We start from the raw sequence: 72,089 nt of genomic DNA, 5'->3' as shown, positions 1-72,089 counted from the left end.
CTTCATATGAATTAAAGGGTCAAATTGGCCATGACTCTTGTCCCTCCAGATCCACAGAAGGAAAAATCACTATGACCCTCTAGCCATGGGAGTAGCTGACATATATTAAACATATACATATTGATCAGCCATAGATCCATATGTAAGGTGGTATGGGTAAGTATTCCTCATTGTCTGTGCTTCCTTAGCATATTCAATTTACTACATAAAAAACACTTGTCTCCCCAGAGATGAGGCCAAATGTGCTCAGGGTTCATGTTGTGCTTTGAATTTTTGTTGCCTCCAAGCTTTCATGTTAAAATTCAGTTATCATTCTAATGGTGTCAACAAATATGATCTTGCCAAACATACCAGTTGTAATGATTTGTCTTAAATATCAACTCACCACAGCCAGAATTACCTAGGCAGTGAGTTTCAATTGAGGAATTATTTAGATCAAGATGGTCTGTAGATATATCTATGGGGGATTGACCTGACTGTTAATTGATGTAGGAAGACACAGCCCACTGTGGGTGACACCATTCCTCAGGCAGGAGAAAGCCAGATGAAACAGCAAGCAAGTAGGTATCAGAGGAGCATTTGTTTCTCTCTGCTCTTGACTGTGTGTGAAATAGGCAATAGGGAGAATGTGTGAAGAGTATGTAAAGGAAAGTGACTGAAAGTAAGCATGATAGAGAAGTCAAAATACACAACAGTGAAGATAACAGAAAATAGGTGCCCACTACCACCACCAGGGTAAATACATACCCTACACACCATGGTATACACCATAAGCAGATGGTCAGTAAAGACTAGACAGGAGACAGCCTAGACTGAAGTACCTAATAGCCTTTTAAAATTCTCAGACTTGGGGTGGGAACGTAACTCATTAAGTAGTGTTTGCCTAGCATCCATAAAGTTCTAGGGGGTCCCCAGCAGCGCAGAACCTGAGTGAGATGGTGCACAATTGCAGGAACTCATGAGGTAAGAGCAGGGAGATCCAGAGTTCAGGAACACCCTCAGCTATATAAAGAATCCAACACTAGCCTGAACTTACATGAAATTCAGCCTTTAAAAACAGATGAAACTGTGGAAATGGCTCAGAAAGGAACAATGCTTGCTGTGCAAGTTTGAGGATCTCAGTTCAAGTCCCCAGGAGCCAAATAAAATGCTGGGCATGATCATGTGTGCTTTCAAGACCAGTGCTGACTAGAGGGCGGTAAAGACTGAAAATCACCAGACTAGGTTCAGATTCAAAGAGGAACCCTGTCTCAAAGCAGTAAGATAAAGTGTGACACCCGACATCCTCAACTGGCCTCTATGGCACACATACTGATGAGCTGCCAGCATCCACATATACACAACACACACACACAGCTCAGACTCTTCTGAGAAGGATGTGCTTCACTTTCACTAATAAATCATTGAAAAGGTTTAAGTCCAAATGGACTGAACCATAGATAGACTGATAGTATTTCAGAAGATCTTAAATGTCATAGCCAGATATGAGCCAAAGCTGTGGCTTGCTGGTCCAACATGTCACAGGCATTCCTCTGACTCTTTCATGGCAGTGTCAAAGTGAGTAATTCTGCATAATCACCCTGGAATCAGAGGGGCTTGTCTCATCCATCCAACCTTTTCATTTGCTTGAGTTATATCCCATAGATATACACTCCTGGTGGCTCACCACATATCAGCATAAAATGCCTTGACTCCCACATCCTAGAACAAAGTTCTCTCAAATACAGACTCAAAGAAGGAACTTCTTAACATTAGATACTGTCAAACATTGGGATTTCTCTGTCTCATACACACACACAAACACACACACACACTCACACACACACACACACACAACTCTATCTAAAGGGGAAGTTTTCAAGTGAGCTCAGAAACTACTTGTGGTTCCCCCCAAATCACAGAGGTATCCGCAGCTACAGCCCAGGTGTGACAGCAGATTCTGGTCACATTCTTGTCTCTGGAACAGTAATGATGAAATCTGGCCTGAGTGACAGAGAGGGGGAGGGAGGGTGACTTCCCTGAATCCAGTGGAACCTCTTGGTGACAGCTTTGGTATAGGAGGAAAGAGGAGGGTAGATTGGTGTCAGAAGTTGGGAGGGGGTAAAGTGAAGACCGACCTGTGAACACTTTAAGCATCTTCCCTCTGAGCTCCATTCAAATGAGGCTTAAGATGTGGCATGACCACAAACCCATCGATCCACTATGAGACCAGCTCACATCCTAAATGCTTCACTTTCACTAATAAATCATTGAAAAGGTTTAAGTCCAAATGGACTGAACCATAGATAGACTGATAGTATTTCAGAAGATCTTAAATGTCATAGCCAGATATGAGCCAAAAAAAAAAATCTTATTACAAGTCTTTGTTTCTAGTTCTTTCTTCTGAGTAGCATGTGGCATTTTTAAAAAAAATCATTAATATTTAAAAGTGCAGCTGACACCCATAGAGATTCCCGTACAGATCTTTGCAGCTTTGTCTCACCTTAAGTAGCTGGTGGGGGACACAGAGAAACAGAAGGGTCATCAGCACAAAAGGTCTTACTTAACACTGCCAAAGGTTAACAGATATTCTTCTTGGAAGCCTGGAATCTCAGCATCAGTCATGGAGGCCATAGATGTCCTTCTCATAGCTAGATAGCTTAAACCTGGTGGAATTTATTCAGAAAAGTAACTGTTGCCTTGGTTTAGACATTCCTTTTTGAGAATTTCTGTCCTCAGCTGCCTCAAGACACACACAACAGGGCCGACATTGGTGACCATACAGTGGTGCATTAAGTCCCATTGCATTCTGAAAGCCATTATCTAACCTCACAAGTCTCTCCCAGGATGTCCAGAAGGTAGCACTGGGCAGCTCCCAGTTGCCACTGTGGAGAAATTAGCAGGCAGTGGGGAGGAGAGGAGAGAGAGGGGTCACAGGGAGTCCACAGCATAGAACTCAGGACATGAACAAGGTGGGCTCTGAGACCTTCTATCAGGCCTTCTGCCTCAGATTTTTCCACATTAGCCCTCTACAGCCAGAGGGTGACTAGAGGAAAAACAGATCTTTGCATCACAGATTCTAATTCAAGTCACATAAAAATCGTGAGTTCAGGAACCAGAGAAATTTGCTTCATTTCTTTGAACTTTATATTTTTGTCCCAACCTTTTTTTTCCCAAATCTCTGTGTGTGTGTGTGTGTGTGTGTGTGTGTGTGTGTGTAAATTTTGTATGTATGTTTCTGTGTTTGTATGTTTGTATGCTTGTGTGTGCATGCGCATATGTGTACGCATATGAGCCTTTGTGTGTCTTTGTGTGTGTATATGCATCTTCATATGAGTTTGTGTGTGAGAATTTGTGTGTATGTGTGTACATGCATGTATGTGTGCACAAATATGTGTGTGTATGTTTGGTAATGTATGTGAGTGTGCATGTGTTTGTGTGTATGAGTGTGTGTGTGTGTTTGTATATGTGAGTTTGTGTATATGTGTGTGCATGTGTGTGTTTGTGTGTGTGCATGTGTATGAGAGTTTGTATGTTTGTGCATACATATGTGTGCACACATGTGTGTGCCTGTGTTTGGGAGTGTGTGTATGTGTGTGTGTGTGTGTGTGTATGTTGACCTCTTAGAGCTGGGGTTACAAGCACCTGTTCTCATGTCCACCATGAGTGCTTGCAACTGAACTCAGTCCTCTGGAAGAGCAGTAAAGTCTTAACCACTGAGCCACCTCTTTAGCTCACAAAACTCTAGGGACTATTTAAGGGACTAGACTGTGAGTGGAAGGAGATAGCTGAGGTATTAGCAAAGTCCTAGCTCTTGGAGAGACAGGAGGGCATGGCATGGAAGATGAAGAAGGGATTGTTTCATGAAAAGGAGTGTTTCCTTCTGGTGGCCTGGCGGCAGTGGAGTAACTATCTTGGGTCTTGGAGAGAAAGTCCAGAGAGTAAATCAGAATATTTTATTGAGTTTAGAACCACATTTGCTACAAACCCAACTTGCACAGCTTGGTACTTATGTACACTTGAGAATAGAATGATGAAGTCACTGGTCTGTGGGACAAGTTGGGAGAAGGGAATGGATCCAAGAAACCTTTCAAGATGCTGACAAGAGGAAAGACATAGGCAGTACATGATGGCTGCCGATTCAAGACCCAGTGACAGAGAACTCCCTGCCAGGTAAAAACTGTGATGGAGTCAAGAGTGCGATGACAGACTGAGACTGAAGAATCAGGACCGTGGAAGATGGGAAAGACAGGGGAATCTGAAAACAGTGAACGATCCCCTGGAGCAATAGGAAGAACTGGGGGTTAATGTCCTAGAGCATCCCAGCAGAGCTATCCCAGCAGATAACAAAGCACGTGGTTTGACTGAGGACATGACTGATTATTAAATCAGGGGATCAAATATTTCAGAAACCATACACTAACTGCTGTCTACACCACCTTTTCTAAAATGCTCAGACATGAAAAAGAGAAGGCATGAATGCCCAAAGCAGGGACAGCCAGGCTTTGTGATTATCTGGGGAGCCAAGGGAGGGTTATGAGGGGCAAATACTAATTAAAATACGCACAATATTCAGCAAAGCAAGCATTGGAGGAAGCAAACTCGAGAAAATGGAGCAATGACTCATTACAAAGGCACTCTAATTAGTGTCCTTGACACCTGCTTCCCCTAAGGACCCAATATCAAATCAGAAATGTGGGTTTTTATATCACCTACTCTGCCTCAAAATTAGAGGCATGGGTCACATCACAACACTCTTTGAGTTTTGGTTTTCCAGGGGGAAAAAATATTGTTCTCAATTACAAGGCTGACTGAGAAAGGGATTTGTAAACAGTATGTATCAGTGATTCCCAGATAGATAGGAACATTAGAATCTTCTGGAATAAATGCCCAAAGTATAAGTTGGAGAGATACAGTCAAAGGCAAAAGGCAGAAGTAGGGAAGATGACTCCTGACCTCCCTCTTCCTCTCTAGTTCCAGTCCACCACCACTGTTCCACTGGCAAACCTACAGGGGCTGGCCAGCAAGGGAATCCGGTAAGGAGCTCCATCGCTGTTCTCCAGGCCCTTTACACCCGAAAACACAGAGTAACCCACACTCTCCTAAACTGTGATGCTCCACTGCCTTTGTGGCAAAGCCCAAACTCCTCAGGAAAATGTCGAAGTCCCTCCATAATCGAAGCATCCTCCTAGACTCTTGTGGCACTCACGGCTCACAAGCCTAAGACTGAAATGGGGTCACTAAGAACCATGTGTTTTCTCAACCATGGATTCTTCTTGTGTCACTCTGGCTGTTGGAGTATCTCCAATAGGCCCAGTTCCTGAGAGACTCTTCAGCCTTTCTCCAAGTCTGTCTTAAGTTTTGTCACTTTCATGAATGCATCATTGATAACTTCCAGCTAGGAAGAGTCTTCTCCTTCTCGGCTACCTGCTACAGACTGCATCTATGGCACATGGGTGCTTCCCCTCAGACCATCTCCGTGAGCCACAGCACTTCCATCAGCATTTTCCCTGTGGTGAAGTCCTGTGTGTCCTGGTATTATATATAGCACATCTATTAGACTGGGAGCTACTTAAGCACAGAAATGCTGTCCTGAATGTCTTACATTGCCCAGTCCCCAATGGTACACTAGCTTAAGACACATCCTATCTCTTTCTCTAGTTCACAGTTCAAATGATAACTCCTCCATCTTCCGCAAGCAGAACTATAACTTTAATTTTTCAAACCTAATTTCTAAGGATGGTTCTTAAACGCTTTAACCTCCATCGTAACCCACCAGAGGTAGTAGAAAAGAAAGGATACAGGGGAAGTGGACCTGTTTAGAAAGGTTCTTAGGAGCAATTCCCAACTGTGTTGTCTGGAAATCAAAGGTTCAGCTTACAGGTTAGCAGGCAGCAGCAGCTCAATCCACTCGCAAATACTTCACAGTTACAACAGCACCAGTTTAGCAGAATCGGGTTAGCATCAGTGCTGACATGACCTAGCAGGGACAGCCAAGCCTCAGCCTCAGCTCGAGTCAACAGAAGGGACCAACAGAAACACCAGGAGAAGTTCTCAGCTGTGCCTCTCTCAGGAAGTGAAGATCAGCATGACACACACAAGTGTTACACAGCTAGTTGTACCAGCAAGCCAAGCTCTGTCCAAGTCACTCTGTGGAGTCCTATTTCCACCCTCCAAACATCACATGTCCTCCTCGCGTCTTGCCTCAGCATGTGCATCCAATCAACCAGAATCCATGGAGTTCCGACAAATGCAGCTCAACTACACAGAGTAAGGTGGACCAATACATGTATGCTGTTAGCAGAGAATCCATCATCACATGTCCTTTCACGTGTTCGCTTTGGCAGAATGTCCTCTCTCTTTTTGTCTGCTTCAGGGAGACGTTTCTTCTCAAGTCTGCCTTAGTCTTTCACCTGTGTCCACTTCAGGAAAACACTTGGAAAACACTCCTTCACATGTTTGCCCTAGCAAAACACCATCCGACACAACTGACTCTCCAGAGGACCCTTAAGTTTCCACTTCACAGAACCAATTCATCTTCCCTTCCTCCTGCCGTCATTCTGTGCATTGCGTACATATTCCTGCAAGGAGGCAGTGTTCTGGCTGGGATTATCTACTCTCCAATCTCTCTGCCTCCCATCAAAGCCTAAGAGTTTATCATTGAACTCTGTGAGACACTGGGAATTTTCCATGCCAATTTCTTCACCTACCTACCACAGGAAAAGTGTTTCGGTAAAGCCCTTAACCTAGAGCCAGGCACATATAGCAAATGTAGAATTGGCATTGGCATCTAAAATTTTTATTTGCCTCTAGGTTCCTTGAAGGCAGCTCTAGAGTCTTGAATTTTTGTTTCTCAAATGTCTATACAATGCCTATTATTTGGTATCTGCTCTATGCATGATGGTTGATATCATGAATGAATATGCATTTACTATTCAGCACATATTTGAGTGAGTGGGTGAGTGGGTGGGTCAGCATGTGGATTGACAGATGGATAGGTATTCCAAAAAATGCTAACTAGCTGTGTGAGTAAGTGACTAAGTAGTCAATACATATTGTCTGGTTAATTCACTGCTTAAAGCAAATGAACGAACAAGGAAATGAATGACTAATAGATATTTAATAAGAAAGTTGAATGGTTGCATGCATGGCTGAATTAACAAACAGATTTTCCACAAATAGCAGATGTTCTATAAATGTTGGCTGGTTGCATGAATGAGCAAATGCCCCTAAGATGTAACAGTAGCCTGAATTTCATGCTAAATGGCCATGTAGCTTGAGCACGGAACAGAGGGAAGGTTGGTTACATCTGCCCTACCCCCACCCTCATAACTACCCCTAAAGCTGTTCCCTTTTCCCTGGCACTCCTGAAGCCCATCCCCAACACATGCACTAGACACCTGCTTCTGTCTACTGTCTGGGACTTCATAGTGAGGTAGGAACGTGGGGATGGGGAGAAAAGCTGGACAAGGGCTAGCCTCAACCTCTTATTACCACTCTTCTGAGGGCTAACCGGTTACTCAGGATCTTTGTGGTCCCAAGACCAGGATCTTTCTTTAGTGAAGAGGGGTATTCATCTTAAAGCACACTGATAGCAAACCCTGCATTGTTACATTGTTATAGCCTGCAGGTCAGGGGCTCCCACGAATGTACTTCTAGATCCTAGGCCCCTTCCCTTGTCCCTGTTTTCCCTTCCAGCAACTCATATCTCTAGTTAATGAATTATTTTGTAACATGTCTGGAAATGCATGAACTAGAAATCTCACGCATGTTGGAAGATTTGCCATTTCCATTAAACATGCCACTCATTCAGTGAGTAATTAAATGTGGCACAATGGGCTCTAATTTCCATCTTAAATGACTTCCCAGGAGCGTCAGAAAAGGAGACGCAGAGTGTAATTTTCGGGAAGAGCATTTTTTTTCTCCCCCTGAAAGCTTTTCAACATATGGAAAAACAGGGACTGAATAAAGCAAGTTGGTTTTGATCCCGTAGCACATGAGGGTCTTCTGCAGTTGTCCCTCTATAAAGAAAGAGGTTCCTGAGACAAGACACAGGCCTGAGAGAGAGCAGCCTTAGAGCCTGAAGTTGGGGAAGAGAGGAACATGGACAAGGACAGGAAGTGGCCACATCATGGAAAGGAGAAATCTCTGCTGACCCTGCCACAGATTCAAGGGCCGGAACCTTCCTCCTCGGCTCCACTCTCCTCATCCTGTTAATGTACTCTGTAGTGAAAGCATAGACGCATGTATGTACAGGTGTCCAGAAAGCAGGGGGAAAGAAAGGGAACAGATCCGCATCTCTGAAATAAAAGAAGCCAGGTATGAAATATTCATTCCTGTGAAAACAGCACAGCTTCCAATTTGAGTTTTGGTTTGTTTGTTTGTTTGTTTGTTTGTTTTCAGTTCCGCCTCAGTCTCCTCTTTGGTAAGATGGGACTCATCAGACCCAACTCAGAAGACAGTTGTCACAGTGAAAGGATGAACCACGTGTGGTGGCCACTCACAGTTACAGCCCTGGTACACCATAGGAGGCTCTCAACAAATCTGCCTTCCTCTTCCCCTCCTCTCCTTCCGCAGGTACAGAGGATCCATTTGGTTAAGTCAGTATGCCACGTTATGGCCTCACATTTCTACTGTAGCTTGGTCTTCCTGGTGACAGGACTGAGAACTTCAGAGGCTGAAGAGATCCTGAGGAGAGCTAAGCTCCCAATGGGAGCACAAATGCAGCACCACAGGAAGGAGGGGAAAGAGGAGCTTGACACCGCACTGTGGCTGCCTGGCCCGAGACAGCTCACAGCTGTCCTCCCACCCCCACCCCCGCCATCACTCAGACGCATCCCTCCCTTTGTAGCATCTTTGAGGACTGGCATCAATGGGCACTGAATTGGGTTCCTCCCGTGGTCCTGCATTCAGTAGGAAGAGTAAGTATCACTACCGGTACCTCCCAGGCCTGGGTCTCTTCTGAGGGTTGCTCTGGATCAGCTCAGCTTGGCACACCTCTGCAGATGGATGAGGATGCCAAGAGCAGACGGACCAGCAATCAATAAACTGAACTGCCTCCCTGCTCCTCTGGCTGGTTCCCATACTGGACCATCTGGAAGCGAGATAAGTAAGTAATCCTGAGGATGCATCTCAGGGTATCTCAGGCCAGGAAATGGACTGTGTAATAGCCAGGCTGGAAGCAGGCCAGGGCTGGAGGTGGGTGCGAAGGTAAAAGGAAGTGAAATGATCCCGTTGACTCAAAGCTGAGGTTCCACTCAGACAAAAGGTCACATCTGTAGATGAAGGTGTAATACAAGTGGTGGTCTGGGGTGTCCTTCATGAAGCAAAATAAGTCCAGAACTGAAAAGACACAGCTCTGAGTCCTGTGCAGTGGGTGTGAGAGAGTAGTCTATAATTCCTGGGATGCACTAGGAGCTCCTTCAAAGGCCTTCCCTTTGCTTATTCTTTTTAGCTCTGTCTTGTTAACTTTTTATTGATTCTTTGTGAGTCTCACACCACTCCCTTTAATCTCACCCATCCCTTCATTCCTTCATCTCCACCCTCCACCCTTGCAACCTCCCCTACGAAAGAAAATTAAAAATACAAATAAATTATATTTTTAAGAAACCATCTCATCGTGGAAGCTCGAGTGAGTCGTAGAGTGCCTCACAGGATACCCTTGTGTCCGTATATCTTTACTTGCAGATGTCCATTGCAATGAGTCACTGGGCTGGTTCGAAGCCTCTGGCTTCTGCTACACTGTCAGTACAGGATCCTCACTGAGACTCCTCTCATGTAGCCTGTTGTTGCTTTGTGTCATGGAGGTCTCTCAGCTTTGGGTCTGCAGGACCCACCCCTTCACATGTTCTGCCCCAGTAGTTCATAGATGGGGTAGTGTTAAAGATGGCTGTGAGCCACCTGGCATGGGTTCTGGGAGTGAGGGATGATAAGAGAAGGCAATGAGAGATGAAAATGACCAAATTCAATTATACACATATAAAATCATCCTGAATAATAAATAACTTTAAGAGATATACAAATATAGAATAAATACATGAAAAAGTTGTGACCTTTGGCGTGAGGGTGTTCTGTTTTTTTCACTGCCTGACGTATCTGCCATTGGGCTTCGCACACAATAGGAGCTATAGTTGTTTGATAAATTAGATTAAAATTCTCCACTGACCAAACTGGACTGAAGAGATGGTAAAATATAAATATAAGTGTGTGTGTGTGTGTGTGTGTGTGTGTGTGTGTGTGTGTGTGTGTGTGTTTAGATGGGCCCTGAAGATTCGAGCACTTGGTTTACAAAAGTTTTAGAATATAAAGAATTGCATGTAGGCAGCGAGGCGTTCAGGTTACAATGTTGGTCTGTTTTCCTTTGTGCAATCAATCCTGAATCCCATCTGTCTGGAAGAATGTTGGTCTGCAAAGATGATGAGGAAAGGGAGATGTACTGAAGAGGAGCTAGGCAGAACCTGATCTCAGGTAGGCAAGGTGTTAGACAAGAAGGAACCAAGAAAAAAAACACAGCCACATCTCAGTAGCAGTGGCTCCTAGCAAACAGAATGCCCCTTTATGGAAGGCACTCTTTGCTTTGGAAAACGGACTTCTGCTAAATAAAAAAAAAAAGTGCCTCTTAACTAAATCCTTCCTTTCAAGAAGAGGATTGAGGGGTCCCTATCCTCAAAACCAATCAACAAAGCCACAGGGCACAGAACAAATGTGGAGGCTCCAACTTTAGTCCCACACTATAAAGGTGGGCAAGACCTTAGGGATCATCTGCACCTTCCATCTGACAGGTGAAAAGGCTGCATACAAAAAAAGGTTCTCTGACATGGTCAAGACCATCAGTGACGTTACTGACAGGATTTCACAAAATATGCTCTCCTGACTCTACCTGTGAGATCTTCCAACCACAACAGCTGTCTCCTTCTCTGAACACGAATCCATCTGAGGCAGGCAGATGGCTGTTACTCTCTCCAAGCAGACCAGAGGGACCCAGCATCACTTAGCAAATGACAGGCAGGTACAACCCCTTGCTAAAAGGCAGCCGTAGGGGATAGCTGCCCTCAGACAGATCCCGCCAAGCAGCATGTCTGTGCAGCGCCATCCACCTGTCTCTGCCTAAGATTTGCCCGCTCTGGTAGAGTAAAGTGGTTAAGCGTGTTTGCATACCCAACCAAGGCATTCGTACAGGGAAATTACCTCTGGAGGCAATGAAAGCTGACACCTACTTTTGATGATAAAAAATAAAGGAGGAGGAGGAGGAGGGTAAGAAAAGAAAGGGCTGGGGGCTGGTGAGATGGTTCAGGGGTTAAGAGCACTGACTGCTCTTCTGAAGGTCCTGATTTCAAATCCCAGCAACCACATGGTGGCTCACAACTACCCATAATGAGATCTGACACACTCTTCTGGTGCATCTGAAGTCAGCTACATGTACTTACATATAATAATAAATAAATCTTTGGGCAGGGAGTGAGCAGGGACTGAGTGAGTGGAGTTGACCAAAGCAAGTGGGGCCAACCAGAGCAAGCTGGGTTGACTGGAGTGAGCAGAGGTCCTAAAAATTCAATTACCAACAACCACATGAAGGCTCACAACCATTTGTACAACTATAGTATACATACATTAAATAAATCTTTTTTAAAAGAGAGAGAGAAAGAGAAGGAAGAAAGGAAGGAAAGAAGGAAGGAAGGAAGGAAGGAAGGAAGGAAGGAAGGAAGGAAGGAAGGAAGGAAGGAAGGAAGGAAAGGATTTAGAAAAGTTGTTATTGAAAAGGCTCTCTAAATTCAAAAAACTCTCCACTGACCCTGTCTCCCCTCTCTTCCTGCCTCATTCCCTTGTCTGAGAAGACCCAGTGTGACCTCTGGTCCTTGGTAGAGTGAAGACTCTGTTCAAGTTGAGGGCTTAGGGTCCTTCCCATTGGTGGACACTATTTTGATATAACCCACCCTTCACCTCCGCCATTTCCACATACTATCTCCACCGCTTTCTTCAAAGGCAGTCTGTCTAGGTCCACAGGGTTATTCTGACAACCATTTCAAAGCTGCAAATTGTAGTTAGGAACCAGTTCCAGCCTTTTCTATCCAGGGGCTGATTCTAGTCCTAACATGCGATTGCTTGCCCTTCTGCACTGGAGTTGTCTCCAGGACCACTTCATAGTTGACTTGATTACACCCTCTTAGTTCATTTGTTGGGTGGAGTTGAGATTTAGGCAAAGTCTCAGTGTTAGCCCAGGCTGGGCTTCACCACTTGATAATGAGCCTCTGAAAGTGCTGATATCAGAGCCACCATACTGAACTCTGTCACAGCCACTCTTTACATAGAGGATACAACCTCTTCTGTTGTAGGCAGCCATCTTCACCGGTTTTCAGTGACAAAGCTGGAGTTTGAGTCAGTGAAAAAGGATTGTGCAATTGGCTAGCTAGAAAAAAAAAAAAGATCCAGGTCTTATGCCTTGAAATTTCAGTCTTTTAGCCTATAAGGTGCCTAACCTAACTGTGCTGTGCAGAGATCAGAGTGTAGACCGGTATTCTGTCCTACTGGTTCAGAGCCGTCTACAACTGTCATAAGCTAAAACAAACCAGTGTGAAGGCACCTGACAAGGGAGGTTGTTTTCGCTCGGTGACAGGGTGGTGATTTAAATATATCAGTGGAGATGGGGCAGCAATGGTGACAGGAAAGTGGCAAGAGACAAGAAAACACCGTCAGAGATCATCCTAATTAACTAGGCAATATTACATTGCGTTGAAAGCTGCAAAGATCATCCTAAGTGGAGAATCAGGAGGAAAAAAAATAAAAGGCAAAAATGCATCAATGAAATCAAGAGTTTGGATTATTCTACACAGATTGTCAGTGTTCGGAGAATTAGAGGAAGACATCAAGGCAGATAAAGGATCTGAGATGCCTCTGGGAAGTGGGACCCTGAATCAGGCTGTATAGAGATGTTCTAGTTAGTTTAGGTGAAGGGACTAGAGCCTCCAATTTTGAAACACAGAACAAAGTAAAAGGAAGCGAAGAATTATTGTCTGAGCAGGCATCCTGTGTCAGGGCATGTTGGACATTGTCACATCCATCATCAGCTCACTCTGTAGCAGGAACAAGCACACTGGGAGCTAACGGTAGCATCAAAGAGACCAGGCCACAGCAGTATCTGAGTGAGAGAGAAATGAAAATGACGGAGCCGGAAGAGCTCGGCCAGGGGAATCGTCATTACCTTCTCCCCACATGGTGATATGATACGGTGACTCCAGGATGCTTGGTGGTTTAGGACATACCAGGAGCAATTTGAAGGTGGGGACCATTTCATGCATCACTGAACTGATTCTCAAACTATGGAATTGTTGAAAGTGCCTACAGGGTTTATGCTGCTACCATTGTAAGGCATGCCCCTCAGGGTTTCTTCTGATCGCCAGGATCTTGGGTTAGGCCTGAGACATTGCATGTGAAACACATTTTTCAGATTTATTGTTCAGCCTGGTAATTCTTTTTCTTGCTTCCTGGGATTCATAGCTTTGCAGGATATGCATAGTATTTCCTTCTCACTGAACAGAGGTGACTGATATGGCCACATTTTATGTAGAAGTGATGACTGTCTAAGATTAAATTATAAAAGGAACTGAATCTTATTCTCTGGGATCATTCCTTTTGCGGAAGAGGAGATAGCTGCCATGTTTTGAGGATACTCAAACACCCATGTAGGGAGACCCTAGGGAGGAAACTGAAGCCTCCTACCAGCAACCAGCATCAGCTAGCCAGCCAATAGAAGGAGTTATGTCAGCAGCAAAGCCACAGGCCCAACCAACCATTCAGATGAGTGAAGTCCCTGCTAATATGACACTGACATTTCATGGAGAGCCTAAACCAGAACTGCAAAAGCCTTGGATGGCAATGGCCAGTCATTGTGTTTGGAGGTGATTCTCAGTACAGCCACAGATAACCAGCACACCAAATGATGTCCGGGTAGCTGGTCCAAGAACCACACATCCGCAGTGAATGTGTCCTTGCTGAGTGATCATGCTGGCAAAGTTGTCAGCTTGAGGCACAATCTCTTCTGTAATTACTGATGTGCCCAGGCAAGGGCTTGGTAGATAGAGGAGTCCAGACCTAGAGAACTGCTCTGTGTATTTATCTTTATGGCCTGCAGAATGCCAGTCAGAACATCTATCTTATCCTTATGGGGCTTTCCATCCACCTCTATGCTATCATTTGATATCCCCTGCCTTTCCTCTTTTCCTTCCTCTAACGCCCTCCTAGAGACTTCCAAACATGGGAGCTAGCTCCCTATATACCTTTCCTCCTCCTAGCTAGGGTATTTTATCCCCTCTACATTTTTCTCACCAATCAGTTTGCAGTGAAATGCCACAAATATTTACCAAGCATTACCTGCCTGCACCAGCCAACACTAGGCAGAGTGTATAGACACAAATAAGATCCCTTTTAGTGTTTCTCACAGGACTCATCTGCTAGCAAGATACTGTCTCACTGTATTGCTTTAGGACTTTCTTAACTTTACCTTCATTTTTAAAGGATGGTTCTTTTGGGCATAGAACTCTTGGTTGACAGTCTCTTGCCTTCAGGGCTTTGGCTGCATTGTCTCCCTGCCTTCCGGCCTCTGAGAGATCTGACAAGACGCTGGCTAATAATGCTGGCTGATAATACTGTTTTCCCATATTTTAACTAGGACAATTTTTTAAAGTATAGGCTGCTTGGAACTTTCTGAGTTTCTTGTATGCATAAATTAATGGCTTATTTCCCTCAAAATTGGGGTTGGGGTGGAGAGGGGATTCTGATTATTATTCATTCTAACGTTGTTTCTGCTCCTTTTCTCCTACTCCTCCTCCGGGACTGCCATTGTGCCTAGACTAGCGGCTTGGTGGTCGCAATCCAAGGGTTTGAGCGCTGGGTGGATAAAATATTGACAAGTTTGGAAAATGCATCTTCCCAAGAGAACATCAGTTAGGTCAAACGGTGGAGCTGCTCTGGGGAAAGAGCTTTTGGAAGAATTCTAAACTCACTGCCCTCTTCAGTGAACTCTCTAGCATAGTTATGAAGCTGTTGTTTTCCAAACTTACTGCCTAATTAGGTGGAAAGATCAAGCCGACACACAAGAAAAACATGCTGTTCTTGACGGCCTTTAACTTTTCCTTAAGTAAATGGCTCTTAAATTGTTGTGAGCCTAGAGTAAATTCTCAGGATTTTGAAACAGTTGATTTCAACAGTTTCCCTGCTGTTCTCCATACATTTATGAAGACTTTCCAGGGTCCACAGGCTGTAATCCCAGAAGCTCTTTGAGCTGTCTATATAAACAGAGGACCCCAAAGACCCCAATGACAGTTCTGTCTCAAAGAACGCCGATGATGTATTATAGATGTCATGCCATGGCAAGCCAGAGTTGCAAGCAAAGAGACACTTGAGTCAGATGAAGAAAAGTAATCAGAAGCTATCTGGCAAACAACAAATAGAGACTGGAAGCTGGGCTGCAGCGTCCCAGAGGGTGGGAGTTGGGTGGAATAAGGAGTGGGTCCAGAGTTGATGAATCAATCTCTTAGTGGCCATACAAATTCCTGCTCTTGGAACCCCTTTTGTCACCTTGAAAGTAGAGTCATGTGCCTCTTCTGGTCATTGCTGCAATCCTCTGAGCTTTTGAGAATGTCAAAAGGAAATCAGTTTAAGAGGATGTCTGCTGCTTCTGACTTTAAGAGGCAAAATTTAAAAGCCAGACAGAAAAACAGAGAGGACATTCCAGGCCCAGAATTCATGCTGTCACACCCAACAAATAAAGTAGTCTAGAATGCTTGATATTATTAACAAGAGCCAGACAGACAAGGACATCAGAAATGAGAGAAAAATCGATGTCTACAGAACAAGTATGTTTAAATCTTTTTATTTATTCTTTGAGACTTTCACACATATATAGTGTATTTTGAACATATCCACCCCTTGATAGGTAGAGGAGTCCAGACCTAGAGAACTGCTCTGTGTATTTATCTTTATGCCCTGCAGAATGCCAGTCAGGACATTTATCTTATCCCTATGGGGCTTTCCATCCACCTCTATGCTATCATTTGATATCCCCTGCCTTTCCTCTTCTCGGATCCCCCCTCAACATTTTCCCTTCTAAACTTCATCTCTCCCTCCCACCCCATTTTCCTCTTCCTCCACCTTCTCCCCTCCCCCTCCTTTTCCCCTCCCCTCTTTTTCTCCTAATAAGCCACTGAGACTATTATGATAACGTCTGCGAGATCTAATGAGTTAGAAGTGTCTGCTAGTCCGCTTCTCATTACTGTATGAAAACATTAGAGATAGGCTACTCTATAAGGAAAATTGGAAAATTTTGTGTGACAGCTCTGGAATACAAGGAGGAGGGACCACACTTACAGGTGCCTTTCTTACTGCCATAGGCCTAAAGTGATACAGGACATCAAAAGGACAAGAGACAGGGACAAGGAGTGAGGGAAGAGACACGTGAGGAGATGAGCACTCTTTAAAAGCCACCAGCATCCAATCAGGAGGCTCTACCTTCGTGACCTTCTCTAACCCTAGTTATCATATCCCCACACTCTCCACCTCTAAACCTCACAGTCAGATTACAATGACTCACTGTGGGACCAGATTTCAGTATGTGGAGCCTTGGGGAGACATTCCGCCCACACTCAATCCATAGTAGAATCCAGCTCAACAGTATTTTTTCAAGTCAATCGTTGGGAATTATTTGCGGCATGTCTCTTGGCCTGTAGGAACTGGACAGCCTTACTGAGAACAGTATCTTCAGGATTAGCAAGGCCTTGTGTCTAAACAGCAAGAAATACAGTTGTCCCTCAGTCTCCATGGAGAATTAGTACCTGCATGGAGGTCTAAGTCCACAGATGCTCGATTCTGTTATATGCCATGGCATTGCATTAGCATAGAAGCTGGGCACAGGGATCAGCGCCGGGGTAGCAGGAGCGCAGGGTTGCCTGACACCCGCCAGCTACCCACGACCCCCGCCGCAGGATTTTGGGACTGCTGGTGAGTGGAACACAGCTTCAGCTCCAATCCAATTGCGCGGGACCTGAGACTGCATTAGTTAGGGAAGCAGAAATCGGCCTGAGTAGGGCCACAGGCCACATCCGGCCGGATCAGCGCCGGGGTAGCGGGAGCGCAGGGTTGCCTGACACCCGCCAGCTACCCACGACCCCCGCCGCAGGATTTTGGGACTGCTGGTGAGTGGAACACAGCTTCTGTTCCAGTCCAATCACGCGGGACCTGAGACTGCTCTGGTTGGGGAGAGAGAAATCCGGCCTACATAGGGCCACAACCCTCTTCCGGTCAGAAAAGCACCAGGGCAGCTGGGGCGCAGGGTCGGCTGACACTCACCAGCTACCCACAACACCCACCACAGGATCTTAAGACTTCTGGAGAGTGGAACACAGCTTCTGCTCCAATCCAATTGCACGCGGGACCAGAGACTGCATTAGTTAGGGAAGCAGAAAAACGGCCTGTGTAGGACCACAGGCCTCTTCCGGCTGGACCAGCACCGGGGTACCGTCAGCTACCCACGACCCCCGCCGCAGGATTTAGAGACTACTGGTGAGTGGAACACAGCTTCTGCTCCAATCTTTAAACAGTGACAACGATAACAACTAACCCCAGAGATTACCAGATGGCGAAAGGTAAACGTAATAATCTTACTAACAGAAACCAAGACCACTCACCATCATCAGAACCCAGCACCCCCACTTCGCCCAGTCCAGGGCACCCCAACACACCGGAAAAGCTAGACACGGATTTAAAAGCATATCTCCTGAAGATGATAGAGAACTTCAAGAAGGACTTTAATAACACACTTAAAGAAATGCAGGAGAACACTGCTAAACAGGCAGAAGACAATAAAGAGAAAGCACAAAAATCCCTTAAAGAATTGCAGGAGAACACTGCTAAAGAGTTACAAATCCTTAAAGAAAAACACGATAACATAATCAAACAGGTAGAAGTCCTTACAGAAAAACAGGAAAACACATCCAAACAGATGATGGAAATGAACAAAACCATACTAGACCTAAAAAGGGAAGTAGACACAATAAAAAAAACCCAAAATGAGGCAACACTGGAGATAGAAACCCTAGGAAAGAAATCTGGAACCATAGATACCAGCATCAGCAACAGAATACAAGAGATGGAAGAGAGAATCTCAGGTGCAGAAGATTCCATAGAGAACATCGGCACAACAATCAAGGAAAATGTAAAATGCAAAAAGATCCTAACTCAAAACATCCAAGAAATACAGGACGCAATGAGAAGACCAAACCTATGGATAATAGGAGTGGATGAGAATGAATATTTTCAACTCAAAGGACCAGCAAACATCTTCAACAAAATTATAGAAGAAAACTTCCCAAATCTAAAGAAAGAGATGCCCATGAACATACAAGAAGCCTACAGAACTCCAAATAGACTGGACCAGAAAAGAAATACCTCCCGACACATAATAATCAGAGCAACAAATGCTCTAAATAAAGATAGAATACTAAAAGCAGTAAGAGAAAAAGGCCAAGTAACATATAAAGGCAAGCCTATCAGAATTACACCAGATTTTTCACCAGAGACTATGAAAGCCAGAAGATCCTGGACGGATGTTATACAGACACTAAAAGAACACAAATTCCAGCCCAGGCTACTATACCCAGCCAAACTCTCAATTAACATAGATGGAGAAACCAAAGTATTCCACGACAAAACCAAATTCACACATTATCTCTCCACGAATCCAGCCCTTCAAAGGATAATAACAGAAAAAAACCAATACAAGGACAGGAACCACGCCCTAGAAACAACAAACCTAAAAGAAGACAGCCACAAGAACAAAATGCCAACTTTAACAACAAAAATAACAGGAAACAACAATTACTTTTCCTTAATATCTCTTAATATCAATGGACTCAACTCCCCGATAAAAAGACATAGACTAACAAACTGGCTACACAAACAAGACCCAACATTTTGCTGCTTACAGGAAACTCATCTCAGAGAAAAGGATAGACACTACCTCAGAATGAAAGGCTGGAAAACAATTTTCCAAGCAAATGGCATGAAGAAACAAGCTGGAGTAGCCATTCTAATATCTGATAAGATTGACTTCCAACCCAAAGTCATTAAAAAAGACAGGGAGGGACACTTCATACTCATCAAAGGTAAAATCCTCCAAGAGGAACTATCAATCCTGAATATCTATGCTCCAAATACAAAGGCAGCCACATTCATTAAAGAAACTTTAGTAAAGCTCAAAGCACACATTGCACCTCATACAATAATAGTGGGAGACTTCAACACACCACTTTCACCAATGGACAGATCATGTAAACAGAAACTACACAGGGACACAGTGAAACTAAGAGAAATTATGAATCAAATGGATCTGGCAGATATCTACAGAACATTCTATCCTAAAACAAAAGGATATACCTTCTTCTAAGCACCTCATGGTACCTTCTCCAAAATTGACCACATAATTGGTCACAAAGCAGGCCTCAACAGATATAAAAATATTGAAATTGTCCCATGCATCCTATCAGATCACCATGGACTAAGGCTGATCTTCAATAACAAAATAAATAATAGAAAGCCAACCTTCACGTGGAAACTGAACAACACTCTTCTCAATGATACCTTGGTCAAGGAAGGAATAAAGAAAGAAATTAAGGACTTTTTAGAGTTCAATGAAAATGAAGCCACAACATACCCAAACTTATGGGACGCAATGAAAGCATTTCTAAGAGGAAAACTCATAGCTCTGAGTGCCTCCAAAAGGAAACTAGAGAGAGCACACATTAGCAGCTTGACAACACACCTAAAAGCACTAGAACAAAAGGAAGCAAATTCACCCAAGAGGAGTAGACGGCAGGAAATAATCAAACTCAGGGGTGAAATCAACCAAGTGGAAACAAGAAAAACTATTCAAAGAATCAACCAATCAAGGAGCTGGTTCTTTGAGAAAATCAACAAGATAGATAAACCCTTAGCCAGACTCACTAGAGGGCACAAGGAAAGCATCCTAATTAACAAAATCAGAAATGAAAAAGGAGACATAACAACAGATCCTGAAGACATCCAAAACACCATCAGATCCTTCTACCAAAGGCTATACTCAACAAAACTGGAGAACCTGGATGAAATGGAGAAGTTCTTAGACAGATACCAGGTACCAAAGTTGAATCAAGATCAGGTTAATGATCTAAACAGCCCTATATCTCCCAAAGAAATAGAAGCAGTCATTAATAGTCTCCCAACTAAAAAAAGCCCAGGACCAGATGGGTTTAGTGCAGAGTTCTATCAGACCTTCAAAGAAGATCTAATCCCTGTTCTTCACAAACTATTCCACAAAATAGAAACAGAAGGTACTCTACCCAACTCATTCTATGAAGCCACAATTACTCTGATACCTAAACCACAAAAAGACCCAACAAAGATAGAAAACTTCAGACCAATATCCCTTATGAATATTGATGCAAAAATCCTCAATAAAGTTCTTGCTAACCGAATCCAAGAACACATCAAAACAATCATCCATCCTGACCAAGTAGGTTTCATCCCAGGGATGCAGGGATGGTTCAATATACGGAAATCCATCAACGTAATCCAGTATATAAACAAACTCAAAGACAAAAACCACATGGTCATCTCCTTAGATGCGGAAAAAGCATTTGACAAGATCCAACACCCATTCATGATAAAAGTCTTGGAAAGATCAGGAATTCAAGGCCCATACCTAAACATGATAAAAGCAATCTACAGCAAACCAGTAGCCAACATCAAAGTAAATGGTGAGAAGCTTGAAGCAATCCCTCTAAAATCAGGGACTAGACAAGGCTGTCCACTTTCTCCATACCTATTCAACATTGTACTTGAAGTCCTAGCCAGAGCAATTCGACAACAAAAGGAGATCAAAGGGATACAAATTGGAAAAGATGAAGTCAAAATATCACTTTTTGCAGATGATATGATAGTATATATAAGTGACCCTAAAAATTCCACCAGAGAACTCCTAAGCCTGATAAACAGCTTCGGTGAAGTAGCTGGATATAAAATTAACTCAAACAAATCAATGGCCTTTCTCTACACAAAGAATAAACAGGCTGAGAAAGAAATTAGGGAAACAACACCCTTCTCAATAGTCACAAATAATATAAAATATCTTGGCGTGACTCTAACTAAGGAAGTGAAAGATCTGTATAATAAAAACTTCAAGTCTCTGAAGAAAGAAATTATAGAAGATCTCAGAAGATGGAAAGATCTCCCATGCTCATGGATTGGCAGGATCAACATTGTAAAAATGGCTATCTTGCCAAAAGCAATCTACAGATTCAATGCAATCCCCATCAAAATTCCAAATCAATTCTTCAACGAATTAGAAAGTGCAATCTGCAAATTCATCTGGAATAACAAAAAACCTAGGATAGCAAAAACTCTTCTCAAGGATAAAAGAACCTCTGGTGGAATCACCATGCCGGACCTAAAGCTCTACTACAGAGCAATTGTGATAAAAACTGCATGGTACTGGTATAGTGACAGACAAATAGACCAATGGAATAGAATTGAAGACCCAGAAATGAACCCACACACCTATGGTCACTTGATCTTCAACAAGGGAGCTAAAAACATCCAGTGGAAGAAAGACAGCATTTTCAACAAATGGTGCTGGCACAACTGGTTGTTAACATGTAGAAGAATGCGAATCGATCCATTCCTATCTCCTTGTACTAAGGTCAAGTCTAAGTGGATCAAGGAACTTCACATAAAACCAGAGACACTGAAACTTATAGAGGAGAAAGTGGGGAAAAGCCTTGAAGATATGGGCACAGGGGAAAAATTCCTGAATAGAACAGTAATGGCTTGTGCTGTAAGATCGAGAATTGACAAGTGGGACCTCATGAAACTACAAAGCTTCTGCAAGGCTAAAGACACCATCAATAAGACAAAAAAACCACCAACAGATTGGGAAAGGATCTTCACCTATCCTAAATCAGATAAGGGACTAATATCCAATATATATAAAGAACTCAAGAAGGTGGACTCCAGAAAGTCAAATAACCCCATTAAAAAATGGGGCTCAGAACTGAACAAAGAATTCTCACCTGAGGAATACCGAATGGCAGAGAAGCACCTGAAAAAATGTTCAACATCCTTAATCATCAGGGAAATGCAAATCAAAACAACCCTGAGATTCCACCTCACACCAGTCAGAATGGCTAAGATCAAAAATTCAGGTGACAGCAGATGCTGGCGGGGATGTGGAGAAAGAGGAACACTCCTCCATTGTTGGTGGGATTGCAAGCTTGTACAACCACTCTGGAAATCAGTCTGGCGGTTCCTTAGAAAATTGGACATAGTACTACCGGAGGATCCAGCAATACCTCTCCTGGGCATATATCCAGAAGATGTCCCAACCGGTAAAAAGGACACATGCTCCACTATGTTCATAGCAGCCCTATTTATAATAGCCAGAAGCTGGAAAGAACCCAGATGTCCCTCAACAGAGGAATGGATACAGAAATTATGGTACATTTACACAATGGAGTACTACTCAGCTATTAAAAAGAATGAATTTATGAAATTCCTAGCCAAATGGATGGACCTGGAGGGCATCATCTTGAGTGAAGTAACACAATCACAAAAGAACTCACACAATATGTATTCATTGATAAGTGGATATTAGCCCAAAACTTAGGATACCCAAGATATAAGATACAATTTGATAAACGCATGAAACTCAAGAAGAATGAAGACCAAAGTGTGGACACTGTGCACCTTCTTAGAATTGGGAACAAAACACCCAGGGAAGGAGTTACAGAGACAAAGTTCGTAGCTGTGATGAAAGGATGGACCATTTAGAGACTGCCGTATCCAGGGATCCATCCCATAATCAACTTCTAAACGCTGACACCATTGCATACACTAGCAAGATTTTGCTGAAAGGACCCAAATATAGCTGTCTCTTGTGAGACGATGCTGGGGCCTAGCAAACACAGGAGTGGATGTTCACAGTCAGCTATTGGATGTATCACAGGGCTCCCAATGGAGAAGCTAGAGTAAGTACCCAAGGAGCTAAAGGGATCTGCAACCCTATTGTTGGAACAACATGATGTACTAACTAGAACCCCGGAGCTCTTGTCTCTAGCTGCATATGTATCGAAAGATGGCCTAGTCAGCCATCAATGGAAAGAGAGGCCCATTGGACTTGCAAACTTTATATGCCCCAATATAGGGGAATGCCAGGGCCAAAAGAATGGGAATGGGTGGATAGGGAAGTGGGGGGGCGCTATGGGGGACTTTTGGGATAGCATTGGAAACGTAATTGAGGAAAATATGTAATAAAAATATTAAAAAAAAAATTCAGGTGACAGCAGATGCTGGCGAGGATGTGGAGAAAGAGGAACACTCCTCCATTGTTGGTGGGATTGCAAGCTTGTACAACCACTCTGGAAATCAGTCTGGCGGTTCCTCAGAAAATTGGACATAGTACTACCGGAGGATCCAGCAATACCTCTCCTGGGCATATATCCAGAAGATGTCCCAACCGGTAAAAAGGACACATGCTCCACTATGTTCATAGCAGCCCTATTTATAATAGCCAGAAGCTGGAAAGAACCCAGATGTCCCTCAACAGAGGAATGGATACAGAAATTATGGTACATTTACACAATGGAGTACTACTCAGCTATTAAAAAGAATGAATTTATGAAATTCCTAGCCAAATGGATGGACCTGGAGGGCATCATCTTGATGAAGTAACACAATCACAAAAGAACTCACACAATATGTATTCATTGATAAGTGGATATTAGCCCAAAACTTAGGATACCCAAGATATAAGATACAATTTGATAAACGCATGAATCTCAAGAAGAATGAAGACCAAAGTGTGGACACTGTGCACCTTCTTAGAATTGGGAACAAAACACCCAGGGAAGGAGTTACAGAGACAAAGTTCGTAGCTGTGATGAAAGGATGGACCATTTAGAGACTGCTATATCCAGGGATCCGTCCCATAATCAGCTTCTAAACGCTGACACCATTGCATACACTAGCAAGATTTTGCTGAAAGGACCCAAATATAGCTGTCTCTTGTGGACGATGCCGGGGCCTAGCAAACACAGGAGTGGATGTTCACAGTCAGCTATTGGATGTATCACAGGGCTCCCAATGGAGAAGCTAGAGAAAGTACCCAAGGAGCTAAAGGGATCTGCAACCCTATTGTTGGAACAACATGATGTACTAACCAGAACCCTGGAGCTCTTGTCTCTAGCTGCATATGTATCGAAAGATGGCCTAGTCGGCCATCAATGGAAAGAGAGGCCCATTGGACTTGCAAACTTTATATGCCCCAATATAGGGGAATGCCAGGGCCAAAAGAATGGGAATGGGTGGGTAGGGAAGTGGGGGGCGCTATGGGGGACTTTTGGGATAGTATTGGAAATGTAATTGAGGAAAATATGTAATAAAAATATAAAAAAAAAAAAAGAAGCTGGGCACATTCTCCTGTATATCTTGTATCTTTGGGCACATTAATTAGAATGTCCAATGCAATGTAAATGCTATGTAAATATTGGTTATAGAAACATGTCGGGAATAATAACAGGAAAAGATAACCTATACAAGTTTAATACGGATAGATTTTTCTGTCAATATTTCCAGTCTCTGGTTTACTCCAGCCACATGTTCATGAATATGAAAGGTGGGGGCCGTGTGTGCAGAAAACAGAAGGATGGCTTTAATACAAGTGCCAATTCATCTGCCTCTCCCTCTTGCATTCAGAGCACACCTAACACACAGCAGATGTCCAGTGATGGCGTGGACAAAAAAAATCAAGAGGGGTTATGAGATGGCTCAGAGGGTAAAGGTGCTTGCCACCAAGCCCAATGACCCATAGCATGGAAGGCAAGAATCGACCCCCACAAGTTATCCTCTGTGTTCTCCATGTATGCACACCCACAATAAACTAAATGAAATTTAAAAAAAGTACCATGCATGGCTCACACACATAGATACACACAAGCACACATGTGTGCAAATGCATGATATATAAGTTAAATATAATTTTAAACATTTTTAAGAGAAAAGAGACGGGTGCAACAGAGGAAAAAATAGTTTTGTCTCTAGAAGGACCCAAAGGTGGGAGTGGGAGATGTTAGTTTCTCTCCATTCCTGAAGGCAGGGGGCAACAAGCCTGAGGGACCGACAGATCAAAAGCAGTATTCTGACAAGGTCACAGCTCTTCCAAGGGGAAATGTGCTTCAAAAGCAGAAATTTCAATGGGACCCCAGCACAAGGAGAGAGGCGATACATTTAGGAGGACTCGAGTAGTAACATGTGGCCTTTTCTGCAGGGCTGAGCTGAGCCCACAGATCATTCATAAAGACCCAGGGTCACCTGTATTTCTCAGCTCTAGCCTCTTCCTCTTCATCTCAGAAGCCTTGAAGTGTCTGGAATTCTGCCTACCAGACTCAGCCCAGATAAGTGAATCCATCCCTAGCAGCTTCCGTTATTCCTGGAGCTTGGCTGGAAGCCCAGGCCTTGAATCCAAACAATGACTTCCTTTCTTGAGTTGGCACCAAGGAAAGTTGTGCGTTCTCTCTATATCAATGGCCAGACTCAAAGGAATTGCAAAAGACATACTCTTAGCTTTATTGTAAAATCACCATCTGTCCAGGCCCAGTGTGCTTGGAGCCAGCACTCACCCAGGGAGCCTGAGTAGGCCACAAAAGAGAAAGAATGGAGTGACCTCACTATGTAGCTTACCACTGATTATTCTGCCATCAGGATTATCGCTGACTATGGTGAAGTGCTTGTGGGCTGTCTTGTCTTAGTCATGACCCTGACAGAAGACACATTATTCTTCCCATTTTACCCATGTTGAAAACTGAGATTTAAATCAAATAATTCACCCTAGACCAGGGTAAGAACTTAGACTACTGAAGGTCATTGGGAATGCTTGACTCCTGTTGTGTGACATTCTTCCTGGGGGAGAATGTTTGGCTCCTGTCGTGTGGCACTCAGCCTGGCCAGATGAAAACAAACATCAACTCAACCCAAATAGGAATCAATGACAGGCCAAAATAAGAATACCACAGAATACCAACTTGGTGGAACCATGAGTTTTATTAAGGTCACTAAGGAATATGAGTAAGGGGTTGCTTACAGGAGGAAATGGCTCAAAGACATCTGTTTCACCAAATGCTAGCTCCACCATGGGGCTAAGACCTGCAGCACACTGCACAGTCTGTAGGCAGCTCAAAAGGTTACAGAGTCTCTTCCAGGCAATTGGCATAGACTAAGCATCTTCCATACAACTCGGCTGGCTGTTCTCTGTCTCTTCCAGGCACTGGACTGGTCTCTGTCACTTCTAGGCTATTCATCTGATTTCTGCTTCCTCTGGATGCCATGTCTTATTTGAGAGAGTCTCTTAGCAGTCCTTATTAATTATATATGCTTGTTGGAGGAGGGGCTTAGTAAATTTACTCAGTTTCAGTAACTCCCTGAGGTTATTGAGTTGTACATTTCCTGAGTTTTACCAAGCTTCCTGTCAAGATGAACTGTTTAGCCTCCCTTTTGAATATACAGCATCTTACAGAGATTCCCTCCAAGATGGAAGGCTAATTTCTGAGGAGACTGCTATACAATAATCTCTATCCTGCTAGGAAACATGTCCTGGAGTTTAGGATATAAACGTGGAATTTTGTATATTCTTTTAGGAAGAATGGAAGAATACAGATTTAAGTCAGAAAATACTGCCCTCCCCACTCACTAGCTATGGGTGTGTTACTAAACTCTGAGCCTCGGTTTCCTCATTTGCCCAGTGTAAAATAGTCTGTCCTCACAGCCTTTGAAGACAATATCAACCAACCTCCATAACACAACTTGCTCAAAGACTGATACAAATAAGCTGTCTAAACAGTGCTGGTTCCCTCTGCTCTTTTGTTGGGTTGCTAAAAGTTAGACCACACTGAATACAAGCCAAATACTCATTCCCAGAGCTATGTTGTAGTTGGAACCATGAAACCAGACTCTAAGTTATAGAGAGGCTGAGCTTGGCAGGATCACCAGAAGCAAAGACCTTGAGACATTGATGAGCTCTGAATGAAGGATACAATGCTCAGAGGTGCGGTACTCAAATGAAACCCCAGATGTGAGAGAATGGGGGACACAGCATGCTGATACCAAAAGGAAATCCCTAAAGATCACTTGAAAAGCATGGCTTATGAACATGGACATGCAATAGCAGCTGGGGATGGGGAGGCCCCCTGAACTTTGTGCAATCTCATGCCTCTCTGACTTCCTTTAACAACCCTGTCTGATTTAATTCTCCAAGAACTCATTAAATCCTTCCTTGGTACACTGTTCCTCATTCCATGGATTCGACACCAGAGAAACAAGCTCCATAAATTGCTCCCGGCAGGTGGTGCCTTATGTTAGTTTTGAAAATAAACTCCTTCCAACTTCAAAGTCTTGGTGGCCACTCTGAGACAAGAAAGGTGCATCAGCCTTCACACCAACCATGATCTGCTCCCAGAATGGGTTGTTCCTGACGATCAGAACATTTCCAGTGGCTGCATCTTCATTTACTCTATCCACTCGCCTTAAGGAAGGCTGCCTGGCCTCAGAACCTTTTGCAAATAGACTGCTGCCTAGGGGCTACGCAGTGCATGCTGCCTAGGGGCTACGGCAGTGCATGCTGTCAGCTTCAGCTGCTTTGCCGCTTCTGATTCCCATTCCCTACGTTTGCCAGCCTCCTGCAGTGGATGCTTCACTGGGGTGTGTCTCTAACTTGGAAAAACCAATGGCAACTGAGACTAAATCTAAGGAGGATTCAGAAGCCTGGGCCACACCCCACCCAAAGCATTCCATTACTCTCTGTGCCAGACCTGTCTTATAGTACCCTGGATCCTGTAGCTGGAAGAGAGAAGAGAGAATACCTGGCTTACAGCCCCATAGATGTTATTGACTTTGTGACACCTGGGAGCATCACGCAGGCCTCAAGAGGCTCAAGTCCAGCTCCAGGAAGGTCATTTTTTTAAAGAAATAAATGTGTGTGTGTGTGTGTGTGTACAGACTGTAGCATTTGTATGTATAAGTATACAGACCTGCCATTTGTGAATGTATGTATGTATGTGTGTATGTATACAGACTTTCATTTCTACTGAGTCCTCTTCTGAACATTATCATAAATATTCACAAGTGATAACTAGCACTGAGGCATCGTAGGACAAAAATAAAAGAGAGATGCAGTATTCATTCCCAATGGAAAGACACTCCTCATGTGGAGGTTTAATGTGAGCCAGGACAAATAACAGCAGGACACAGCAATTAAGGATGCAGTCAGCCTGCTAGATTCGAATGCCAGCCTGGCCACTCCCCAGCTGTACTTCAGCAACTGCTTGACCTCTCTTTGTGACTTGATTTTCTCATCTACAAAATAAAAACAATAAGGCTATCAATCACCTCAGGACTGGAGAGGCGACTCGGTGGTTAGAGCACTCGAATAGCTTCGTGCATCTGCCGCCAGGGACAAAGCTGCCCCACCCTTCCTTCAAAGTCGTGATGGATTAAAAACCCTCTGAAACCTGAAGCTGAAATCAATCTCCCTCTCTTAAATTTGAGTCAGTTATTCTGTCACAATAATACAAAAGGAATACAGAGCTCACTTATCTTCAGCTTCCGTGTATGGTGTGGGGCTTCTCAAACGTTTTGATTTAAATTTTATGTCACATGTGTTTTAGTCATCTAAACCACGATACATAGAAATCACCAGTTCATTAACCTAAGATGAGAAATTAACTCGTCCTTAGGCAGGATTTTGAGCCCAGGTTTCCCTTTTAATTACAGTGTATCCTGAGACTAAAGGGCATGCTGTGGAATCCCTTTGCTATTACAGAAATTACCTAATGTGTAAATCAGAACTTCTGGGTGCTCGGTGACCAAAGCCAAACTCCAGAAACAAGCTGAGTACGAAGGCCGATGCAGCTGTAGAATCTGATATGTCACCCTGCACCCCTAACTTCAGCTTCCTGTGCTCTCATTGTCCACACTGATCCAAGGTAATTATCATTAATTAAGGGTTTTTTTTTCTTTTGGTTTGTTGATTGTTGTTGTTGTTGCTGCTGCTGCTATTGTTGTTGTTTAAATTAGTCTCCCTCTATAGTCTAGGTTAACTTCAAACTCACAATTTCCCAAATCCTGGGATTACAGCATGCACCAACATGACAGTCCATCAGGTAGGAATTACAAACCAGAAGCACAGTAATAACTGTTGTATTTACCTCTTACATATTAAGAACACCAAATGGGCATTTTGTTTCCCAGGGGTGTTTGAAACCCTTTGTAGCAATGGTGATGGCAAGTTTGTGTTTGTCTGTGCCTCCTTCACACCTCTCTCGCCCAGCTCCCATTAGGAAGCTTCCTCCATGCCCACATCCTCCTGTAACTTCTGTACACGTTTTTTTTTCCTCCAGCTGCTTTTCTTTGCCTGCAAGAAAACTCCACAAAAGATGAGATTTTATACCCATGACTATGGCTTTTTCTCCTCAAAGCTTCCAGGAACTCCTCCCACCCATATAATAAAGAAAGATTCCACACAGCAAACGAGAGCAAAGCAACCTTGCCTCCACACATGGCTGTCCCCAGCCTTCAGTCTCATGCCACCCATGCCTGCTATTTCCTAGGAAGCGTCAGGAGCTCTCAAGCTATTCCCAAATGCCTTTGTTCTCTCTTTTCCTCCTTACCATATTCTCCAGCTCAGTTCAGCTCAGCTCAGCTCTGACCTTCATCTCTCAAAGCCCAAATCAAATGAAGTGTCCAAAAACAGCTCTGAAGCCCCTGTGGTACCTTTTACCTGGTCCTGAACCGAAATTACTGGTGTATACCTCCGTGCTCCTCAGCGGGTTGCCAGTGCCTTTTGAAATGGTAGGATGTTTATCTGCATGTCCTGGCACACACTGGAGTTCAGCAATATAAAAGGAATGGCAGGGAGAAGAGAGGGAGGGAGGGAGGGAGGGAGGGAAGAGGATCACCAGATACACAGAGGCTGCCCTTCCAAATGAAATTGTGCTTCTAAGTCATCTGTTTCTTGTGCTTTTAAAGTAATGCCTTTGATCTCTTTTCAGTTCTGCAGCAATAACACTTACAAGGCCCTATTGCCCATATTGTCCAAGTGAGAAGCCTAAGACCCAGAGGCACACAAGGAAAGACCAGGGCCAGGGCTAGGCTCTAGGCATCAACTGAGGGTCTCATCATTCTGAGAGCCAAATTTATCTACCTCTCCCTCTCCTCCCTCTTCCTCTTCCTCTCCCTCCCTCCATCCCCTCCCCACTGTGGGCTGTGTGTGTGTGTGTGTGTATGCGTGCGCATGCGTGTGCACACAGAAACACATTTAGGGGGAACCACAATTCAAGAAGAGACTCTTCATGTTCTCTATTAAAAATAGTCCTACCAAAGCTAGCCAAGTTGTGGATTAGCGGTACCCGTCTGTCTTTTTTATCCTAAGCAGATATGCCAGTGTGGAAACACACCTCTGGGGTTATGATGGAAACATTGTTTACCTCTCCCGGCTTTTCTTAAAGCCTGCTGATAATAAGTGGGCAATTTCCACATTTACTGTGTCAGGTCTTTCTTGTCAACAAGCGTTTCTCTGTAAATGATTGCAAAGGAGTTCTGGCAAGGTCTTAAATAGCCCATGGTCATGGTCATGCTCTTGCTGAGAGTAAGCAATGTACCATGGCATCGGCTCCAGCTAGCCAGCCAGTCCTCTGAGGCCAGGCTGGTTTTCTCTCCTCCTCCCAACCCCACATAGCTTCCTCAGGACACCTCCCAACTTTGTATCTTTTTGACATAACCCACCAGTTCCAGTTAGTGCTACCCATGTGTGTGCGGGCATGGTGCCATTCACTGGGGCATGGGGAGCCTACCAGTTGCCATATCCTGCTCTGTTAGCCACTGCTGGTAGCTTCTCAGCCAGGGCCAGACCCTGAAGGTTAGTCACCTCCTCTATGCTGAGATTTTGACTGGTTCATCCTGGGCGGGCCACCACCGCCGCTGTGAGTGATGGCAGCAGCCACGCCATGTCCAGAAGACAACCACTGTACAGCACCCTCCCCGGCCCATGGCTTTACTCTCCTTCTGCCTCTTCTTCCCCAATGATCCATGGCCTATCCTGCGGAGAGGCTCAGGGTGGTGGCACAGATGCTCTTACTAGGTCGGGCTGGGCATTTGGTCTCGAGTTCTGAGCCCTGTTTGCCTCTCTCTGTTGACTGATGACTAGGCTTTACTATGGTCCTTTCCTAGGTAAATGTCATACTCCGTTCACTGGATCCCTCTCCCTCTCTGCCCTCCCTCTCTGCAGGAGTTACTTTACTATTTCTTGTGCTCAAGGCTTGAGTTTGGTATGACACTCAAGATATACACATTCAATAAATGGAGTTTTCCGGGATAAACAAGGCAACTGGCAGCATTTCTGATAGAGGCTGGACACAGCCACATTTTACATTTGCCCCAGCTATACTCCGCTTCCTGACCTTTCTTCTTACTTTGACTTTGCTCTTTGTGTGATTTGAATGCCCATCCCCGGAGAGAGTATCCATGCCAAACCTATTATTCTCCAGTGAACAATGTTAAGGAGGCGTCTAACCCGGAAGGCTCATTCCTCACAAATAGATCAGTGCTTTCCAGAAAAGGAGATGTGTGTGTACGGCCCATCTCAGCCTGTTACATCCTTTTACCCACCCAAACTTCTGCCACAGATTGACACAGGAGGATCGGTCTCTCCAGAACTGTCCCGTTGAAATGTCTCCTAGTGTACAGGAGACCTGAGGATTATGAGTATCACATAAGCCAGGCATCATAGAATAAGCCTCTATCCCCAGCACTCAGTAGACCAGGAGACAGAAGGACCTTGAGTTCAAGGTCTCCCTTGACTACTTAGATAACAAATTTGAGACGAGCCTAGGTTACAATGAGACCCTGTCTTTAAAGGAGAGGGGGGAAAAAAAAAGAACTAGCCCCTTGATTTTGGACTTCCCAATGACATGACCATGAGCCAAAGAAACTGTGTTTATTTTTAAGTCTCAGATATGCTGTTATAATAGTCCCGAGTGGGCTTGTTCTCCCACCTGCTCTGTAAGTTAGGCAAGGCATGTGTTTTTAGTCCATTGCATAAAGATCTAAGAACCACAGCAATGTCCTTGGACTTCACTGGGCTGGTTACTTAGCAGTGGAGTCCAGGATGGAACTCAGCCTCCAGGCTTCTGCATCAGCACCCACCCCTCTCTCCTCCTCACCTAGCATTCCCTGCGCCCCACATCCATGGAACAACTTGTGCATGAGTGATGACAGGTTCCACATCCCACCTGGCCCTGGCCGGCTCTCATTTTTCTCCTCTTTTATGAGCATCCCCCTTTGGTGAGTTGGCTTAGCCCAGACTTCTTCAAAATGCATATGGCTTCGCAGCCAACCCCCTTCCTTGACCCTGCACACCCGGTTTTCCTAATTAGCTTTCACTCGCCCTAGCATTTATTGAAGTCTGCTCTGTGAGAGTTCTGGAGTGCAGTCTATTTGTACACTAGAATTTTCCTCCGTGTTTATCTCATTTAAATTCCGGGCGGCCGTGAGAGTGGGGATCATAATGAATCACTCTGGGTATTTTTCCACTGAAAATTAATCCAGGGACTGCTAAGAGGCTGGGGCTTATGTGGAAATGCAGCTCCCTGGATTCAGGGATGCTTTGTGGTATGTTATGTGGCTGAGAGCCACAGGCGAGGTCTGTTGCAGCCATTCCATCTAGTCCTTTGTGCAAGAGCGGCTATCAAGCCCTCTGAAGAGCAGAGGAGCATAAGCCCTACCTCCACACAATGATAGGTCACTGCACAGGGCTCTTTACCCTGCAGAGCCAAGTTGCTGGGTGAGGTAGAAATCACCTTGCCCTTGGATAATCCTGAAAACTATGCTTTCTTAAAGGTTAAGCCAGAAGAGCCCAACTAGCCACACTGTTATCTGGGACCTGTGACCCTAGTCCCTCATTGGCTATATACCCTCTCTACAGGATCAGTTCACACAGTTGCAATCATGTGGCTCCCCAGAAGCCAGGTTATTTTTACCTAGACCATAGGATTCAAATGGTCCTGAGTCTGTTTAGCAAAGCTGCACAGAGCTCTTCCCCAAAGACGGACTCAACCAGAGGACAGTCACTTAAGCAGGACAGAGTATCATACAGTTATATAGAGGCCTTTGTAGGAAAGACTGGAGCGGGCCTGGGGATAGAAGATGGGCACCAGCCAGCATTTCTCATGCCAGAGCTTGAAATCTGAACCTAGCTGTCCATATCCTTAAAAGGGTACATTTGCTCTGGTTAGAAGATAAAAATACTTCAAATTCAAAAACATACTAACTTGACATTACTTTCTTAGGCATGTGGTGTGTGTGTCTCAATATACCCTCTTGACCAGGCCTAAAAATGTTATACATCTGGAGACACTGAGCTAGAGAGAGAGAGAGAGAGAGAGAGAGAGAGAGAGAGAGAGAGAGAGAGTCCTATAATCGTAGCTGAAAGTGATGGGGGGAGGGGACCCTATACCTACACACCTGTCACAGGGTCTTGCCTCTGCTGTCTCTCTCCTCAAACTTCCTCTCTTCTTGATTGCCTTTTTTTTTTAATTTTATGTGTATGGGTGTTTTGCCTGCATGTATGTATGTGCATCATGTGTGTGCAGTACCTAAAGAGACCAGAAGAGAGTGCCAGATTCTTTGGCACTAAAGTTATAAACAATTGTTATCTGCCATGTGGGTACTGGGAATTGATCCCAGGAGCTCTGGAAGAGCTTTAAATCATTGCGCTGTCTTTCATGCCCTCTCCCTTCTTTCTTTAGTTCCATTAAGCTCTTCACAACATGCACACATGTGTACACGTGTGGATACAGAAACACACACACCATGGATAAAATCATCTTGCAAAGACAGTTTTGACCTGTGAGGAGGAGGAAGAGGAGGAAGAGGAGGAGGAGGAGGAGGAGGAGGAGGAGGAGGAGGAGGAGGAGGAGGAGAAGGAGAAGGAGAAGGAGAAGGAGAAGGAGAAGGAGAAGGAGAAGGAGAAGGAGAAGGAGAAGGAGAAGGAGAAGGAGAAGGAGAAGGAGAAGGAGAAGGAGAAGGAGAAGGAGAAGGAGAAGGAGAAGGAGAAGAAAGAAGAAGAAGAAGAAGAAGAAGAAGAAGAAGAAGAAGAAGAAGAAGAAGAAGAAGAAGAAGCCAATTTTTTGTAGTCTAAGAGATATGAGATATCATCAGAACATGGATGTATAACAGGCTTGATCATACATAAGCTGACATTGGACTGTACAAAACAGCACAGTCAGCTGAAAGATCACAATTCCCATTCTTTGCCCAGGCCCAGGCCAGGCCAAGATAAAGTCATGACTAGCTTGGTATGGTTACTCACAACTATAATCCTAGCGCTTGGGAGACTGAGGCAGGAGGATCTTGAATGTAAGGGTAACCTGGGCTACTTAGCAAACAAAACTGTCTCAAAAAAAAGTCATTCCTAAACATCCCTATTATGAGGACCTTATGTGACAGACAAGTCTTCTTTTGGGGATCTCCATGGTAACACACTACTAGAGACCCAGATTCCAGTGACCTCCAAGCCCCCCTACTGTCCCATCTCACTTGTAGGCAGACTGGGTGGTGATGGAGAAACCCAGTCCACATACACCTCTTCTACCTCACCCTCAGCACCACAAGGGCCAACTCTCCACAGAGAAACTACGCAGGACCCGACTGTCCATGAAAGCCAGCACCCCTCTCACCCTCTCACCGCCCACCCCTCCTCTGTGGATCTGTTGTACAAATACAAGACTCGCCGCCAAGATGTGAGAACAGTAAATCTTTGCTCTTTCTTTAATTCATGTCCTCACCTCTGCAGACAGTGCTGAGAAAAGCAAACCCTGCGAAATCCCCGAGGAGCCCACAGTCTGGCAGCCTCTTCCTCCTCCCCTCTGATCATCCCGAGAAGACATGGGACGAGGTCTGTCTGGTTGATATGGGAGCACAGGTTCCTTCTTGCTCCTCCATGCCAGACCAAGGAAAATGGGAAGAAGAAAAGTATTTGTGGTCTTTATGCAGAGAGAAAACTCATTCAGCTGACTTGGGGAGGGATCCCAGAGTCTGGAGTATCATGGAGAGATCTGGGGAGTGCCTGCATTAAGTCTCAGGTTTTCCTATCCTTGAACACTTTGTGTTGGGGCACAAATGTTGATCAGCTGTCTTTACAGCCTTTTGCCTGGTGCCTTCTGTTCCACCAAGGACGTGGTTCTTAAGGTGCTGTGAAGCTATAAGCAAGCTGATTTCTTTGGATCTACCCAAGGTGATCAAGATGCAAGGTGATCCAAGGGATTTTGGAGGGCAGATAGCTCAAGAGGCAACAGAGGTTTGAGTTAATGTGACAAGGGCAATTCCACGTGGGCAGACCCCTTGTTCAGATCCCTGCACTGACAGGAGAAAACCAAAATCCAGGAAGACCTAGTCACTCTGGTCAGCACATTCCCATGGGGTTAGAAGCCCAGAGCTAACTCTGGCAGGAATATTATTTCCAAGTATCATGTGCAGATGTTCCCTAAGAGTGAGTTCAGAAGGCAAGCCCAGGGTAGTATTTCTTTTATGCTGGAGTCCTGCCCTGTTCCAGAGGAAGGATGTTAGTAAGGGACCTTTCTCTCCCTTTCCCTACCTACCCACCCATCCAATTCCTTTTTGGTCCTCTAGCTTAGTCCCTTCCTGTACCAAAAAAAGCCACAAGTCTTTCCAGAGTCCCATCAGTGTAAACCCCAAGCCAGTACCTGCCTACTCCAACTCCCCCTCTCCCAGCCTTGGAGTGTGTGGGCAAACCCATCCCCAGACCCCAGGAATGGGAGCTTTCACCTCTCTGCTTCCTTAGGGATTGCCAAATGATGGAAGGATATAAGATTCAGTTACAAGAGCCACTAACCACACTGGACTCTGATCCATGCAGAAGGAAGCAAAGAGAGTAGAGCCCAGTAGGCACAGTTAGCTGTGTCTTGCAAAGAGAGCAGTAGATCTGGGCTGTTGAGACAATAGAGGAAGCAGATGATGGGCAGCCATGAGTAATAAGGGGGTTTGGAAGTACATGGCACAGAGAGTAGAGGGGAGGAAAACAAGAGGAGCCGGGAGATGGGCCTTTCTGGCAGCTACTGCACCCATGTTTTGTTTTATTTCCACATTTCTTCCATTGCAGACAAGCTCAATGCCTCCAGAAAGAGAAGCCAGGGAAGGACCTACAAATGTCCCTGGGGAAGAGCAGAACTCCTCCATCGTTCCCAGCAACCATTCTAGAAAAGCAAAAGAGCCAAAGAAAATGTGGCAGGGGAGAGACATCTCACATGCCCTGGCATCCTTGAAATGACCAAACATGAACACGTAGATAGGAGGACTCATTCCTATCAAGGTGGGAGGAGCCACGTTCTTGAGAAGACTCAGAGGCTCCAAAGTTCTGCCTGGGAAGGATGCTAATCCCTTCAAGAGGGGTTGGGGGCACAGACTTCCTGATTTATTCATCAGGAAGCCCTTTGTGCTCCTTCAGCAATTACTACTTCCCCTTTCGCCCTCATCCCTGACTCATCACTAATAATTCATTGCAAATAAGTCTCAATGCTCCAAAAAGAAAGTTGGCTTTTCTACCTCCAAATTCCCTACAGAGCTTAACCCATCTGGGCTCCCAAATGGTCCTCATTACTCTCTCTCTTTGGACTTGAGTTTTCCCTCCTTGCAGCCATCTCCACCTGCACACTAGTGAAGGGGAGGGCCCGAGGGAACAGAGCTGGTACAGGCTGCTCACTTCTCTTTCTTTCCCAAGGACCTGTCTAGCAGATGCTAATAAAGGAGAGCAAGAGCTTCCGAGGCCACAGATGGGACCCGCAGCCTGACAAAAGCCACCAGAGCTTCTGTTGATGAACAGGAATTTGAGACAGGACATTCTCATGGTTCTCCTGTGCAAGAGGGCCTTTTGTAAGGATTAAGTTAAACCTTGAACTCGGGGTTCCAAAGGTCTCAGGCAGGAGCCTTTCCCTCTGTGTGTGTGTGTGTGTGTGTACACAAGCATGTGTAATTTTTCATGTGTACATGTGGAGACCAGACCTCGACATCAGATATTCTCCTTAATATCTCCTCTCCTTGTTCCTTTTAAACGAGGTCTCTTCCTGTACCTGGAGCTTGATAGTCAGGCTAGACTGGCTTACCAACAAGTCCCAGGGGCCCTACCTCTACCTCTCCAGTACAGGATGTGCTCCCTCACTCAGCTTTTTATGTGGGTGATAAAGATTGGACTTAGGTCCTCATTGGGTCCTCATGCTTGCATGACAAGCACTTTACCAACACCAGGCAGTTCAGAAATACCTGTAATTCCAGATCCAAGGAAGCCAATGCCTTTTAGTGTCTGTAGGTGAACACACCACCACCACCACCACCATAAATATTTTTAAATTCTATTTATTTACAGATGCCATGGGGTACATGTGGAGGTTAGAGAATGGATGCCGAGTTGGTTTTCTCCTCCCACCATTCGGCTTCCAGGGATCAAACTCAGACCATAAGACTTAGTGTTAGTGTTCTTGGCCTGTGAGCCATCTTTCTGGCCCCCAGGATCCTACAGGTTGTTGTAGGTAAGCAGGTGACTAGGTCAGGTGATCTGATCAAATACCTTCCAGTTCTATACTTCTGTGCAGGACTGGACCATTTCACTCACCCATGTGTGAGCTAAGAATGTGGGTTGATAGAGTAAAGGGACCCAGATTTACCTCCTAGTTCTCGAGCGCCTAGGAACTAGTATTTTTATAGGAGACACTAAATCTTCCTGAGCTAATCTTGTTGTCTGCAGAATAGGGTGGATAAAATAATACCTTTACCACACAGATGCTGTGAGATCACACACATCAATAGGTTTTCTAAACTGCCAAATATGCTCACATGTCATTGATAATTGGAAGGCCATGGGGCTATAATAATCATAACCATTTCCCTTGAACCAAATGATGTTTGTAGCTGTCATATGAAATATAAAAACGAGCATAGCCTGTGGATTTGCTTTTAACTCCTCCCTTCCCAGGGAAACCCTCTGTCTGCTCACTGCCTCATTAGGGGAGGAGCCAGGGAGGAAACGTTGGGCTCAGGCTGGAGGATGAAGGCATTGTGCCGCCCACCAGAACTCTCTCTGCATAGGCAATGTGAGAGTTGACTCAAGGCAACTTTTTTCTACAGGTAATGAAGCCAAAAGTAAATTGAGGCCTTTGTGTTTCAGTGCATTGCATGTAAAGAAAGAAGATAGACCCTCCAGGAAGAATAATTACTTGGATAAACCCTCAACAAATATGCTGATGAACTCACAAAGTTCTTGCTATTGCTCAGTGCTAATTGCATTTCCCTGGGTAATCACCATGAAAAATTCATTGAGGTTTTTTTGGAAAGAAGATAGCCATTGCATTTTAATTGCTAGACACCAGCAAATAAGGAAGAGGCTTCTCTGGGAAAATGCTAACTGGGAATAAACTCAGGAAGTGATCTCCCCAAGCTGAAAGACTTAATTCCCCCAAAAACAGAGCTAAGGGGGAAAGCCGAACCTTGTGGGGAAGCCAGCCTTACCTAGGAGCACTGACTTCTTTCAGTACTCAAACTCAAAGCCACAGACCCCCTAAACACTTGGTCTCTTTGCTGCAGATGGGGACATATAAATCTAGCTAACTTAAAGAATTTAATAAGGAGGAACCTGCCAACATTCCAGAGTTGATGAGTGGAAGTCAGAATCTAAGTTTCAAGAAACACGTATAGGAGGAAATTTGTATTTCTATTCAGTAACACGTGTGACAGTGATGGCTAGTCTTCACTGTCAGGTATGCTGGATTTTGAATCACCTGGGAGACATACCTCTAAATATGTCTGTGAGGGGCTTTCCTGAGAGGTGTAACTGAGACTTGTCCTATACATTAGTGCCTCTACACCATGGCTGAGGACTGAGACAAAAGCCCCAACATCTTATCTCCCTGCTTCGTGACACGGTAGCACCTCACACTCCTCAGCACAGTGGACAGCAACTTTTGCCTCTGAGCCAAAATAAGTTCCTTTGGTTGTGTATTTTGTCACATTAGCTAATACAAAGAGGGGAGAGCTCAACCAAGATTATACATAATTTCTGTTTAATAACAAAACTCCTTCAACCAATTTACAGAAATGTCATTTGAAAAATAGCATCCTAGCCCAACTGCATCCTTCTTACCCTGTAGACTTCTGCCTGGTACAGGGCTACTAGGTTACCTCAGGACAGGACCAGCACGGGGGAGAGGGAATCTTGACTTCCGTGCCTTTACCTGAGCTTGTCCAACCTTAACCTTATCTGCCTAGTAACTCTCGAGACAGAGCATCCTCTAAAGTTGGACTTAGCCCTCCAGTGGCCCCACAAGAAAGAAGGATTGGGCATCGCCAGCATCCCCCAGTGGATGCACGTGGGGTGTGGGGAGAACAGAGGAGCAGCCTCCCAGATGCTTCCAGAAGCCTCTGCTGTCTCTTCTGTCCTCTTATCCCTTCCTCTCACCATCATTCCCAATCTAGTCTCAGACTCCTTTTCCTGTTGTGGAGGTTCTCAGATGAGAAAGATGAACTAGAAGTCAGAGCCTTTGGGGAGAGGCCTAGTGACCCAGATGCTGGCTGGCCCCCAGACTGGGATGATCCATGGGCGATCCACAGCTCGGCGTCACAGGTGGCTGCTGCTTCTTCTTCAGCTAGCGGACCTGCCGTAGAGTCAAGAGACAGAGGCTGTAGTGTAATAAGGCTAAAGAGAGCAATATCATCTAGCAAGGAGTCACCGTGTGGCTCTACCTCATGCCAGGTGGGTGGCAAGATCTCGTGTACCCCAGACTGCTCTGGAACTCTAGCCAAAGATGACATTAAACCTCAAATCCTCCTGTCTCCATCTCTTAAGTATTCCAAATACACATGTGCACCACCGCGTTCCATTTACAAAATGTTGAGGCTCAACCCCAGGACCTCTTGAATGCCAGGCAAGCATTCTTCCAACTGAGCTAAATCTCCTTACGTGACTTTTATTAACACATCACATTAAGAAGGTAGACTTCTGTCTTTCAAATGAGCCCACACATATCTGCTGCTCTAGGTTTTTTTTTTCAAATCATATTTAAGTATGGACGCACACCCCATAAGCTCTAGAGTGTGCTATGTGCTAATGGTTCTGCACCCCAACCTTGGGAAGGAGGCTGTCCACTATCACAGCTTGTGGGGGACTACCTAATACAAATATTGTGCCTTTTTGAACCTTTCTGTGGTGTGGGGGATGGAGAAATTATGGGTACACCTGTGAGAGTCAGAGGACAACCTCAGGTGTCAGTCTGCACCATTCATCCCTCTGAGACATACTCTCTTCTTGGCTGCTGGTACACCAGGCAACAGCCTTTGAGACTCAAAATATCCTCCTGTCTCCACCTCCCATCTTGCTTAGGAGTATATATACATACCATACCCTCCTATGACCCACCCCAGCTTTTCATGAGTTCTGGGGATTCGAACTCCTTTCACTTATATTACAAGTACTTTACCCACCTTGTCAACCAAATACTACACTTTGACATGCAGTCACACTGGGTCCTCTCTCTAAACGGATTCAACCTGAGAGTCATGCAAGACTTTAACTGCTAAGTCCTGAGCTCTCTCAGTAGAGTATGAAATGCAGCTGCTGATATCTGCTTTCTAAGCCGTGGATGAATGATGTTGGAGTAGATGATAGAGCGGTAACACTGTGGATACCCATGCCAAGCCTAGCCAGGCTCAGCACAAGTTCTCTTCTAAGCCCCACCAAAAAATAAAACACAGCCAGGGTGGCTATGACAAGAAACCTAAGAGTAGGAGCTTGTCAACGGTCACCCCCCAAAAGGCAGATCTAGGTCCCAGACTCAGTTTACCCTTTCCCAACCAGTGCTTAAATTACTAGAAATCCAGTGGGTTTGTGTTATAAGTGTCCTTTCTTTCTCCTCCCTCTCTGGTGAACAGTCCCTAGCCCCATTTCCAGCCCTCATAAGGCCCCCCAAGATTTTCAGAAACTAGGGCTGCTCTCCTGCCCCACACTCACCTGCACAGTGTCATGGATCCAGTCCAGGAACTCTGCTACCTTGGCATAGACACCTGGGTGATTGGGCTCTGCACAGCCACGACCCCAGCTGACCACCCCTACAAGGTGCCATGTGTCACCACTGGGACATACCAGGGGTCCCCCGCTGTCTCCCTGAGGAAACCAGGTATGAGGACACAAAGAAACAAAAGTCAGACCCCCCTGGTGGAGCAGCACCAGTCTACCATAGGGAATGAAATCTCCTGGAGGAGAGGGAGGCTCCTGCTTCTTCACATTATACCTGTGGATTTCACCTTCCATAACACTGTAGTATGAAATCCCTGGGTAGTCTGGCTTCCCCAGTCCATGTGCACTCACCAGGAGACCAAGCTGCCTCGAGTCTCCTGCCCCCTCCTTCCACTACCAGCAAGTCCCCTGTTCCTCCCTCTACCACCAGCCACACCTGGCATGCATCTGCCCTTCCATCCAGGTAGCCAGCACATAACATGCGATGTGTAAGTGCCCCGCTGTACATGCATGAGCTGTTGCAGAGGTGGGTGCTGAGCAGGGGTACCATTGTGTCCTGCAGTGTATCTGAGCTATGAGCTGTAGGAGACACAGAGAAAAGCTGCAGGGTACCAAGCCAGGCCAAAAGGGCAGAACATCAAGCAAGAGAAGAGTCATAGCTCCTCAGGACACAAAGACCCAAAGAAGGAAGATTGGGCAGGGCTATGGACCTGGGCCAAAGGACAAGAGTCTTCCAGACTCCCGGCTGGGAATGAGGAGGCCAAGAGGAAGATGCAGTCTACCAAATTCTGAGGCCGTGATGCTCCTGGGGCCAAAAGCAGGAGAGTGAAAGGGCCTGGGCTGAGGGAAGTGTTCAGTGGTTGCTCTCCATAGGAATACCCAGGCAGGGGAGTACTCAGGAGTCACCGAGGGGGAGAAAGAGGTGCCATTGTCAGAAGACCAGGGGAGGGGGAAGTGCTGCAGCTTAGAAGATGCCTCTCCCTCCCCACTTTATACTGAGGGCCCTGGGAGCTCACTCACTATGGCTGGGGTCGGTGTGGCCCCAGCCAGACACCCAGCACTGCGACCCCCATGGAAAGTGCTGCTCCTTGGCCGGCAAGCACACAGCGCCCACGGTGTCTGTGGAGAAGCACATAGTTCTGGTCCTGGCTCAGGCTAGGCTTCTCTCCTGCAGAGCCTGAGTGAAGACTCTCCTCCTCCTCCTCCTCCTCCTCCTCCTCCTCCTCCTCTGCTTCTCAACGGTCTGGGACCTAGCCTCTACCACCAAGCTTACTAGACAAAGAGGTTGAACAATGTACCACCTTGGGGAGGGGGGTGACGGTATGGCACCCTCTAGAGGTGGGCAGTGACTTCGCTGCCCTGCCCCAACCTGGGGGCTGGAGGGAGAATGGAAATTCTTCTGTTGCTGAAGTCCAAATTTCTAACAAGACCATTTGTGAGAATGGGTTGTCTCCTCCAGAATGGCTGGCCCTTCTTGGGACTATACTTCCAGAAGTGTGTGACATATTTTATGAGTGGAACCAAATATGATTTTAAGTCGTACATTGGCATTCCACAACATAGACACACTTCCTTGTAACTGCATCGGGGAGAAAGATTCCAGTTGGTGTTGGACCACACCCATCATGATGCTGTCACTCTCCCCGTCTAACTAGAAGGTAACCCTGGCTCCTCAACTTTTACAGAAGGCTCCCAACCTAGAAGTTTAAGACTATCTTGTTTTCAAATTACAGATCTGTGTGTGTGAATTCATAAATGGGTGTGTTCGGGACTGCGAGTGTGTGCACATGTGTGTGTTTCTATTGACTTATGTGTTTCTTGAGAAGGTATGTCAAAGCATGCAGGCAGGTGGTTTCAGGGAGACCCTTGTTGGGCAGGTACTGTGGCAGGAGGAGCCCTGGCCCTGGACTCAGGGGTCTATTTACCCTTCTTGAAACGTCAGTGTTCTTGGCTGTATATGATTTCTTCATCGAAGTCGTTATGCGGTTTGAGAAAAATAAATAAATAAATAAATAAATAAATAAGAAATCTCTTTTCCTGTACTGTGTCACAAAGTGGCTGGACTTGGATCCAGCCTGGGAACAAGAGTGGAGCCAGCTACTGGTGGCGAAAGCACAAGTAAAGTTCTGCTTAGGACTCAAAGCAAATGCCACCTGCAGCCCCACTGTGAAAAGGTCTTGTAAGTGTGATTTCAGTCTCAGGAAAACGCACACACCCTATCATCACCATGATGGGCTTAAGATCTGCAGTGCTACCGGAAGTCTTGGGAGTCAGATCACTGTTCCTCCCATCACTCTTTGTTCCTTAGACACCACTACACCCAGCCTGCTCATTCCAAGGCCAGAGCCTCACCTGAGAAGTTGATTGGTGTCCGGAGCTGCAGCAGAGCCACATCATAGTCATGGTTCTGGGCACTGTACAAAGGGTGGGGAATGATCTTCTCCACCATAGTTCCCTGGTGTTGTCGGACAGCACCGTGGTTGACCAGCCCTGCATGAACCCGCCAGCTGGATAGGCGGGACAGCCTGAAACTGCACATAGAAACCTATTGAGCCCAGGGAGGGAGGAAAGGCGAAGGGAAGGGGGATAGAAGTAAGGTCGTGGGTGGAGGGAACTCCCTAGGAAACCATTAATGACCACTGTCTCAAGCCGGGGAGTTCCTGGAACCCAGAAATCATGTTTCTTAATATTATCCCTAGTGGCTGGCAAGACACTGGGCATGCAGAAGTTGCTCAGGTGCTGGACTGAAAGATAGGCCAGTCAGCAAAGTGCTTTCCCCATCCAAACGTCAGATCCCCCAACACCCACATAAAAAGCCAGGCACGGTTGTATATGTCCATAATCTAACACTAGGGAGGCAGAGATAGGCAGATCCCTGGAGTGTGCTGGACGACCCACATACACACACAAAGACGTAGACATGGACACATAATTTAAAATTAAATCTTAAAGAGTATAAGGTGGAAAGCAATTGAGTCACTTGACATTGACTTCTAGCCTTCATGTGCACATCCATACCCACAAGAGCACACATACATACATGCACATACATGCACATACAAGGGAATATACATACACACATAGAGGACAGGGAACATAAGGAACCAGTCTTTGTGTTATGGCTGCTATTGATGCAGAGCTGAACTTGCCATTAAACAAGGACATTGCCCTTGCTTCCTGGAGACAGACAGCTAGACACAGAGATTTTAGTCAGGACATACAAAGTGCCAAACAGAAAGATGACTGTGACTCACACACACCCCCATCCACCGCTAAGACTCACCTGTACATGCAGTGGGCAGCAGTCACTACCCAGTGTGGTGCCAACACAGAGGCCCCACACGTGTGCCGGGAGCCAAGCATCACACTAGCTTGCCATGGCCAGCGCCCAGAAGCCACCGCTTGGCCGCCAACTATTCGAGAAGCCAGAGGCCTTGCCCCACACTCTGCAAACAGAAAAGGCTGGGATAGAAAGAAAAAGTGCCCGGTGCAGAGGGAGGGCTGGGGTAGACAGCTCATCTCTATTATTCTTAATATAAGTAGGGGGACAGGAAGATAACTATATTGGTTACTTTAGCCTGTGCACCTGCGGAGAGCAGGGACCATGTCTATGGGGTCGATGGAGCTCTAATGCCCATCCCACTGTACAAATCAAAGTGCCCAGGCATGTTTGGTTTGAGAACAGACTGATGAATAGGCAGGTGTATAGGAAAGTGAGCGAAGGAACCCTGTGCAATGTTTATCACTTGGCTCTAATGTACTACCCACCCCTTAGTCTCTTGAAGCCACTAAGAGTTTGCATCTTTGCAACCAGTAATAATGCCACTTAGAGGCATCCTTCTTCAGAAGGAAGGGGCAGAGAGTGGCAGAAGTGAAGTAGAGAGACCATCGGCCCAGCACAGGGGCTGATGGGACACATGATGGAAACAGCAAAGGACTCTATTTAAGCAGGTTGTATCTGCAAAGGAGCCCAACAGAAAGGCAAGGACACCCCCAACCCAACTCATATGCACACACACAGGAACCTGAGTGAGCCCCTCCATACAGCAATTCCACACTCGGGAGAACTGGAAGATTCCCTCCCTCTCACCACCAACTTCCTGATCACAGGATGTGACTCACCAGAACATTTGAGAGAAACAATTCGGCCAGAAGAACAGTTAGCGCTGCAAAATAGGGGTGTTCCTAAGATGCTGGGTGGTGCCACATAAAGGCCACGTATACCCAAGGGTATGGGGAGTGGTCAGGGGGTCCCTCACAGTTTTACTTTGCCTTCTTAAGACAGTATACCATGGGGCCCAAGCTGGCCCCAAACTCACTCTCTAGCCAAGAATAGTCTGACCTTGCCACGGCTTCCCAAGTGCTAGGGTTACAGGCCTTTACCACCACAATCATCCTAGCTCCGTGGTTCTTATAGCCATCCTATAGTCCCAACCTTAAGATGCCACCATTTTTACCATTTTTCTCCCACCCTTCACAAACAACCGGGCCCATCCCAGGACAGCAGCCTGCCCATTCTACCCCAGCATCCAGAGGGAAACAGAAAGCCTTCACAGTACTGGAAGATCTGCTTGGATAGGATCCATTTTTACCACAGAGAACTGATAGATGAGAAAGTCTAGCTGTTTCCATTGCTCTGAGTAACTAGGTGCTTGTGAATGGCCATGGTGTTGTGAATGAAAAGAGCCTTCCACCCAGGCCTCCTCCAGGCCGGGCCTCTTCTCTGTCCCAGGCCCTTTATCCAGGGCCTGCATAGACATTCTTTTCTTCTTGTGTTCCTTCCTGCCCCTTAGCATAAAACCTAACTGCCTTTTTTGATCTTACATTCTTGCCTTGCCCTTCCCATCTCTTCCCTTCCTCCGACAACTCACTCCCTGGCTTCTACTTTCTTAACCCTGTAGCCCTTCTGCCCTCCTGGAGGACTTGGGAATTCCACAAAGAAAAAAGGGACAGCTGGGGTCCGTCACTCTGCCTCCAGTACATTTCTAAGAGTGAAGCTGATGCTTCTGCCTGCCCCCACCCTCGAGGCTTCAGGCAGTTTGAAGGAGCCTAAGCCGGACAAAGACCTCCCAGCTTGTGCTGCCTAGGGTATAGTGAGAGATGTGGTCCATTCTGAGTCTCTTTCTTTGGGATGCTCTCATTTGCTTTTCTGCTGAGACAGCAGAATTATGCAAGTCAAGCATAGCCACATGGGTCCCCTGACCTGGTGTCATGAGCCTGGCCCCAAATTGGCTGTTTATTGGTCACACTGCCTTGGATAAGGCTGTTTAACCTCGCTGAGCCTCAGTTTCCCTACCTTTAAAAGTGAACTATGGTTTGAATACAAAATGACCCACCAAAAGTTCACCGGCAGTGCGCCTGGCCCTCAACCTGTGGCACTGTTTTTAGAAGTTCTGGAGATTTTAAGCAGTAGAGCCTACCAAAAGGAAGCGGGTCACGAGGCATGTCCTTGAGAATTATAGCTTATCCTAAGCCCAGAACCCTCCCTTTTCTGTCCACATAAGCAGCCTCCTCCTGTACCCTTTCCTGTCACCATGATGCTCTGACCTAGCACGGGGAGCCAAGCAATCACTGGCTGAACCATCTACAATTGTGAAGCAAAGAAGCCCTTCTCCCCTTACACTGCCTTTCACGACACGTATTTGGTCATAGCAACATAAAGCCAACAGAGGGGGTGTAAGAGGACCATTCGGAATCCTGTTCCAGGAACTAACAATCTTGGGAGGAGGGTAGTTTTGGCTTTGGTTTTTGGCTCTGTGTGTGTGTGTGTGTGTGTGTGTGTGTGTGTGTGTGTGTGTATGTTTGCTTGCTTGCTTGTTTGTTTATTTGTTTTGAGATAGTTTCCTGAATCCCAGGCTGACCTCAAACTCTATTGTGATGAGCTTGCTGACGCTCCTGCCTCTACCTCCTGCTTAGAATTTAAGCAACAACACCTCACAGTTTATTCAGTACTAAGGATTGAACCCGGGGCTTTATATGCTAGGCAAGCACTCTACAGCCTCAGAGTTACATGCCAAGCCTTGCATTTCTTGTGTGAGATAAATCCATATAACAGGGCATGTGACCCAGGTTTGTTGCCTCTGACTGGGAAATGGTCTTCTCTACCTACACCCTCACCATCAGGGTCCCCTGCAGGAAGATCTTTCTAGCCTGCCCACCACTCACCTAACCCACAGAAGCCCTACCTGGGCTTCCATGCCTCCTCTACAAGGCCTCCCGGTCTAGCAGAGAGTTGAGCAAACTCCTGGGATCTGTTGAGCTTGATGTCAGACAGATTCACAGCCTTGTGTTGAGTGAGCCTGGGCAGAAGAAGAGAAAACAGGAGGAAGTCAGCTTCCAACTAAGGCATGAGTGAGGTCAGGAGGTCAGAACCACACTGTGTGTGAGACAGACGAGGCAGCACTGTGAATGGGCCAGAGCATGAAGGTGATTTCTGAGGGCACAGTCCCCCCCCCACGTGCCATCCAGCCCTGCAAGTCTGGTTGTTACCTGATATGCCCAAGACTCTTGCAGATGTGCATGCCCAGGGCAGGGCTCCAGCCCTCGTGGCAGACCAAGAGCCAGTCTGGCCGAGGTCTTACTTGCACTTGAAGCAGAAGATCCTCTCCATTTATTCTGAAAGATACTAAAACCCTCATGTGAAAACCCTCCTGCTGCCCAGTCCAGAAGAGCTGGACACGTGGGTCACTCCAGGTCCACTTCCCTGCTCCCCTGAGTGCCTGGTCAGTTCTGAAAACAAAAACTACCTTGTTGTAGATATTTCAGTTCTGTGTTTTGACCATGCACTTTAAAAGGTGCTCTGAGGCAAGTGAGATGGCTCAGCAGATAAAGACACTTGTCAACCTTGACAACCTGGACTGAGCCTCCACAGCCCAGGTGATCGAAAGAGAGCCAACAAATTGTCTTCTGACACCCACATTCATTCAGTGGCAATGCACACAAACACACACACACAAAGTAAAAAAAAAAATAGGGTGTCCTGCCACACTCTTAACCACAACAGCCCTAAAAGAAGGCAGTTACCTCCCTCAACAGAGCAGATATCGAGGCACAAAGGTGAAGGCAACTTGTCCAAGACCATAAGATCAACAAGGGATGGAACCAGGACATAAGCCAAATATTATGACAATAATAGTTAATATTTATAAACTACTTTCCCCCCGTGTTGTTATAGATTCTCTCTCTCAATCTCTTTCTCTCCCTCCCTCCCTCCCTTCCTCCCTCCCTCCATCCCCCCCTCTCTCCTTCCCTCAGTGTAACTGTGTTTGGAGACAGTCTTGAATAAGATAATTAAGATTAAACAAAGGGCCTTGTGCTACAGCTTCATTGACAAAATGCTTTCCTAGCATGCACATAGCCCTGGATTTGATTCCCAGTGCTGGGTGTGGTGGAACCTGCCTGTACCCTACACTCTGGAGGTAGAGGCAGGAGGATCCTGCATTCAAGCCCATCCTCGGCTTGAATACTGAGTTAGAGGCCAGCTTGGATACATTATCCACTTAAAGATGAAATGAGGACCTGGGGTGCTGGTCCAGGTGGGCCAGTGTCCTTATAGGAGACATCAGCTCATTCATTCTTTCCTTCCCCACTTCCCAGGACAGAAGATACTATAGGAGGATTCTGTGGGGAGCCAGGAACCAAGCTGCCGGCTCTTTGTAACTGGACGTCTAGCATCCACTCTGTGAGAAAATAAACGCACACCCCCTGCCCTGTCTGTAGTGCTTTGTTACGGCAGGCCAGATGACAGAATCAAAAGTTCACAACTAAGCTTCTCTTATAAGTTTTCATGCTTTCTTGCTACAACTGTACGCAGTAAATACTTTTCATTTTCACTGTGCATAGAAAGAAATAGAAGGCTGAGTAGGGCCACAGGCCTCATCCGGCCGGAGCAGCACCGGGGTAGCTAGAGTGCAGGGTCGGCTGACACTCGCCAGCTACCCACGACCCCCGCCAAAGGATTTTGAGACTGCTGGTGAGTGGAACACAGCTTCTGCTCCAGTCCAATCACGCAGGACCTGAGACTGCTTTGGTTGGGGAGGGAGAAATCTGGCCTACATAGGGCCACAAGCCTCTTCCGGTCAGAAAAGCACCGGGGTAGCTAGGGCGCAGGGTCGGCTGACACTCGCCAGCTACCCACAACACCCGCCACAGGATCTTAAGACTTCTGGTGAGTGGAACACACCTTCTGCTCCAATCCAATTGCGCGCGGGACCTGAGACTGCATTAGTTAGGGAAGCAGAAAACCGGCCTGAGTAGGACCACAGGCCTCTTCCGGCTGGACCAGCACCGGGGTACCGCCAGCTACCCACGACCCCCGCCACAGGATTTTGAGACTGCTGGTGAGTGGAACACAGCTTCTGCTCCATTCTTTAAACAGTGACAACGACAACAACTAACCCCAGAGATTACCAGATGGCGAAAGGTAAACGTAATAATCTTACTAACAGAAACCAAGACCACTCACCATCATCAGAACCCAGCACTCCCACTTCGCCCAGTCCAGGGCACCCCAACACACCGGAAAAGCTAGACACGGATCTAAAAGCATATCTCCTGATGATGGTAGAGGACTTCAAGAAGGACTTTAATAACACACTTAAAGAAATACAAAGGAACACTGGTAAACAGGTAGAAGACAGTAAAGAGGAAGCACAAAAATCCCTTAAAGAATTGCAGGAGAACACTGCTAAAGAGTTTCAAATCCTTAAAGAAAAACAGGATAACCTAATCAAACAGGTAGAAGTCCTTACAGAAAAACAGGAAAACACATCCAAACAGATGATGGAAATGAACAAAACCATACTAGACCTAAAAAGGGAAGTAGACACAATAAAGAAAACCCAAAATGAGGCAACACTGGAGATAGAAACCCTAGGAAAGAAATCTGGAACCATAGATACCAGCATCAGCAACAGAATACAAGAGATGGAAGAGAGAATCTCAGGTGCAGAAGATTCCATAGAGAACATCGGCACAACAATCAAGGAAAATGTAAAATGCAAAAAGATCCTAACTCAAAACATCCAAGAAATACAGGACACAATGAGAAGACCAAACCTACAGATAATAGGAGTGGATGAGAATGAAGATTTTCAACTCAAAGGACCAGCAAACATCTTCAACAAAATTATAGAAGAAAACTTCCCAAATCTAAAGAAAGAGATGCCCATGAACTTACAAGAAGCCTACAGAACTCCAAATAGACTGGACCAGAAAAGAAATACCTCCCGACACATAATAATCAGAACAACAAATGCTCTAAATAAAGATAGAATACTAAAAGCAGTAAGAGAAAAAGGCCAAGTAACATATAAAGGCAAGCCTATCAGAATTACACCAGATTTTTCACCAGAGACTATGAAAGCCAGAAGATCCTGGATGGATGTTATACAGACACTAAAAGAACACAAATTCCAGCCCAGGCTACTATACCCAGCCAAACTCTCAATTAACATAGATGGAGAAACCAAAGTATTCCACGACAAAACCAAATTCACACATTATCTCTCCACGAATCCAGCCCTTCAAAGGATAATAACAGAAAAAAAAACAATACAAGGACAGGAACCACGCCCTAGAAACAACAAGAAGGTAATCCCTCAACAAACCTAAAAGAAGACAGCCACAAGAACAGAATGCCAACTTTAACAACAAAATAACAGGAAACAATAATTACTTTTCCTTAATATCTCTTAATATCAATGGACTCAACTCCCCGATAAAAAGACATAGACTAACAAACTGGCTACACAAACAAGACCCAACATTTTGCTGCTTACAGGAAACTCATCTCAGAGAAAAGGATAGACACTACCTCAGAATGAAAGGCTGGAAAACAATTTTCCAAGCAAATGGAATGAAGAAACAAGCTGGAGTAGCCATTCTAATATCTGATAAGATTGACTTCCAACCCAAAGTCATTAAAAAAGACAGGGAGGGACACTTCATACTCATCAAAGGTAAAATCCTCCAAGAGGAACTATCAATCCTGAATATCTATGCTCCGAATACAAAGGCAGCCTCATTCATTAAAGAAACTTTAGTAAATCTCAAAGCACACATTGCACCTCATACAATAATAGTGGGAGACTTCAACACACCACTTTCACCAATGGACAGATCATGGAAACAGAAACTAAACAGGGACACAGTGAAACTAAGAGAAATTATGAATCAAATGGATCTGGCAGATATCTACAGAACATTCTATCCTAAAACAAAAGGATATACCTTCTTCTCAGCACCTCATGGTACCTTCTCCAAAATTGACCACATAATTGGTCACAAAGCAGGCCTCAACAGATACAAAAATATTGAAATTGTCCCATGCATCCTATCAGATCACCATGGACTAAGGCTGATCTTCAATAACAAAATAAATAATAGAAAGCCAACCTTCACGTGGAAACTGAACAACACTCTTCTCAATGATACCTTGGTCAAGGAAGGAATAAAGAAAGAAATTAAGGACTTTTTAGAGTTCAATGAAAATGAAGCCACAACATACCCAAACTTATGGGACGCAATGAAAGCATTTCTAAGAGGAAAACTCATAGCTCTGAGTGCCTCCAAAAGGAAACTAGAGAGAGCACACATTAGCAGCTTGACAACACACCTAAAAGCACTAGAACAAAAGGAAGCAAATTCACCCAAGAGGAGTAGACAGCAGGAAATAATCAAACTCAGGGGCGAAATCAACCAAGTGGAAACAAGAAAAACTATTCAAAGAATCAACCAATCAAGGAGCTGGTTCTTTGAGAAAATCAACAAGATAGATAAACCCTTAGCCAGACTCACTAGAGGGCACAGGGAAAGCATCCTAATTAACAAAATCAGAAATGAAAAAGGAGACATAACAACAGATCCTGAAGACATCCAAAACACCATCAGATCCTTCTACCAAAGGCTATACTCAACAAAACTGGAGAACCTGGATGAAATGGAGAAGTTCCTAGACAGATACCAGGTACCAAAGTTGAATCAAGATCAGGTTAATGATCTAAACAGCCCTATATCCCCCAAAGAAATAGAAGCAGTCATTAATAGTCTCCCAACTAAAAAAAGCCCAGGACCAGATGGGTTTAGTGCAGAGTTCTATCAGACCTTCAAAGAAGATCTAATCCCAGTTCTTCACAAACTATTCCACAAAATAGAAACAGAAGGTACTCTACCCAACTCATTCTATGAAGCCACAATTACTCTGATACCTAAACCACAAAAAGACCCAACAAAGATAGAAAACTTCAGACCAATATCCCTTATGAATATTGATGCAAAAATCCTCAATAAAATTCTTGCTAACCGAATCCAAGAACACATCAAAACCATCATCCATCCTGACCAAGTAAGTTTCATCCCAGGGATGCAGGGATGGTTCAATATACGGAAATCCATCAACGTAATCCAGTATATAAACAAACTCAAAGACAAAAACCACACGGTCATCTCGTTAGATGCGGAAAAAGCATTTGACAAGATCCAACACCCATTCATGATAAAAGTCTTGGAAAGATCAGGAATTCAAGGCCCATACCTAAACATGATAAAAGCAATCTACAGCAAACCAGTAGCCAACATCAAAGTAAATGGTCAGAAGCTTGAAGCAATCCCTCTAAAATCAGGGACTAGACAAGGCTGTCCACTTTCTCCATACCTATTCAACATTGTACTTGAAGTCCTAGCCAGAGCAATTCGACAACAAAAGGAGATCAAAGGGATACAAATTGGAAAAGATGAAGTCAAAATATCACTCTTTGCAGATGATATGATAGTATATATAAGTGACCCTAAAAATTCCACCAGAGAACTCCTAAGCCTGATAAACAGCTTCGGTGAAGTAGCTGGATATAAAATTAACTCAAACAAATCAATGGCCTTTCTCTACACAAAGAATAAACAGGCTGAGAAAGAAATTAGGGAAACAACACCCTTCTCAATAGTCACAAATAATATAAAATATCTTGGCGTGACTCTAACTAAGGAAGTGAAAGATCTGTATGATAAAAACTTCAAGTCTCTGAAGAAAGAAATTATAGAAGATCTCAGAAGATGGAAAGATCTCCCATGCTCATGGATTGGCAGGATCAACATTGTAAAAATGGCTATCTTGCCAAAAGCAATCTACAGATTCAATGCAATCCCCATCAAAATTCCAAATCAATTCTTCAACGAATTAGAAAGTGCACTCTGCAAATTCATCTGGAATAACAAAAAACCTAGGATAGCAAAAACTCTTCTCAAGGATAAAAGAACCTCTGGTGGAATCACCATGCCGGACCTAAAGCTCTACTACAGAGCAATTGTGATAAAAACTGCATGGTACTGGTATAGTGACAGACAAATAGACCAATGGAATAGAATTGAAGACCCAGAAATGAACCCACACACCTATGGTCACTTGATCTTCGACAAGGGAGCTAAAAACATCCAGTGGAAGAAAGACAGCATTTTCAACAAATGGTGCTGGCACAACTGGTTGTTAACATGTAGAAGAATGCGAATCGATCCATTCCTATCTCCTTGTACTAAGGTCAAGTCTAAGTGGATCAAGGAACTTCACATAAAACCAGAGACACTGAAACTTATAGAGGAGAAAGTGGGGAAAAGCCTTGAAGATATGGGCACAGGGGAAAAATTCCTGAATAGAACAGTAATGGCTTGTGCTGTAAGATCGAGAATTGACAAGTGGGACCTCATGAAACTACAAAGCTTCTGCAAGGCTAAAGACACCATCAATAAGACAAAAAAACCACCAACAGATTGGGAAAGGATCTTCACCTATCCTAAATCAGATAAGGGACTAATATCCAATATATATAAAGAACTCAAGAAGGTGGACTCCAGAAAGTCAAATAACCCCATTAAAAAATGGGGCTCAGAACTGAACAAAGAATTCTCACCTGAGGAATACCGAATGGCAGAGAAACACCTGAAAAAATGTTCAACATCCTTAATCATCAGGGAAATGCAAATCAAAACAACCCTGAGATTCCACCTCACACCAGTCAGAATGGCTAAGATCAAAAATTCAGGTGACAGCAGATGCTGGCGAGGATGTGGAGAAAGAGGAACACTCCTCCATTGTTGGTGGGATTGCAAGCTTGTACAACCACTCTGGAAATCAGTCTGGCGGTTCCTCAGAAAATTGGACATAGTACTACCGGAGGATCCAGCAATACCTCTCCTGGGCATATATCCAGAAGATGTCCCAAACGGTAAAAAGGACACATGCTCCACTATGTTCATAGCAGCCCTATTTATAATAGCCAGAAGCTGGAAAGAACCCAGATGTCCCTCAACAGAGGAATGGATACAGAAATTATGGTACATTTACACAATGGAGTACTACTCAGCTATAAAAAAAGAATGAATTTATGAAATTCCTAGCCAAATGGATGGACCTGGAGGGCATCATCTTGAGTGAGGTAACACAATCACAAAGGAACTCACACAATATGTATTCACTGATAAGTGGATATTGGCCCAAATCTTAGGATACCCAAGATATAAGATACAATTTGCTAAACGAATGAAACTCAAGACGAACGAAGACCAAAGTGTGGACACTGTGCCCCTTCTTAGAATTGGGAACAAAACACCCATGGAAGGAGTTACAGAGACAAAGTTTGGAGCTGTGATGAAAGGATGGACCATCTAGAGACTGCCGTATCCAGGGATCCATCCCATAATCAGCTTCTAAACGCTGACACCATTGCATACACTAGCAAGATTTTGCTGAAAGGACCCAAATATAGCTGTCTCTTGTGAGACGATGCCGGGGCCTAGCAAACACAGGAGTGGATGTTCACAGTCAGCTATTGGATGTATCACAGGGCTCCCAATGGAGAAGCTAGAGAAAGTACCCAAGGAGCTAAAGGGATCTGCAACCCTATTGTTGGAACAACATGATGTACTAACCAGAACCCCGGAGCTCTTGTCTCTAGCTGCATATGTATCGAAAGATGGCCTAGTCGGCCATCAATGGAAAGAGAGGCCCATTGGACTTGCAAACTTTATATGCCCCAATATAGGGGAATGCCAGGGCCAAAAGAATGGGAATGGGTGGGTAGGGAAGTGGGGGGCGCTATGGGGGACTTTTGGGATAGCATTGGAAATGTAATTGAGGAAAATATGTAATAAAAATATTAAAAATCAAAAAAAAAAGAATATTTTAACAGAAAAAAAAAAGAAAAAAAAAGAAACTTTAGTAAATCTCAAAGCACACATTGCACCTCATACAATAATAGTGGGAGACTTCAACACACCACTTTCACCAATGGATAGATCATGGAAACAGAAACTAAACAGGGACACAGAGAAACTAAGAGAAATTATGAATCAAATGGATCTGGCAGATATCTACAGAACATTCTATCCTAAAACAAAAGGATATACCTTCTTCTCAGCACCTCATGGTACCTTCTCCAAAATTGACCACATAATTGGTCACAAAACAGGCCTCAACAGATACAAAAATATTGAAATTGTCCCATGCATCCTATCAGATCACCATGGACTAAGGCTGATCTTCAATAACAAAATAAATAATAGAAAGCCAACCTTCACGTGGAAACTGAACAACACTCTTCTCAATGATACCTTGGTCAAGGAAGGAATAAAGAAAGAAATTAAGGACTTTTTAGAGTTCAATGAAAATGAAGCCACAACATACCCAAACTTATGAGACGCAATGAAAGCATTTCTAAGAGGAAAACTCATAGCTCTGAGTGCCTCCAAAAGGAAACTAGAGAGAGCACACATTAGCAGCTTGACAACATACATAAAAGCACTAGAACAAAAGGAAGCAAATTCACCCAAGAGGAGTAGACGGCAAGAAATAATCAAACTCAGGGGCGAAATCAACCAAGTGGAAACAAGAAAAACTATTCAAAGAATCAACCAATCAAGGAGCTGGTTCTTTGAGAAAATCAACAAGATAGATAAACCCTTAGCCAGACTCACTAGAGGGCACAGGGAAAGCATCCTAATTAACAAAATCAGAAATGAAAAAGGAGACATAACAACAGATCCTGAAGACATCCAAAACACCATCAGATCCTTCTACCAAAGGCTATACTCAACAAAACTGGAGAACCTGGATGAAATGGAGAAGTTCCTAGACAGATACCAGGTACCAAAGTTGAATCAAGATCAGGTTAATGATCTAAACAGCCCTATATCCCCCAAAGAAATAGAAGCAGTCATTAATAGTCTCCCAACTAAAAAAAGCCCAGGACCAGATGGGTTTAGTGCAGAGTTCTATCAGACCTTCAAAGAAGATCTAATCCCAGTTCTTCACAAACTATTCCACAAAATAGAAACAGAAGGTACTCTACCCAACTCATTCTATGAAGCCACAATTACTCTGATACCTAAACCACAAAAAGACCCAACAAAGATAGAAAACTTCAGACCAATATCCCTTATGAATATTGATGCAAAAATCCTCAATAAAGTTCTTGCTAACCGAATCCAAGAACACATCAAAACAATCATCCATCCTGACCAAGTAGGTTTCATCCCAGGGATGCAGGGATGGTTCAATATACGGAAATCCATCAACGTAATCCAGTATATAAACAAACTCAAAGACAAAAACCACATGGTCATCTCGTTAGATGCGGAAAAAGCATTTGACAAGATCCAACACCCATTCATGATAAAAGTCTTGGAAAGATCAGGAATTCAAGGCCCATACCTAAACATGATAAAAGCAATCTACAGCAAACCAGTAGCCAACATCAAAGTAAATGGTCAGAAGCTTGAAGCAATCCCTCTAAAATCAGGGACTAGACAAGGCTGTCCACTTTCTCCATACCTATTCAACATTGTACTTGAAGTCCTAGCCAGAGCAATTCGACAACAAAAGGAGATCAAAGGGATACAAATTGGAAAAGATGAAGTCAAAATATCACTCTTTGCAGATGATATGATAGTATATATAAGTGACCCTAAAAATTCCACCAGAGAACTCCTAAGCCTGATAAACAGCTTCGGTGAAGTAGCTGGATATAAAATTAACTCAAACAAATCAATGGCCTTTCTCTACACAAAGAATAAACAGGCTGAGAAAGAAATTAGGGAAACAACACCCTTCTCAATAGTCACAAATAATATAAAATATCTTGGCGTGACTCTAACTAAGGAAGTGAAAGATCTGTATGATAAAAACTTCAAGTCTCTGAAGAAAGAAATTATAGAAGATCTCAGAAGATGGAAAGATCTCCCATGCTCATGGATTGGCAGGATCAACATTGTAAAAATGGCTATCTTGCCAAAAGCAATCTACAGATTCAATGCAATCCCCATCAAAATTCCAAATCAATTCTTCAACGAATTAGAAAGTGCACTCTGCAAATTCATCTGGAATAACAAAAAACCTAGGATAGCAAAAACTCTTCTCAAGGATAAAAGAACCTCTGGTGGAATCACCATGCCGGACCTAAAGCTCTACTACAGAGCAATTGTGATAAAAACTGCATGGTACTGGTATAGTGACAGACAAATAGACCAATGGAATAGAATTGAAGACCCAGAAATGAACCCACACACCTATGGTCACTTGATCTTCGACAAGGGAGCTAAAAACATCCAGTGGAAGAAAGACAGCATTTTCAACAAATGGTGCTGGCACAACTGGTTGTTAACATGTAGAAGAATGCGAATCGATCCATTCCTATCTCCTTGTACTAAGGTCAAGTCTAAGTGGATCAAGGAACTTCACATAAAACCAGAGACACTGAAACTTATAGAGGAGAAAGTGGGGAAAAGCCTTGAAGATATGGGCACAGGGGAAAAATTCCTGAATAGAACAGTAATGGCTTGTGCTGTAAGATCGAGAATTGACAAGTGGGACCTCATGAAACTACAAAGCTTCTGCAAGGCTAAAGACACCATCAATAAGACAAAAAAACCACCAACAGATTGGGAAAGGATCTTCACCTATCCTAAATCAGATAAGGGACTAATATCCAATATATATAAAGAACTCAAGAAGGTGGACTCCAGAAAGTCAAATAACCCCATTAAAAAATGGGGCTCAGAACTGAACAAAGAATTCTCACCTGAGGAATACCGAATGGCAGAGAAACACCTGAAAAAATGTTCAACATCCTTAATCATCAGGGAAATGCAAATCAAAACAACCCTGAGATTCCACCTCACACCAGTCAGAATGGCTAAGATCAAAAATTCAGGTGACAGCAGATGCTGGCGAGGATGTGGAGAAAGAGGAACACTCCTCCATTGTTGGTGGGATTGCAAGCTTGTACAACCACTCTGGAAATCAGTCTGGCGGTTCCTCAGAAAATTGGACATAGTACTACCGGAGGATCCAGCAATACCTCTCCTGGGCATATATCCAGAAGATATCCCAACCGGTAAAAAGGACACATGCTCCACTATGTTCATAGCAGCCCTATTTATAATAGCCAGAAGCTGGAAAGAACCCAGATGTCCCTCAACAGAGGAATGGATACAGAAATTATGGTACATTTACACAATGGAGTACTACTCAGCTATAAAAAAGAATGAATTTATGAAATTCCTAGCCAAATGGATGGACCTGGAGGGCATTATCTTGAGTGAGGTAACACAATCACAAAGGAACTCACACAATATGTATTCACTGATAAGTGGATATTAGCCCAAATCTTAGGATACCCAAGATATAAGATACAATTTGCTAAACGAATGAAACTCAAGACGAATGAAGACCAAAGTGTGGACACTGTGCCCCTTCTTAGAATTGGGAACAAAACACCCATGGAAGGAGTTACAGAGACAAAGTTTGGAGCTGTGATGAAAGGATGGACCATCTAGAGACTGCCGTATCCAGGGATCCATCCCATAATCAGCTTCTAAACGCTGACACCATTGCATACACTAGCAAGATTTTGCTGAAAGGACCCAAATAAAGCTGTCTCTTGTGAGACGATGCCGGGGCCTAGCAAACACAGGAGTGGATGTTCACAGTCAGCTATTGGATGTATCACAGGGCTCCCAATGGAGAAGCTAGAGAAAGTACCCAAAGAGCTAAAGGGATCTGCAACCCTATTGTTGGAACAACATGATGTACTAACCAGAACCCCGGAGCTCTTGTCTCTAGCTGCATATGTATCGAAAGATGGCCTAGTCGGCCATCAATGGAAAGAGAGGCCCATTGGACTTGCAAACTTTATATGCCCCAATATAGGGGAATGCCAGGGCCAAAAGAATGGGAATGGGTGGGTAGGGAAGTGGGGGGCGCTATGGGGGACTTTTGGGATAGCATTGGAAATGTAATTGAGGAAAATATGTAATAAAAATATTGAAAATCAAAAAAAAAGAATATTTTAACAGAAAAAAAAGAAAAAAAAGAAAAAAAAAGAAACTTTAGTAAATCTCAAAGCACACATTGCACCTCATACAATAATAGTGGGAGACTTCAACACACCACTTTCACCAATGGATAGATCATGGAAACAGAAACTAAACAGGGACACAGAGAAACTAAGAGAAATTATGAATCAAATGGATCTGGCAGATATCTACAGAAGAGTCTATCCTAAAACAAAAGGATATACCTTCTTCTCAGCACCTCATGGTACCTTCTCCAAAATTGACCACATAATTGGTCACAAAACAGGCCTCAACAGATACAAAAATATTGAAATTGTCCCATGCATCCTATCAGATCACCATGGACTAAGGCTGATCTTCAATAACAAAATAAATAATAGAAAGCCAACCTTCACGTGGAAACTGAACAACACTCTTCTCAATGATACCTTGGTCAAGGAAGGAATAAAGAAAGAAATTAAGGACTTTTTAGAGTTCAATGAAAATGAAGCCACAACATACCCAAACTTATGAGACGCAATGAAAGCATTTCTAAGAGGAAAACTCATAGCTCTGAGTGCCTCCAAAAGGAAACTAGAGAGAGCACACATTAGCAGCTTGACAACATACATAAAAGCACTAGAACAAAAGGAAGCAAATTCACCCAAGAGGAGTAGACGGCAAGAAATAATCAAACTCAGGGGCGAAATCAACCAAGTGGAAACAAGAAAAACTATTCAAAGAATCAACCAATCAAGGAGCTGGTTCTTTGAGAAAATCAACAAGATAGATAAACCCTTAGCCAGACTCACTAGAGGGCACAGGGAAAGCATCCTAATTAACAAAATCAGAAATGAAAAAGGAGACATAACAACAGATCCTGAAGACATCCAAAACACCATCAGATCCTTCTACCAAAGGCTATACTCAACAAAACTGGAGAACCTGGATGAAATGGAGAAGTTCCTAGACAGATACCAGGTACCAAAGTTGAATCAAGATCAGGTTAATGATCTAAACAGCCCTATATCCCCCAAAGAAATAGAAGCAGTCATTAATAGTCTCCCAACTAAAAAAAGCCCAGGACCAGATGGGTTTAGTGCAGAGTTCTATCAGACCTTCAAAGAAGATCTAATCCCAGTTCTTCACAAACTATTCCACAAAATAGAAACAGAAGGTACTCTACCCAACTCATTCTATGAAGCCACAATTACTCTGATACCTAAACCACAAAAAGACCCAACAAAGATAGAAAACTTCAGACCAATATCCCTTATGAATATTGATGCAAAAATCCTCAATAAAGTTCTTGCTAACCGAATCCAAGAACACATCAAAACAATCATCCATCCTGACCAAGTAGGTTTCATCCCAGGGATGCAGGGATGGTTCAATATACGGAAATCCATCAACGTAATCCAGTATATAAACAAACTCAAAGACAAAAACCACATGGTCATCTCGTTAGATGCGGAAAAAGCATTTGACAAGATCCAACACCCATTCATGATAAAAGTCTTGGAAAGATCAGGAATTCAAGGCCCATACCTAAACATGATAAAAGCAATCTACAGCAAACCAGTAGCCAACATCAAAGTAAATGGTCAGAAGCTTGAAGCAATCCCTCTAAAATCAGGGACTAGACAAGGCTGTCCACTTTCTCCATACCTATTCAACATTGTACTTGAAGTCCTAGCCAGAGCAATTCGACAACAAAAGGAGATCAAAGGGATACAAATTGGAAAAGATGAAGTCAAAATATCACTCTTTGCAGATGATATGATAGTATATATAAGTGACCCTAAAAATTCCACCAGAGAACTCCTAAGCCTGATAAACAGCTTCGGTGAAGTAGCTGGATATAAAATTAACTCAAACAAATCAATGGCCTTTCTCTACACAAAGAATAAACAGGCTGAGAAAGAAATTAGGGAAACAACACCCTTCTCAATAGTCACAAATAATATAAAATATCTTGGCGTGACTCTAACTAAGGAAGTGAAAGATCTGTATGATAAAAACTTCAAGTCTCTGAAGAAAGAAATTATAGAAGATCTCAGAAGATGGAAAGATCTCCCATGCTCATGGATTGGCAGGATCAACATTGTAAAAATGGCTATCTTGCCAAAAGCAATCTACAGATTCAATGCAATCCCCATCAAAATTCCAAATCAATTCTTCAACGAATTAGAAAGTGCACTCTGCAAATTCATCTGGAATAACAAAAAACCTAGGATAGCAAAAACTCTTCTCAAGGATAAAAGAACCTCTGGTGGAATCACCATGCCGGACCTAAAGCTCTACTACAGAGCAATTGTGATAAAAACTGCATGGTACTGGTATAGTGACAGACAAATAGACCAATGGAATAGAATTGAAGACCCAGAAATGAACCCACACACCTATGGTCACTTGATCTTCGACAAGGGAGCTAAAAACATCCAGTGGAAGAAAGACAGCATTTTCAACAAATGGTGCTGGCACAACTGGTTGTTAACATGTAGAAGAATGCGAATCGATCCATTCCTATCTCCTTGTACTAAGGTCAAGTCTAAGTGCATCAAGGAACTTCACATAAAACCAGAGACACTGAAACTTATAGAGGAGAAAGTGGGGAAAAGCCTTGAAGATATGGGCACAGGGAAAAATTCTTGAATAGAACAGTAATGGCTTGTGCTGTAAGATCGAGAATTGACAAGTGGGACCTCATGAAACTACAAAGCTTCTGCAAGGCTAAAGACACCATCAATAAGACAAAAAAACCACCAACAGATTGGGAAAGGATCTTCACCTATCCTAAATCAGATAAGGGACTAATATCCAATATATATAAAGAACTCAAGAAGGTGGACTCCAGAAAGTCAAATAACCCCATTAAAAAATGGGGCTCAGAACTGAACAAAGAATTCTCACCTGAGGAATACCGAATGGCAGAGAAGCACCTGAAAAAATGTTCAACATCCTTAATCATCAGGGAAATGCAAATCAAAACAACCCTGAGATTCCACCTCACACCAGTCAGAATGGCTAAGATCAAAAATTCAGGTGACAGCAGATGCTGGCGAGGATGTGGAGAAAGAGGAACACTCCTCCATTGTTGGTGGGATTGCAAGCTTGTACAACCACTCTGGAAATCAGTCTGGCGGTTCCTTAGAAAACTGGACATAGTACTACCGGAGGATCCAGCAATACCTCTTCTAGGCATATATCCAGAAGATGTCCCAACCGGTAAAAAGGACACATGCTCCACTATGTTCATAGCAGCCCTATTTATAATAGCCAGAAGCTGGAAAGAACCCAGATGTCCCTCAACAGAGGAATGGATACAGAAATTATGGTACATTTACACAATGGAGTACTACTCAGCTATTAAAAAGAATGAATTTATGAAATTCCTAGCCAAATGGATGGACCTGGAGAGCATCATCTTGAGTGAAGTAACACAATCACAAAAGAACTCACACAATATGTATTCACTGATAAGTGGATATTAGCCCAAAACTTAGGATACCCAAGATATAAGATACAATTTGCTAAACGCATGAAACTCAAGAAGAATGAAGACCAAAGTGTGGACACTGTGCACCTTCTTAGAATTGGGAACAAAACACCCAGGGAAGGAGTTACAGAGACAAAGTTCGTAGCTGTGATGAAAGGATGGACCATTTAGAGACTGCCGTATCCAGGGATCCATCCCATAATCAGCTTCTAAACGCTGACACCATTGCATACACTAGCAAGATTTTGCTGAAAGGACCCAAATATAGCTGTCTCTTGTGAGACGATGCCGGGGCCTAGCAAACACAGGAGTGGATGTTCACAGTCAGCTATTGGATGTATCACAGGGCTCCCAATGGAGAAGCTAGAGAAAGTACCCAAGGAGCTAAAGGGATCTGCAACCCTATTGTTGGAACAACATGATGTACTAACCAGAACCCCGGAGCTCTTGTCTCTAGCTGCATATGTATCGAAAGATGACCTAGTCGGCCATCAATGGAAAGAGAGGCCCATTGGACTTGCAAACTTTATATGCCCCAATATAGGGGAATGCCAGGGCCAAAAGAATGGGAATGGGTGGGTAGGGAAGTGGGGGGCGCTATGGGGGACTTTTGGGATAGCATTGGAAATGTAATTGAGGAAAATATGTAATAAAAATATTAAAAATTAAAAAAAGAATAAATGCAAAAAAATTACTCTTTAAAAAAAAAAAGAAAGAAAGAAAGAAATAGAAGCTCAAAGAAATAATGTACCCAAGGCCATGCATCTAGCAAAGAAAAAAAAAAAATGAGAAAACCCCAGGCTTGATCTAACTTCTGTAACTCTTTCTAACATCCAGTCTTTGGACAGCATTGTACTGTGAACCCCACCTCTTACCTGGAAGAATGGACAGTGGAGGCAATCAGGAGACAATACGGAGTGATGTCCCCAGATGTTCTGGTGGCCCTGTTGTTCACACACTGCCACCCTGTACCACTAGCTCCTCTCCCCCCGCCCCCACCCCTCATTGCTATCTCACACTACCCCAAATAACAAGCTTCCATTTCTCTACTGGCCTGGCCTCCTAACCACACATCAGCTAAAGATTAGAGGACTCCTCAGGGGAGCCTGCAAACCCTAAATCCGAACTCAGTGCTGTCAGCTCCTTGTCACAAACCCCATTCCAGTAGAGGAAGAGACAGATGGATGATTGCAAACTGCTGGTCCTTCATTTCGGTCCTGAAGCAGTAAAGGGCCCTAAGCTAGAGCAAGACTGCATCCTGTAGCTTTGAGGACAGCGCCCACCTGTTTTGGGAAGAGATGGAAGGAGCTCTTCCTCACGGCTCACTCCTGGACAGTTCAAAGTCATCTCCTCCTCCTGCAACGTCCCAGAGATGGATGGAGAGGCAGCCGGCCATAGATACAATACTTGAAGAAAGTGCAGAGAAAGTCACACAGAGACTGGGAATGGGGAGGAACATTCCCCAGAAAGGCTCAACGTGCCTAGGTAGTCAGTACTGCAGTAGGGGTAGGCCTGCCTCCTAAAGAGTCTCTATCAGCCACATTGCCTATAGACAGACCTCAATCAATCAGTAAGAGGGGCACAGGGCTGTCTGTTAGATTATCCTGTGTTTCTATTTGTCTGTCTGTCTCTCAATAAAAACAATTTCTACCTGGGGGTGGGGAGGAGGGGGAGAGACCTGACCAAAACCATGGATCATCCACACAGTGACAGGACTGTAAGGCTAAGCTGTTCTCTCTATGACCTTTAAATCCCTCCATTCCATGGGTAAGCCCTTTTCTGTCTGGCTGTCTTCACAGCACAGATGACAGAGAAGCTTATCCATCTACACATAGTGCCTTTTCAGCACCTGCTTCTGTCTCCAGGCTCCCCCCAGATCCTGTCTTCCCCTCAGACAGAAGGGCCCAGCACTGACCTAAGAGCCATGAAGCAACACCTGCTCCAGCCAGCAGCCCCAGGATGCCCAGTATTACACAGCCACGTTGCAGGCAGCACCAGCGTTGGGACTGAGAAACTATGAGGGAAGAAGAGAGCTGTCTGGGTTGTCTCCTCCTGCCAGCAAGCTTTACTCAACCTTGAGGTTCTAACAGGAGCCTGCCCCCAAGGGATAGAACCTGGTTATGGTCTCTGAAGCCCAGACCCCACTCGGTCCTAAAGTGGGAAACAGCAAGTGGGGGATAAAAAATGAGATGTCCCTCATCCTCACACTGATCCAAGAAGAGCATAAGGGCTGGAGGAAGAGCATCCTTTGCTAATCCCATCCTGTCCCTCCCTAATAGCCGCCAGTGTGACTTACTGGATTGCCGCTGGTCTCCCAACTCCATTCTGAAGATCCCAGGCCCAGTATCTTCTTCCGTGTACCTAATCTCCATTGGGCTTTGGTCATCCAGTGTTGGACTCTGGAGAAATAGTGATTGGAGATCCAGCAGCCCCACACCAGGGCTGCCAAGAGAAGACTATGCTCTCACCAAATTCCCATGTCTAATCTCAGCCCTGCCCCCAAGGTTATCTCTAAGTCTGTATTCAGCTTGGCGATGCCTGTCTAGGCCCTTTCTGCTCTCCTAACCCCTAACTCCATTCACTTCACTCTCATCCAGCTGCAACAGCACGGAGAAAACTAGAATCCAGACTTGCTCAACTGCAGAGCTCATGTTCTCCATTAACCATGCTCTCTTCTTGGCTCCTGTGAACATCCAAAAGGTCACCCCCTGAGTCATGCCAATGTCCTGCCCTAGACACCTCCATTCCTTCCTGTCTCAGAAAAAGAGGATGGATACACACACACACACATGCACACACACACACACACACACACACACATGGATCATTCCCCAAAAGTATTTAGCCAAAGTTCATAAGCCACCATAGAAGACATGCTAAGTAATTCAGTATCAACCATCATTCCTCAAAGAATTCTCATTCTTGTCCCAAACACAAGTCACGGTACACGTCAAATTACCACAAAGAGTTCAAGTAAAAGCACCAATGGCATTCAAAAGATTGAGGTGATTTTTCTCCAAGACAATCAAGGAAGGCTTCTAGAGGGGACAGACAGTCTCTAAGGCAGGGTCCTCTTCAGTGAGTGGGGCTTGAGTTGATTTATTTCTGTCAGGCATTGTGTGGTCTGGGCAAAAGATATTGATGAAGCAAAGATGGGGTGGTTAAGAAAGAAAGGAGCAGGATAGTTCACATGCACACCAGCAGATCCTGACCCATAACGAGCTATGAAATAGCATAACTACAAATACTGAAACGTTCATAACCAGGTCTTCATCTATCCTGTGAACTTAAATAACTCAGACCACCACTCCAAACTTCAATCATTTATCATTCATAAAATAAGAGTGATAACTCCTGCCTCCCAGTGATTAAACTCCCATCCTAGTGTCCTCTAGTTGTAGGTGGTAAAGGTTGGTCAACCAAATCCTCAGGAAAGGATTAGGTCACTGGCCTGGCCCATAGTCTCCATGTTGTAAAGCCTGAGTAATCTTTCTAAGATGTGATTATGAAAATGGTGGTCCAATCTTCAAAGTATCCAGTGAATCTCTGCAGCCTCAGCATCAAGCTAAGCCTCACGTCAGAGCTCCAAGGCTTTTGGGATCTTTCTCTTCCACATCTCTCCATTCTTGCTGCCAGCACCAGCCCTCTCCATAGTACTGTGCCATTCTTTAACACCTTCAGGCACTCTCACTACAGTGCTGAGTGTCTGAAGGTGTCTGCTGCACCTGCCTCATAGCTTCCTTCTGACCCTTCAGTCATTTCTTCAGGGAATGTCTTTAACTAAACAAATCTTATTATTCACTTATATGGGCCTTACTTCTTTCTCTTTCTTTCTGCACTGGTGTATATATATATATATATATACACACACACACACACACACACACATACATCAAGGACTGGCACAAAAAGGCATAGAAGTAAGGAAGGAGAAAGAAGAAAGGAAGAGAAGGACAGGGAAAGGAATAGGAAGGAGGTAGGTAGGGAGGAGGGGTGAAGACAAGAAGGAATAGAGGAAAATAAGGGCTTTATTGATAAAACACAAGCTATATGATAATTATAATAATATCAATAAGAAATGCATATAGGCTGTAAATGCTTCCTCAAGGAATTTGTAATCCGATAAATTATAAGCATCTCAAAACTAGATTCTAGCTGGATGTAATGGAATATGCCTGAAATCACAACACTCTGGAGGTAGAAGAGGAGATCCACAAGGACATCCTTGGCAACAACAACAGCAACAAAGCCTAATTTAAAAAGAAGGAGGAGGAGGACGAGGAGGAGGACAAGGACGAGGAGGAGGGGGGGGAGGAGAAAGAGGAAGAAAAGAAGACAGAGAGGCAGGGGCAGGCAGATCTCCGAGTTTGAGACTAGCCTGATCTACAGAATGACTTACAGGAAGGCTATGGCTACACAAAGAAACCCTGTCTCGAAAAACCAAAAATCAAAAAAATGAAAAAAAAATGAAGAAACAAACAAACAAACAAAAACTTAAAAATAATTTGGGGCTGGAGAGATGCCTCAGAGGTTAAGAGCAACTGGCTGCTCATTCAAAGGTCCTGAGTTCAATTTCCAGCAACCACATGGTGGCTCACAACCATCTGTAATGGGGTCTGATGCCCTCTTTTGTCATGTAGGCATGCATGCAAATAGAGCACTCATATACACAAATAAATAAATCTTTAAGAAAGAAGGAAAGAAAGGAAGGAGGGAAAAAGAAAAGAGAAGGGAAGGGAAGGGAAGGGAAGGGAAGGGAAGGGAAGGGAAGGGAAGGGAAGGGAAGGGAAGGGAAGGGAAGGGAAGGGAAGGGAAGGGAAGGGAAGGGAAGGGAAGGGAAGGGAAGGGAAGGGAAGGGAAGGGAAGGGAAGGGAAGGGAAGGGAAGGGAAGGGAAGGGAAGGGAAGGGAAGGGAAGGGAAGGGAAGGGAAGGGAAGGGAAGGGAAGGGAAGGGAAGGGAAGGGAAGGGAAGGGAAGGGAAGGGAAGGGAAGGGAAGGGAAGGGAAGGGAAGGGAAGGGAAGGGAAGGGAAGGGAAGGGAAGGGAAGGGAAGGGAAGGGAAGGGAAGGGAAGGGAAGGGAAGGGAAGGGAAGGGAAGGGAAGGGAAGGGAAGGGAAGGGAAGGGAAGGGAAGGGAAGGGAAGGGAAGAAGGGAAGGGAAAGGTCCAGAAGACAGGTCCATAAAAAGATAGTTCTGTAAAGGGCTTCCATGAAATCATGAGAGTTTAAATTCTATCCGTAGAACCTATGTAAACCCAGGGCCTGGTAGCACTTGATATTAATTCTAGATCTCTGGGGCTTGATGGCCAGCTAGCCTAGCCAAACCAATAAGAAACCAATAAGAGATGCTGTCTCCAGAAAAAGAGAAAGAAAGAAAGAAAGAAAGAAAGAAAGAAAGAAAGAAAGAAAGAAAGAAAGAAAGAAAGAAAGAAAGAAAGAGGAGAAGGAAGGAAGGAAGGAAGGAAGGAAGGAAGGAAGGAAGGAAGGAAGGAAGGAAGGGAGGAGAAGAATCAAGATAGGTAGCACTTTCTACACACACAGGCTTCCCTCTTGTCTTAATATCCAAGACTCTAGACTTCAAGCCCAGCCTCTCAACTAATCACCTCGTCTCAGGCACTGCCCTGCCTCAAAATACAACCTGCCCAAACTCATGCTATAGCCTGAAAACTCAGGCCTCCGATGGAAAGACGTCTCTTTGCTGTACTAAGTAGGAATCCGTTTTAATGCTTTGCTCAGTACAGCCATGTGTAAACTGCTTTATCAGCCCAGAGTACCAATGGCAAGAGAAAGGCATCCTCTGGAGAAAACTTCACAGTTTCATAGTTCATGCTAGGATGCAATTCCTGTCCCAGAGCTGCCAGAAGAGGCTCTTCTAACAACCTTGCATCCCACGGGGTAGAGGGTGAGCAGGGATGGAGGGATGGCAGGGGCGTCACCTTACCATATGAGTCAGCTGCACTGATATAAGGCAGTAAGTTCTGCTGGGCAGGGTGAGGCTCCTGTCCTCATGTCAGGATTGATTCAACAGCCCAGCCAGCGTGGTTGGAGGATGAAGTCTTCCTGGTTCACACATAGCCCCTCCCCTTGTCTCCCACCCCTACACACATAGACATGCACCAGAGAGACAATGAACTATGCTCAGGGCCCATGAATAGACCCCTTGTTGTAGAGAATCAGTGCAAGGGCTGGGCTGGGCCTGGCAGCCCCAGCCCCTGCTATCTGCTAACTGGAAGCTTGGAAACAGAAAATAGGGAGGTGGGGCAGGCTACTGTTGCTAAGCAACCAGGTCTCTTGTGCCAAAACATGTGTCTCCTGTATATACTAGCACAGTTCCCCCTTCTTGCTGACAGGGCTGCACTAAAGAGTGATAGATATTAGCATGTGTGGAAATGTCTCTGAGTTCTATGGAAACTGGCCTTCCCAGCAGTCTCAGGCTGTCACCATGTTAGAGCTGACAATGACCATGAGGTATCCATGGTGCACCTTTCTCCTGATTGCTAGGAAGTGAGGCCTCCTCACCCAGTTCACCTCTGGGATCCAGTAGCCGTTGGTTCGATCTTGTTTCATTGTTCAAGATAATGCAGCCGATCCCGGGCTGGATCTGGACACACCTGGAGCCATGTCTCTTTAAAGGAGAAGCCAAGGGGCACCAGGGAAGCAGGCACTAGAGTGGGGTGCTCTCCTCCAGTCTGCCATTCATGGGTCCCTCTGATGCATCAATTCGATAGCACAGGCTTTAGAGTCAAATCTCTCCAGAATACAGTTCTCCCACTCAGCCTCCCTGTGAAAGGAGAGTCGTAATACTCACCTCACAGTGTTGAGGTTCAAACCAAATGAGATGCTGAATATAGAACTTTCTCTAGTATCACTCGCTTAGATTACTGATATTATGGTGGCCAGAGAACTGACGGGAAGAGATGGTTCTTATGGTAGATGACCCAAGGTTAGGGACATCTAACCCTAGAGCACCTTCCCCAGTCAACTAAAAGAAGGCCAAAAAGGAACGCTCAGGGAACAAATGAAGCTGGAGTTCAGAGAAAAGATAGCATAGGACACCTTACAAGAACTGCTGAAGCTGGTTGGCAGACTGGGAAAAGAAGAAATCACTGATGTTCCTGAGCATTTGCCAATGCATTGATCGACGCAATCATGAAGACAACATTCTCCCCAGGGTGACCTGAGCCTGTGTTCCATTTCCTTGAGCCAGCCAAGGCAGGAGAACCTAGCTGTATTTATTACTCTTGCTTTTAACTTTACAGCAAGCTAAAGGCTATTTTGAGTGGCTCAAAACTTAGAATGAATATTCGAGAAAGAAGCTAGTTAACTCTATTTTTTTAAGGTTTATGCCCACATACGTGTCTGTATAAGTAAATGCTATATGTATGCAGGTGCTACACAGGCCAGAAGAGGGTGTCCGATCCTTTGGAGCTGGAGTTACAGGTGGTTGTGAGCCCCACAGTGTGGGTGCTGGGAACTGAGCTGAGGGCCTCTGCAAGCATAAGGAAGCACTCTGAACTGCCAGCCCTACCTGTATTCTTGCCTGTGGTTTCTTCTTAGGCTTTGCTAATGTGGGCACATAAAGGCGCCACTAATCGTATTGACTATCATCAGCTTCTCCTCTAGCTGCCTATGGTCCCAGCTGCTCTTCTGGTTCTCTTTTTTTCTGGCTTTTTTTTTTTTTTTTGAGAAATGTAGTTTTAAATGACTTGTCGCTATTTACATAAAACCAGGCCAGTCCTGAGCACATAGCACTCCACTTCTGCCTCCTGCCTCTGCCTCTGCCTCTGCCTCTGCCTCTGCCTCCTCTGCCTCTGCCTCTGCCTCTGCCTCTGCCTCTGCCTCTGCCTCTGCCTCTGCCTCTGCCTCTGCCTCTGCCTCTGCCTCTGCCTCTGCCTCTGCCTCTGCCTCTGCCTCTGCCTCTGCCTCTGCCTCTGCCTCTGCCTCTGCCTCTGCCTTCGCCTTCTCAGGGTTGGGATCAAAGGTGTGCATCACCACATCTGACTTGGCTCATTTTTAGCTGAGTAGAGACAAGCAATTTGAGCATCATCTCCTAAAATATTGTCACTGAAAATTCTGAGTTGCTTGTTTAAGACTCCGCCTCCTCTCTCATCTCCCTAACCTCTTGCCTACCCCACCATTATTATTGTCGAGCTTCACCCACACCAACCATAATCTTATCTCTCACTTCTTTTCCTCATCTACTTACTGAACCCATAAGCAATGATGAAGACACACAGATCCTACATGACTGACTTAGAGACACAGAGGAGAGAACTGGTGGCCAGAGATGAGACTCCCTAGCTAGGCACTGAGGACTCCTAGAGCAGCACTCTTTAGCCTATGAAGTCACACCTACTGTGTGTCCTGAATGAGCCTGGGTATGGCGGTTAAGTTACAAGCTTACTTATCCGACCCATAGGCTTGGCTAGGAACCGATAAAAATAACTTATTTGTGAAAAGTGAAATTACAATGACATAGAAGCATAGGAGAGTGAGGGAAAGGTGGACTCGTCTGCCCAGAAAGCCCAGAGAGGATGAGACATTTGAGAGAGGGAGGAAAAAAGATGTGGCAACTACAGAAAAGGGTATTTCAAATAGTCCCAGGTGATGTCTGTGAAACTGAAAGAGAAAATTCTCTTCTTCGAAAATGCAATGAGACAACCAGAAGGAAAAATAGAATCAAGTTTTCAAAGTCCTGGAGATCACCCCGAGACTTGTAGCAATCAGGAAGGTATTATTCGAAAGATGCAATGCTCAGTGAGTGTTAGGCATTTTAACTGGCTGGAATCCTGAAATCCCATCCCCCTCGCCCCAGCTCTGCAGGATGAAGACCAATATCCCACAGGTGTAATGTACAGCCACAAGAAGGGAGAACACAGACCTGTAGCCCTGAACAACTTTCTCAGAGAGCTATCACTTTTTTGACCTGCCTAGTGGGTCCCTGGCAGAGAGCATTTTCCACACTGTCTTCATCTGATCTAACTTGGAGCTTGACCTGTTTCAATCTTTTCTTTTTTTTTAACTTAAAGTCATGGGGGAGGGGCAGTTGTTAGAGCTTATGGATGTCTGAGGTAGTGGACAACAGTTGATCACAAAATAAACTATATTAAAACCCTCTAAGAAGAATCTGGGTATGAGATGCTTATAGGAGAT

The 72,089-nt window shown here is 44.6% G+C and overlaps 1 protein-coding gene across 1 annotated transcript; it reads right to left on the bottom strand.

Moving 5' to 3' along the window:
• Positions 1–39,241: 39,241 nt before the first annotated feature.
• Positions 39,242–68,957, bottom strand: Tmprss5 (transmembrane serine protease 5). The gene is made up of 13 exons (XM_021172636.2): positions 68,878–68,957; positions 65,236–65,338; positions 64,855–64,953; positions 64,223–64,345; positions 47,612–47,747; positions 47,308–47,421; positions 45,245–45,288; positions 44,406–44,568; positions 43,475–43,653; positions 42,143–42,241; positions 41,559–41,701; positions 41,117–41,269; positions 39,242–39,764 (listed from the first exon to the last, which is right to left on the bottom strand). Exons 1-13 carry the CDS (start codon positions 68,878–68,880, stop codon positions 39,756–39,758), a joined length of 1,368 nt encoding a protein of 455 aa, XP_021028295.1. The 5' UTR covers positions 68,881–68,957; the 3' UTR covers positions 39,242–39,755.
• Positions 68,958–72,089: the final 3,132 nt, after the last annotated feature.

The sequence above is a fragment of the Mus caroli genome, unplaced genomic scaffold, assembly GCF_978045245.1.
Source record: "Mus caroli unplaced genomic scaffold, Mus_caroli_1 scaffold_11, whole genome shotgun sequence".
Classification (NCBI taxonomy): domain Eukaryota; kingdom Metazoa; phylum Chordata; class Mammalia; order Rodentia; family Muridae; genus Mus; species Mus caroli.
The sequence above is the reverse complement of the archived record's forward strand: the minus strand, read 5'-3'. Positions and strand labels throughout refer to the sequence as shown.

What these genes read in the sequence shown, in the direction of transcription:
- Tmprss5 (XM_021172636.2), bottom strand. An exon ending in GACACCAATCAACTTCTCAG is followed by an intron (nt 42,242 to 43,474) that starts GTGAGGCTCTGG and finishes GCTTCTCCACAG; the next exon opens with ACACCGTGGGCGCTGTGTGC. An exon ending in CCACACCGACCCCAGCCATA is followed by an intron (nt 41,702 to 42,142) that starts GTGAGTGAGCTC and finishes TGTCTCCTACAG; the next exon opens with CTCATAGCTCAGATACACTG.